Consider the following 70,953-nt stretch of genomic DNA (forward strand, 5'->3'; position numbering starts at 1 on the left):
AGCAAGGACAGGAATAGAAGAGAGGGCGGGAAGGACAGGGCTCTGGTTCTTCTCACTCTTCCTTCCAGGTACCGGGGACTATGTGACTCCCCTTACCTCAGCCAGTCTGTTGTCCTGTTCTGAGACACAAATGTTTTACATGTCCTGGTGCTTCCTGCACTGAAGAATGGTCCTCACTGTGGAGGGTAGAAATGGGGGGAATCTTTAAGAGGGGTGCCTGGTGGAAAGTAACTATGTCCTGGGGTCATTGTCCTTGGAAGAGACTAATGGTGTTTTACACTGAATTACTTCCCCATGATAGTTGGTTGTTATAAAAAAGGGAGAGACTTGTCCTTAAAGCTGCCTGGTATCTTCTTTTCTACAGGAGCCTTTCCACATGGAATCCTGCATCTGCTGTTCTGATTCTGTCCCGGATAAGCCCCTCATCAGATAGATGCTAACCCTACAGGCCACAGGTTTTTCACCTCTGAAACCATGGGAACATTTCAAGGTGTGTGTGTGTGTGTGTGTTTTATGAGACAGGGTTTCTCTATATAACAGCCCTGGACCAGGCTGGCCTCAAACCCATAGAGATCTACCCGCCTCTCCCTCCTGAGTGATGGGATTAAGGTCATGTGCCACCACACCCGCCTTCAATATGCATTTCTATTTGTGTGTATGCGTCTGTGTGAGTGTACACCACCTAAGTGTGGATGCCCACAGAGGCCAGAAGAACACTGCAGTCCCTGGAACTACAGGTGGTTGTGAGTCACCTGCTGTGAGTACTGGGAACAGATCTCATAATCTCTGGAAGAGCAGCAAATGTCCTATCCACAGATTCATCTATCTAGCTCCAAAAGCAATGAGGTATAAACCTCATTTCCCTTTCATCGCCCAGCCTCAGTTATTTCGCTGACCTTCGATGCCGTGTGAAGGTCAGTCTTCACTGTGTTGGTCTAAGAGTCAATCTCTTTGAGCCCTTATCGCACACTTGGAAGAGAAATCCTGAGCAAATTCTCCTCACATGGTCCAGCATGAAGGCTGTTGATGCCATTACTCTCCTGCCATGACAGTCACTCGTGGGAACCCGAGTTCCCTCTTAAGACGCAGCTCTATGGGCCCTGGCAGTTGAATGTGTGAAAGGTTACCACCATCTTGCTTTAGGAACACTGTCTGGACTTCCGCCCCCAGTACCGAATAGAATCCTGAAAACCCTTCTGCAGCTTCCAAAGGGGAAGCAAGGACTCCTCTGTACCAAGTGAGTCCGTACGACGGGTAACTAGGATAGGAAGAAGAGAGAGTTCAGAGGCACCAGTGAAGAGAAACCGACTTTATTGTTTCGGAGGAAAGTTGATTTGGACATGTATCACAACAGCTGAAAACAAAATTTCTGTATTCCAAATCTAAGAATCAGGGTCAGTGAGTTTTAATGATTGCTTGTCTCTGTCCCTCAGTGGGACAATGCATTAGAATCAACGCCTCTCAGAGAATCTAAAACCCTTACAGGAAGCGGTATTATACTTCGTGGTTTCTAGTGGAGAAATAGGGATCTAGGGAAGAGGATCCTAAGGTAATCTGGCTTCGGAATGAGAAGAAGGGTCCCAGGCCTCCCTTACACTAGGCTAGCGAAGGGAAGACAGAGTCTGTCAGGATTTTCTGCAGGATTTTCATGGTGTCCTGGGCAACTGAAAGAAGCATGCGTTCATGTCTCTTGTTTTTTAAACACCAGCATGGGAGACACTTAAACACACAACAGAACACATTCGCAGTCATCAGCCTCAGTTTCCAGTCTTTTCTGAGGAGAGTGCGCAAGTTTTGGCACTTCATGTTGGCCTTGTACTCCAGGACCACTGTCCCCATACTCTGGGCTACCTGCTGAAGTGACTCATCGTCTATACCAAACATCAATCGGTACTTTTGCAGACACTCCCCCATGTCATCATCATCTCTGACGCCGAGAGAATTCTTTAAGCGCCTGTTGGCTATTTCCAGCTTCCAGAAGTCTACTTTATCACCAATGGTCTTCTCATACATTTCATAAAGGGTCTTTAAGGGCCCAGAGCACCTGATGTTGGAGAGGTCTTTATGAAGTGTGTCCCTAAGCTTCGGGAAGTCATGTAGTAAAGGGTCTAGATTGGATACCAGGAATATGGGGGCTTCCTTCACCCCCTCCTTCTGGAGGTTTTCCCGGATATTCTCCTGGATACTCAGTAGGAGCCGGACCTCTGAGAGGCAACTCACGCTGAGGTCCCTGTCCAGCTTGGTCCAGACGACATAGAACCTCTTTCCTATGCTCTGGATGACTTTGGCCAGCTGCACGTGATTGGCGCTGAACTGCTCAGAGGCGATGATGATGAATATGTCACACGTACTGAATTTCATCTCTTCCACATAGTTCTCTACAGTTTGGTCTGTGGCCCCCAATCCAGGCAGGTCCCATAGTACCACACTGGGAAACTGGGAGGAAGAGTACTGAGCGGGAGTCTGGGTGGTCCTCACCACCCCAGTGGGAGCAGAGACATCTTCCTCATGGCCAATGATCCGAAGTGCATTAACAAAAGATGACATGCCATTGCCGGAGTCCCCAGTCACAAAGATGCTCACTGGAATTTGGGACAATGTTGCCACAGTCTCCTGGATTCCATAGATCAGTTCCACGAGTTTTCCTTCTTTTAAAGCCTGTTCAGTGCCCCTGCTGATCTCAGGTAAACTGTTGCAGTCTGTTTGATATGACATGACAAAGGGGAAGGACGAGTTCAGTGGAGCATAATGACTCTCTGCCATCTTGGGGAACAATGGAGCAGCCTATAGGAGAAGAGGAGGAGTTGGGGCATTAGACACAGGATGGTAATGGAGCAGCCTGTAGGAGAAGAGGAGGAGTTGGGGCATTAGACACAGGATGGTAATGAACTGACAGGCTTTACAGTACAGCCTCAGGGTTTCAGACACACAACCAGAGACATCGCAAAGACGCCTTGTTAACAGACAGAACAATTCAGAGCCAGCTGCACATCATGGAGGGATGTTCCTGAGGATGGTTGTGGGGCTGTTGTGTAAAGGACTTTACTCCAGGAGCAGGACAGCGATGTCACACAGATCACAAAGGCCCTGTGTCAATCTAAATGAGCCGACAGGATGGATCAACAACTGAAAGCACTAGCAGCCAGCTCTCCTGACTATGCCTTGGGCTGCAAGCATAATTTAATTCTTCTTTTCTAAAAAGCACACACTCTGCCCTTTCCTCTTTCAAATGATATTTTTATTTGGGATCACCCCTTTCCCTAGTACGTGCTCATCCCCACAAGCTTCCAGAAGATAATTTTTAAGTGGCCTACTACTGATTCTCTGGTCAGCTCATGTGGTTCTTTTCATTACCGTTGGTAGTACTGTTATTGTTTCTAGGGGGCACAAGTTGATGTATGAAAGTGAATTTTTTTCATTGGTTGATTCCTTGCAATGAAGTTCTAGTATTTGTGAGAGTAGGGCATCACTGAGAAGAGACTTGGTATTGTTTTTCAAGACAGGGTATCTCTGTATGCATGGCCCTGGCTGTCCTTGAACTCAGAGATCCACCTGCCTCTGCCTTCTGGGATTTAAGGCGTGCACCACTACCACACAATGTTACAACACACAAACCGCTCCTTACTGATGGACTTGAACAGTCCTCCTATCATGAGCGATTATTATTCTATCCTCTTAAAATTCACCTTTTTTCTTGTGCATGAAGATAAATAAAAACATTCTATAACTCAGGGCTAATGAGATGGGCCCTAAAGGCACTTGCTGCTGAATCCGATGACCTCAGTTCAATTGCAGGAGGTCACATGGAGAGAAAACTGACTTTTGAAAGCTATCCTCCAACCCACCCCTCACATGTGTGCTTGAATGTATGTGTACACACACACACACACACACACACACACACAAAAACAATAAATTAAAACAATTCTAAATCCAAGACCTTTTTTTGTTCTTTTGCCAATAGAGCCTTTCTGTCCCATTGGGAGGACCCAGGGGGTCATCTGGGAACATCTGAAGACATGTTTTGCCCTCACATTGAGGGAGGAGGTTTCCCTAGAATGCCAACTTACTTATCTGTAGGACATGTGTGGAACATGTGTAGGACATGTGTTGAACATGCTCATGCCATGCTATGCCCTACAGCACAGCTTCTCATCCTGCAGCCTCCCCTTGCCTGGGGACCTTCTCACACACACCTTTTCTGCAGCAGCTCCTGAACACCACCCATTTGCTCCGCATAGCCTGGCACTCCAGTCTTCGGACTTGTATTCATCCTCTACAGAAGGCAGTGGTCAGGAGACCATTCCATGTTTGAGGGGCTCAGCTCTTTGCAACATGGACCCAGTCTTGGAACTCCAGTTTTCTGCCTCCAGCACCAGAAAGTCACGTTACCCACCTCGCAGGACTCGTGTGATGGTTTCATGACACGATCCGTGTGACGCTTTCTGGGCACCTCTCAGCTCCCTGGTGAGGCTCTCTGGTTTTATTGGGGTCTCTGAAGCCATTCCTTGGGTTCTTCCTCAGCTCTTAGACTTAAAGCACACAGCAAGAGGGTCCTGTGTCTGTGAATCTGAGTTGGTTCCTTCAAATGCCTTATCTCATTTAACAATCCTTAAACCCTATCACATAAGTAGTATTCATTATTGTTGTGGGCAAAGGAATAGAGACATATGAATAAAGTCTTATTCTTGTTTGATACAGGATCTTCCTTTGTGGTCCAGGCTGACCTGACCGGTTATGATCCCTCCTATCTCAGTCTCCCTAGTGCTGAGATTACAGGGCTATAGCACTATGTCTAAGAACCAGTCATGAATTCTACACAGAGTATGTAAGAAATCCAATAGTGCAATGTGACTCCATGTTTCTGTCTGTATAGAGAAGACAGTCCTACTTAGCAGAGGATTTGATGCCCGTCGAGGGGTTTTGTTTGGGACCCTGACCTACTTACTGCCACCAATTGTCACTCTCCCTTTATATGGACACACATTTCATAGTTCTGGAGTCCAGGTTTTCTGTCCCCCTTATACGCATCATATAACCGTGTATATATATGAATTGCAATGATTAAGGAGTTACCCCCTGGTTCTCCAACTATACAGAACTTGGTTTAGAGTTAAACTCATCAACACACTAATATGCTTTATCAAATGACTGCAAAGATGTCCAGAATTCACTGAGGGGAGGATACGGCAAAGGTTGGGGTCACATATCACACTGCATAGGGGCTGTGAGCCTGTCAGCCCTGTAACTATAGAAACACTCAGGGTCCTCCTGCAGCAGTTCTTAGGTGACTGGTGGTGCTGTGGGACAGCCAGGGCTGTATTTCCTCTTCAGAGTGTCAAGGGCTCTGAGCTGGGCATGACGGCAGCGTAGCGGACTGGCATATTCCGGGACAAAGCCGGCTGGAAGGTGGGGGAATGAAACTGGATAAACTTCAGGAGGAGAGAATGGTCTGTAATGGTGTACAGAGATGGGGACAGAGGAAAGGCAATCGTCTCTCCGCTCCTTGCCTGTCAGAGTAGAAGATGAGAGGAAGCATGATTTTCGCAGAGCTATCAATGTGACAGTGACTGGAACCTGCACACCTGAACACCCTGCACTAGACCTGGGGATGGCGCAGGCCACAGACGCACACGGATGCCGGCAACTCTCAGGAGGGCTGCTGAAGTCCACATTTTACAGGCGGACGGGGAAAGGCCGTGTGGATAACTGTATGAAGCGGCAGGGTCTCCCAGGAGCCACACAGGAATTCTGGTGTGGACAGCCTTGGAATAGTGTGGCTCAGAACGCCACCCAGTATTTTCAAAGAGCCCCTAGGAAAGAATTCTTTCTGGGATTCAAGTGACCTCCACCTCTTTTTATGAGGATCATGCCCAGGTGATTCATTTCACCTCTCTGCCCAGGGTTGAAGATTCCCAAGGAAGAGTATAGATCCTTGTGGCTGACAATCCAACTAGAGCTGGGGGCTGGGCCTGGGAAAGAGAACCGGATGGTGGGGAATGTCTTTCTAGTCTCCCAGCAGACACACAATGGAGGGATGCTCGCACACACCTGCCCATCGCCGCAGGAAAGGTGGCAAGGCAGCTGTCCCGCTGCTCGACGTTATTCCAGCTTACTTCAACGAGCCGAGTTTCACTATTTTCTACTTCAGTTAATTAACTGGAAAACATGCTTATTATAGCTCACTAAATAAATTTCATGGTTTACCTGATGCAAAATTTACAAGTGGATTTTTTTTCTGTGTAGAGCTCTGAGTAGTTTACACACCACATTATTATTATGAATCTAGGGAACCAGACTAGACGAGTAATGAACCTGAAATCAAGGATTTTTGTGAACGGCCGTCCTTGTGTGCTAAAGCCCTCATTTATTTCTTGTTTGATCACTATTAGGAAAGAGAGAAAAATCACGATGTTTATTTATCTTTGGAAAGTGGGATAAACTTCCTCATGGTGAATGGGTACAATACTTCCCACGTGCTCTGGGAAACCGGTATTTGAAAAGCTCTCACCTCATTAACAGATTTACAGATTCGTGAATGAGGTGGTTCCTTAAACAGAGCTACTCTCTCCAATGCAAATAAATCATTTTAATGGAGTCGGACACAAAGGCCATTAAGATACCTTCTATTCAAACCCACGCTGAGATCCCTATCCCACAGGTGGTCCAGATAAGAAATAAATTCTGTTTCTTCCTCTAGATTTTTTTCATGTATCCTCGCTATTGCCTATGGCTCATTGTGATCTTGGGCGTTTGCTCTGTGAGAGGCTCTAGCTCAGGTCCCAGGAGAATACGGGTTGGCACACTCTTCTTCAAATTTAGCCACTTCCAGAAGACCCACAAGGCCAGGAATATGCGGGCGAGGTAGGCATTTGCTTCCAGGCTGACGGCTTAGATGGGTCTGAGTGGCAGAGATACAGCAGGGCTGTGTGGTCCTGACACAGAGGCTCTGCTGTGAACACTGCCTGAGCAAAGGAAGCCAGACCCCAAGGTCACATGACCCGGCTCACGGTTTTCCGGTTCATATTTTAAAGAGGAAAGATTGGGGGTGGCCAAGCGACTTTTACTTACCCGATCCTGAGGAGTTATTATGTGTGATTCGATGTTAGTGGCCTTCCTGGAACGTCATCCCTTCCTTCCTAGAAAATAAACGTGGTCCTCCGGCAGAAGTTCTCCACGGAGAGATCCAGAACTGGTACCCAGACTGGATTTTTAGAGATGAGTTGCAGAGGTCTGGAGTTCTTCTGAGAGGAGATGAACCAAGACGAGGTCTGATCGGGTCAAGTTCCTTTCTGCCTCTGTTCTCTAGACTTTGCTTTTTGCCGGCAGTTTTTAGATAAGAGATCTGCTTGCCAGGACCCAGCAAGGGTGAGGTGGGGGTGGGCTGGATTCCAGCTGAGTCGGTTTTAGTTTCTATTCCTAGAAACCAGCTGGTTTTCAGAATTAGGTGGGGCCAGCTGCCTAGTATTCTTCAAATAAGCGCAGAACCCGGCCCATGCTGACCCAGGTTCAACCGGAGGGATTGGGGGTGGTGGTGGAAATGGGGGTGGGGAGCATTGGGGTGAGAATTGTGTCTGCTTAGGGACTTTAACAACCAGCCCAGCGTCTATGCCCCCTGTGTCTGAACCCCGTGTATGAACCCCGTGTCTGAGCCCCCTGTGTCTGAACCCCCTGTGTCTGAGCCCCCTGTGTCTGAACCCCGTGTCTGAGCCCCCTGTGTCTGAACCCCGTGTCTGAGCCCCCTGTGTCTGAGCCCCCTGTGTCTGAACCCCGTGTATGAGCCCCCTGTGTCTGAGCCCCCTGTGTCTGAGCCCCCTGTGTCTGAGCCCCCTGTGTATGAACCCCCCGTGTCTGAGCCCCCTGTGTCTGAGCCCCCTGTGTATGAACCCCCTGTGTCTGAGCCCCCTGTGTATGAACCCCGTGTATGAGCCCCCCCCCGTGTCTGAGCCCCCTGTGTATGAACCCTGTGTCTGAGCCCCCCCCCCCGTGTCTGAGCCCCCTGCTACTTCTTCACACAGACACCACCTGTGGAGATGCTGGTCCAGGCCTATGCTAACTTCAAGACCCAGCAAACTCAGGCCCCTCAGGTGCTTGGAGGTTGCAGGAGACCTTGTTCTGTATGATTGTTTCCTGTGTCCCGGCTCATTTGCTTACTGTCACCTTGCTGTCTTCCTAAAGGAGAATGTCAGAGCACCAGGGAGTGGAGAATCAGCCTCTTGTCCTTGCTGGTGTGTGAGTGGGAAGAAGGTCTGAGTTGAGAGGGGGCATATTTAAGTTTCCTTAGATCAGGAGGTAGGTTATAGGAGAACTGGACACCTGAGCAAAAGCTGGACACTTTGACCATGGCAAAGAGGCACTGACCCCATGTGATGTTCTCATGAAGAAAAACAGCTGTTCTCTAGGACCGGCTATGGTCAGTGTCTAAGGGGGCAGTGAAGAGGGGCTGAGCTGCTTTCAGAGCACTGGGTGGCACCGTTATTCTCTTTGCTGCTGTTCTGTACCTACAGGCAACTGAGTTCTTACTGCACAGCTGAGCCTGCCCCACGCTCACTGTGGGAGGCATGAGGAAGCTCACATAGGTGCTTTCCAGTGTCCCAAACACAACTTCTGCCTCGTGCAGGCTCAGTACTGCCCAGAGGTTTGGGCAGTGTGTCCCCCCAAGTGCCCAGTGTGTCCCTCTACTAGTGCTGGTGGCCTTCTTTCTCCTTACTGGAAAAGACTGAGTTGCTGAGAAAAGGAACGAGTGTGAGCTACTTCTGCATTCCTGTTGTTGAGTAAACTGCCATCTGTCCTTGTTTGATCTCTCTGAGCCCTCAGCTTCTCCTCAAAGCCTGAGGAGAATCCAGGCTGCTGCAAATCTCTGGCTAATTTCGATCTCCGCCTTTAGACATTCAACAATCTACATGTCCTGCTTTTCTTTCTTTCTTTCTTTCTTTTTTATGGTGCCTATCAAGTGTACTTTATTGAATCCACTGTGGATAGATAAATGAGTGTTACACTTGCATGTAGAGAGGGGCAAAGGGGCAAGGAGGGATGCAGCTGTGCGGTGGAGCACATCAGGACCGGAAGCCAGAATCCTCTAACTCTAAAGCCAACCAGCGTTAAGAGCAAAGATGCCGACAGCCACAACAGTGATAACAACCGTGAGGATGCTGAGGACCAGGGTGCTGATGCTCAGGCAGTGGAGGTGTCGGCCTGGGCTCCAGTCACACCACCCACCGTCTTCCGGTCCCCAGACTTCACAGAGTCGGCATAGGCAATGAAGCCCAGGCAGCAGAAATCCATGAAGAGTGTGCTGAGCAGGGACCAGACCACATGGTCAGGCTCTCAAATGTTGCTCACAGTAGTTCTGACCGAGGCCGATCCAGGTGCCCCCAGCTCAGCCGCCTCAAATTCTTCCTTGATCCTTTTGTAGTTTGGGGGTTGTCTCCCACTGGCAGCGGCAACGAAGGCTTGACAAGTGTGGTTCATGGTGCCGAGCAGAAGCAGACGGGAGAGGATGAAGGGCTCTGCGGGTCTGCCCCTTCTCCAGCAGTTTGGGTTTCTTACAAATTTCCTTTTTCCTGAATTTTAGCTTAATGAAACTGGTCTGGGTTCCAAGAGGCAGGGATCTAAAAAGCCTGCAGGTCAAATTACTCCAGGTCAGGATGTGAGGAAGGATCATGAATCAGGGGGAACTTCCCAGCCAGAAACCAGGACATGTCTCTTGGCCCGGACCTCAGCGTTTATGAGTGAGGGTCCTGGGGTCTGTGGACCTCAGAGTTTATGAGTGAGGGTCCTGGGGTCTGTGGACCTCAAGAGTTTATGAGTGAGGGTCCTGGGGTCTGTGAACCTCAGCGTTTATGAGTGAGGGTCCTGGGGTCTGTGGACCTCAGAGTTTATGAGTGAGGGTCCTGGGGTCTGTGAACCTCAGCGTTTATGAGTGAGGGTCCTGGGGTCTGTGGACCTCAGCGTTTATGAGTGAGGGTCCTGGGGTCTGTGGACCTCAGCGTTTATGAGTGAGGGTCCTGGGGTCTGTGGACCTCAGCGTTTATGAGTGAGGGTCCTGGAGTCTACGAAGCTCAGGCTAACAGCTGCAGAACCTCACTGACCCTATCAAGGTCCCAGCCAGGCCCCCAAGGACCTGCTATTCTCTGACAATAGAGCCTACACTCACTACTGGCATCTATTCAGGTAGACGGTGAGGTGAACGGTACGTCTTATGTCTTATAAAAAATAAGGAGAGAAGGAATATCTGAAAGAAAAGAGAATGTTCAGAAAAGATGATGTCCCGTGTTTCCGCGCCAATGTTAGGAAAAAGATGGAGAGAGTGGGAGGGTGTGCTCCATGGAGGTGTGGTGAGGCATGGGGTGAGGGGTTCCCCAACCCCTGAGGGACCAGCCCACATGACGGTATGGTACAGAATAGAGTTTATTCAGGGCACGGGGAGGCAGAGAGGAGAGGAGTAGAGAAGCTGAGACCCGCCGTGAGCACATGGAGAGGAGGGGCAAGGGGGAGAACAAGAGTGCGAGGCCACAAGAGAGCAAGTGTCCTGCTTTCTTTATGTGATTTCTGAGAACAAACAGGAACAGGTCTGAGGACAGTACAGGAAGGCCAGAAAGAGAGTTTCTGGAAACTTCTGTCTCAGTGAGCCAGCATTTCAACTCAGGAAATCCTGTTCCCCCAGGGGCCGTGTCTCCCTTGGTCTCAGTCTTCTCAGGCTCTCACTCCTGAGGAGAAACTGAGGCTGGGCACAGCAGGCTTTGTTTTAACTGCATGTCAGGTAAAGGTTCCTCAAGGCAGGAAGATGTAATGGCTGGGCACCGTATGTACATCATATAATCAGAACAGGGCAGTCTGTCCTTAAAATGTCACTTGCTGAGAATCTTTGACTGGGAGTCTGGGGTTAGGCTTCCCCAATGGAGGCAAGGCTGAGGGTGAAGTTGAGGCCTGCTGAGGAGCTGGTAGTGTGAGCTGGGTCACTGGGACACAGACATAATCTTATCAGTTGAGAGGTGGAGGGAAGAGCTTGCTGTGCTGACTCTCAGGTGGTGTAATACTGAGTTCCAGGTCAGCTTGGGCTTCGTAGTGAGACTTTTGCAAGAATTAAAAAAATTGTATAAACAATAAAAAAAGGTACACATTTTAATTATTTTGCTATGAAAAGGATATGGGAGTTCAGTCATCTCAAACTCAGTCTGTTACTGTCTTCACTGTGTGTGTGCGTGCACGCGTGTGTGTCCTTTGGGGAAAAGAAGTATTAGCCCTATAGAAAGACAATTGGTGGAGGCTCTGAGGAAAGTTCAGGCCCTCAAGGCAGAATACAGGGTCCTTTGAATAGGTACAGGGGAAGGGGGAGGTCCCATGGCACATGACAGTTATGAGCCCTTCTGATTCCTCGATAGCAGGAGAGTAAGGGGTGTCTTACATTTTGGGAAAGGGATATAGGAAGTGGTAGGAGGAGCTCATGTAGTTAATATGTGTCCCTCACATGGGACATGCTGCTGATGGCTGCGGATAGCTTGGACTCTGGCAGGCTGGGCTCCCCTGTATACATACAACCATGAATGTAGACAGAGACAGACGGGTGTTACCTAAGAACGTCTGCGTTGGATTCTAACTTTTGTATGTGTAGGGTGTTTCTCTGTATAGCCTTGGGTGTCTCGGAACTCACTCTGTAGACCAGGCTGGCCTCGAACTCAGGGATCTTCCTGTCTCTGACTCCCAAATGCTGGAATTAAAGGTGCGCACCACCATTGCCAGGCAAGATTCTAACATTAAAAAAAAGATTAATTTATTTTTATTTCACATATGTGAATGTTTTGCTTTTGTGTATTCACACCGTGTGTGTGCATGGTACCTGCAGAGGCCAAAAGAAGCCAGATCCCCTAACTGTCCTAACGGGAGTTAAAGACAGTCGTAAACTTTCATATGGGTGCTGGAACCAGAACCTGGGGTTCTCTCCAAGAATAGAAAGTGCTTGTTTTAAACAAATGTGTTTGACACAGTGCAGTGGTTTGAATATGCTTGGCTCAGGGAGTGGCGCTATCAGGAGGTGTGGCCTTGTAGGAGGAAGTGTGTCACTGTGGCTTTAAGAGACCTTATTCCTAGCTGCCTAGAAGCCAATTAAACTTCTCTTGTTTACTTTTGGAACAAGATGAAGAACTCTCAGCATCTCCAGAGCCATGCTGCCTGGATGAGGCCATGCTCCTGCCTTGATGATACACTGAACCTCTGAACCTGTGAGCCAGCCCCAGTTAAATGTTGTTCTTTAGTTGTCTTGGTCATGGTGTCTGTTCACAGCAATGGAACCCTGCCTACGACACATAGAATCTCATTGTGGCCCTCCTTGGCCTGGAACTCTCAGTATAGACCAGGCTGGCCTTGAACTTACAGAGTTTACCTGCATCTGCCCCCTTAGTGCTGGAACTAAAGACATGAACTGTCAAGACCAGCACAGGCTTGTAGTATCAGAGTTAATCACAATCCTAGCTTAGTAGGCTCTTACTCTGGTTAATCATTCATTCACCATAGAAAGAAAGGGAAAAGTCAATGACTACAAAATACAGTCCAGGCATTTCTCTGTTTACTTCTTCTGATACGGCAGTGTGGGCACTTGCCTTTCCACCCTTTTGTTCAACAGTGATATCCTGGTGCAGTTCATTAATCACACCATGTTACATACACGTTACAGAGAGATTAGTGGGGATTCACTCTTGAGAAGCTGGGTGATCTGTCAGTCACAATCTCACACCTATAGCATATGGAAGCATACACATGTACAGACAGACATGCATAAATCTACACACACACACACACACACACACACACACACACATACACACACACACACAAGTACACTGTAGCTGTCTTCAGATACACCAGAAGAGGGCATCAGATCTCATTACAGATAGTTGTGAGCCACCATGTGGTTGCTGGGAATTTGAACTCAGGACCTCTGGAAGAACAGTCAGTGCTCTTAACTGCTGAACCATCTTCCCAGCCAGAATACTTTTTTAAGAAATTTGTTTGTTTTTCTGGAGCCGAGGCCCCAATCCAGGGCCTTGTGCTTGCTAGGCAAGCACTCCGTCACTGAGCTAAATCTCCAACCCTTGCCATTTTCTTTGAGACCAAAAAAAAAAAAAGAAAAGAAAAGAAAAGAAAAAAAGACCCTAGTGTTTCTGAAAGACCCTAGTGTTTCTGTCAGGGATAGTGTAGGTGTCTTAGCTTCAAGCACTTGGCTTCTCATGGACCTTGTTCCTATATGTGACTCCAACTCACTCACGGAAGGTTTGTCTGCTGCAGTGGACACACTGGTAGGAAGGGTTTTCTCAGTCTACTGTTCCTGCAGAGACAGAGACAGGGATGCATGCGTCACTTTCCTTTCCTCATCTTCTCACAAAGCACCCACGGAGGTCACTTAACTCCTCAAACTGTCATGTGTAAGACTCTAGCTATCACGGAGACACACCTCAGTTCTTCATCTAGAATCTCGCTTTTGCTTACAGCTGGGGCTCAGCAAGGATTTTATCTCTCCTGCAGCTGCCCTTCCGGGCTGTGGCTTGCTATTGGATCCTGGACATGGGAAGTCTGTGCTGCAAAATATGTGAGGTGTCTTAGCACCCTGACCTCACTCAGAGGGGGCAGCTTCTTTCAGTACTTCATGGCATAATTCAATGAAGATGGGACAGCTTTCTTTTCAAAATCATGTGTGTGTGTGTGTGTGTGTGTGTGTGTGTGTGTGTATGTGTGTGAGTGTGTGTGTGTGTGTGAGAGAGAGAGTGTGTGTGTGATTGTGAGTGTGTGTGAGTGTGTGTATGTGTGGTGTGTGAGTGTGTGTATGAGTGTATGTGTGTGAGAGAGTGTGTGTGTGAGTGTGTGAGTGTGTGTGTGTGTGTGTGTGTGTGTGTGTGCTTATCTCAGCTCTTGTCACTTCATATCTTGCTACCTTCACAGATCATTTTGCACATGCAAACTAATTGCCCTTCGATTCTCTGAAGGAATAGAAAGTGGGATATTCCTCATGTAATATTTTGGTTTTCTAACATTGGATTCATTCTGCCCTGGCTCACATATTCCATGTCTCTCATGGAGAATCAATCTTCTCTAGGGATGAGACTCGTGATGGAATATGGGTTATGTAGTCCCAAGTAAAAGTGATCAACCCTAAACACTTATCCCTACAAGCCACACTAAATAGACTGGGTAGGACTTTTGGGGTACGTGTGTGTAACAGTAAACATTAAAGAAGAGGGATTTGAGTGGAAGTGGAGGGATGTGGGAGAGATTGGAGGGAAAAAGGTAGGTAAAAAAAACAATTTTACAAAAGAACACAGGGGTGTGTGTGGGGGGGGGAAACGCTTTTCCCCTAAGTAGCCTGCAGGTGTCGATGTGGTTCCTTTGTTCATTTCTCTAGCACTAATAGTGTGGATAAAAATGGTGATAAAGGCTCAGTCCCCCCAGATAGAGCAAAGATATTTCTTCCAAGTCTGTCTTAGTCAACCAGTAAAGAGTTTGCGGTTCTTTGCAGAAAGAAGCTTGGGTGACTGAGGCAGTGACCTTACTGATAAGCCCACCTCACCAGGGGTGAGGACTCATCCTTGGAAACCCCTGCACTGACAGCTACAGTAGGGTGTCTCCTCTCTTCAGGAGGGAGGCCTGGTTTCAGAAGCCACACTGTTTTAAGAGGTTCTCTGACTCTTTCTTTCTGTCTCTGTGTCTCTCTTTCTCTGTCCCTTGTCTGCTATGAGCTGAGCAGCCTCCTTAACCACATGCTCCCAAGTCCATGAAGCTTTCCCTAAAAGCATGAGCCAAAGCCTTTTCAAACCGTGAGTCAAAAATAAATTCTTTCTTAAGTTGTTTCTTTCAGGTGTTGTAACCAACATGAATTTCACCACGTCTTCGTCATTTCCTCTTATCAAGTCATAACTTCTGAACTAGTTATGGGGACCAAATAGAATTTGGCCACTCCAAAAAAAAAATTTTTTTTTTTTTTTTATTAAAGACAACCTACTGGAGGCTTGGCTTCATTTGGTGACAAGAGATATCCAGTTGGGGTTCTGTCTTCCCATTATATGGCTATTTCATTTAGATCATCTTTATATATACATTTGTGTGTGTGTGTGTGTGTGTGTGTGATTTTAGAAAGCATCTACTGTATTAGGTTTCCATATTACCTCTTAAATGATCCTTAGCGTTAATGGTCTCTCCCAGTATTCCTTCCCTTGTTCCTCTCTTCCTTTCTCTTCTTCACTTTATCTGCTGATTCCAATCCAAAAATATTTTAAGTTGGTTTCTTCTTTCAGTTATGGTTGTTTGCATAGGTGGAAGTGATTTATTTGACAAGAACAACATACCAGTGATCACATCACTGGGAACGTGACTTCTCCTCCACCAGCGACAATAATCCTGCTCCTGCTCCTGAGGAGGACTGGGCCTTATTAGCCTCCCTGGCCCTGAGAAGGTTGAGGCTCCCAGTCTGGTACATGTCATGCAGGTAGCTATGACTTCTGTAGGTTCTTGGCTACAAAAGTGTTTCACATCATCCCTGTGTGCACATACAAATGCAGTGAGGGGCAGGGGAGGGCGATGGATTCCCCTGGGGCTGGAGTTACAGGCAGTTGTGAGCTGCCTGATCTGCTAGGAACTCGATTTGTGTTCTCTGGAAGAGCAGCACTTGTTCTTAACCACAGAACCATCTCTTTTGCCCCTACTGGTCAAATTTTTAACAAGCACACCTTTCTTCTCTTATTGGAAAGAAGGTAAAACCATTTTATTTAATTTAACATGGTAGTCAATGTGGTAAAACTAGGTTGAAATTTATTTTTCACTCTGTTCACATCCTTTCAACATGTTTGCTTCCCTGTGGGTGTAATCTATGACCAAACTCACCATTTCTGATTAAGTCAGAAATGTGTTGGAGTGATTTCTGTTTAAAGGCAACAACCTGGTGATTGTCAATTGATCAGTACCTCGTCTAGTGTTTTCTACAAGAAAATAGGAACAGTAGTTAGTGGTTTAACGTTAGATTTTTATCTGTGTGCCATAACCAAGACCTCACACACTTGTGCACATCTTCAGTGACTAATGGGCACACAACATATCTGAGCACCAGGTCAACATCAACATGTTACAGACTCTGGAGAATTATCTCAAATGACTGGGGTTGGAAAGTGGACACTCTACAAAGTCGGAACTTCCTGGGAGATCCTTTATGGAATGTGGGCCCAATACAGATACTAAATCCAGTAAAAGAAAGGATTAACTAAACCAATTCCACCCAATGGGAAAAGAAAACTAAGGCTCACAGCCATGGTAATTTCAGCAATACCAGACCACCACATACTTAAGAGTGCACGTGCCTATGAGTTTGTTCCACCGATCGACCCATATATATCCTCTGCTTGAAGCTATTAGAGCTCAAGATGGGAGATAAGAGTGAGGAGTCCTAGCAAGAGCATCATATACAGAGGATCTTTAGGGAAGGAGGCACAACAGAGGCTCTTTAGGGAAGGAGGCAGGGAGACTCACACATTGATTGCTGAGAACGCATGACGGGGGAGGGAATGTGTGTTCTAGGATGTACAGTGACTGGATTCTGTGGGCAGCACCTTTACAGTCTTAGCAACAGCAAGAAATCCATTCCGCACAGGAAAGATCCAAGTGAACACACCTGGAAAAAAGAGTTCACCACTTAGCCATGCACTCTGGCATGTTCTTCCATGGGACACTGAATTGCATTAAAGATATTCTATTCCCGTTGGATAACTTAGACTATTTATTTATGGGCTGAAGAAATGGCTCAATGGTGAAGAGCACTTGCTGCTACTGTAAATAACCAGTGGTTAGTTCCTAGCACTGTATCAAGTGGCTTACAGCTCTCTCCAACTCCAGGTCTGGAGGATTCAAAGCCTCCTGGAATCCGCAGGCACTTGTATGTATACAATGTACACATACATACACATAAATAGAAACAACAAATACATGTTTCAAAAGTCCACTTATATTCTACCAAATAAAATTAGTAGCTTATATAATATAGTGACTAATATTCCATAGAGCATTTCCTGTGGGTCGTTCTATGTAGTCATGACTTGCTGATCTTGACAGAGTCCTCAGTCAAGGAACATGGGAACTATGGGAACAAGCCTGGTAGTTATGAATTTAAAAGTTTGGTGGCTCTTTGTAAACAAAGATGCTAACATAGACCAAATTTTTGGCTTTTGATCCCATTTGTCCAGCAGGAGGAAGGAGTGAGCTTAGTGTATTGATTTATTTAATCCAGAAATATTTGATATGCTTACCCATGATCAACAACGTCAGCAGTGAGTAAGGCATATGTTGGGAAATTGGTAACAAGGGATTTAAAAAGCTTTCACTGTATTACCACAGTGTTCAAAGGACTGACTTTATGTCTAACTGTGGAGTTGGCTTCTCAGTGCAGATAAAATACTCAAGCTGAGCCAAACCAGAAGGTCAAACAGACAATGCTATATTTCAGTCCCACCCTGAGATTCTTATTCTATGGCTGGTGTAGGTGGAGGGGCTCGTGAGTTCTCAATGCTGTCATGGTAACCAAGGTATTGTCTTGTCTGTGGGTGGTTCTGACACTGAGTATTTAATTCACGCACACAAGGAGAACCGAACACATATTTAAAAAGAAGATCAGCTGAGGGGGGCTGTGGTGGTTTTAATATGCTTGGCCCATGGGAAATGACACTTTTAGAAGGTGTGGCCTTGTTGGAGGAAGTGTGTCATTGTGTACATAGGTTTTGAGGGCTCCTCCTATGTTCAAGCTCTGCCCACTGAAGAAGAGAGCTCCTCCTAGGTTCCTGCACAAGCAGGTCTCCTTCTGGCTGTCTTTGGATTAGCTTCTTCTAGAGCACCTTGTCTAGCTGGATGCTGCCATGCTTCCTACCATGATGATAATAGACTGAACCTCTGAAGCTGTAAGCCAGCCCCAATTAAATACCCTTTATAAGAGTTGCCTTGGTCATGGTGTCTCTTCACAGCAAGAAAATCCAAACTAAGACAGGGGCCTTGCTGTGAACTCCCTGAGCTCTCCTGCCCTGGTGTCGGGAGTTCATGTTACATCACAAAAAGGCTTGTAATGGTTTTTCTGTATAGCCCTGGGTATCTTGGAACTCACTCTACAAATAGAGCTGATGAGGTGTTTTTTTTTCTTATATTGGTTATTTATTTACATTTCAAATGTTATCCTTTTCCCAGTTTCCCCCCCAGGAAACCTTCTATCCTATCCTCCCTCCCCCTGCTTCTGTGAGGGTCTCACCCACCCACCCACCCACCTACTTCTGTCTCACTGCCCTTTCATTCCCTCTCCCTGGGGCATGGAGCCTTCCCAGGACCAAGGGCCTCCCAGATAAGGCCATCCTCTGCTACATATGCAGCTGGAGCCATGAGTCCCTCCATGAGTATTCTTTGGTTGGTGGTTTGGTCCCTGGGAACTCTGTGGGGGGGGTGGTTGGTATTGTTGTTCTTCCTATGAGGTTGCAAACCCCTTCAGCTCCTTCATTCTTCCCCTAACTCCTCCATTGGGTCTCTGTGATCAGGTTGGCTGCAAGCATGCACATCTGTATTGGTCAGGTTCTGGCACAGCCTCTCAGGACACAGCTATATCGGGCTCCCGTCAGCATGCACTTCTTGGCATCAGTAGTAGTGTCTGGGAGGAAGAAGAGGAATGGGAAGAGAAGGGAAAGAGAGAGAGAGAGAGAGAGAGAGAGAAAGAGAGAGAGAGAGAGACAGAGAGACAGAGAGACAGAGAGACAGAGACAGAGACAGAGAGAGAGAGAGATTATAGGCTCTCATGTTAAGTACCTGCTGTCCAGCAGGGGCACTGTTTTAGATGTTGTTTAGCATTTCAGAGGTAGGGTCTAGTTGATGGAAGCAGAGCCAGGACCTTGTTACTCCTGCTGCTAGTCTTCTAGCTCTTTTTGTCACCTGCTCACAGCCTTCTTCCCTGAACACGGAGTCATTTCTTTTACCCTGTCCACTCCATTTAGAGTACAGTTCTGTAGAATTGAGAACCAGACTAATCCTTTCCTCTCTTAAATTGTTTCTGTCAGGCGTTTAGGATACTATGACATCAAAGTAACTAATACAAGTACTACATAGATCCAGACGTAGTTATAAGAAGGTACGGGTGAGAGCTATTGCTTCTTTATCTCTGAAGAATCCTAGTGCAGAGCAAAAGTGTGCATGCTTGATTTCTGCCCATGAAATCCCATGCTAGACTCTTTGCCTATGTTCTAGAAGGGAATCTATAAACACAGGAGGCAAGCCTGGAATTTTAACAAAACATGATGTTAGATGTTCAAAAGGGACATTGGCTCTTAATAGGGTGCTATGCACAAATAAACTGTCAGCAATTCCACACGCTGATCCTTCATAAGTGAGGACAAGTGCCAACAATCCCTTTGGAGAGTAAATCAGTGAAGTATTGTTTTTGAGTGACCTTATCACAAGGAATGACAATTTAATTAGAGCCCATGTTGTCTACCACCCAAATTCCAAATTCATCCAGTTGACTGGTGAAGGATGTGGAATAAAATGTCCCTCTCTGCACTGATTTCCAGGTGTGTTCACTCATCCATACATTTCCCAGATCTTCTTGGAGGGAGCATGGATAGTGGTCACCATCCCATCTGCTCTGTGGCTTCCATGTCTACAGAGATACCACCTCATGGGGAGATGTATGCTGGGAACCAGACTCCTGCCCTTCCTAAACCCCAAAAGAAATTCCTCAAGACAGGATTGTAGCAAAAATCTCTCGTGCACTACATCAAAGCATCAACAAAGAGCTGAATGGCCCACACAAAAGCACAAGAAAACAGGTGGGACAACTTGCAGAGAGAGAGAGGAACTCTGGGAAAGAGTCAGGCTGAAGAGATTCACCCTCCAAGTTGTGGAGGAAGTTGAATGTATGAAACTGAGAAGAGATAATCATCCAGGCAGGTCTCAGAGATAGAATAGTACAAATAGGTCCATTTAGTTATAAGCTCGGTGGGGTTATAATTAATGCAGACTTAGCATTAATGCATAAATAAATGAACCTCTGCGTCATTATTCAGGAACTGAGGCAGATACAGAAAAGCACAAATGGTTACACAATCTACTAACTTCTTCATCTTAGGAGAGTGTGGTAATGCTTGGGGAATCTCCTTGGGACAAAGAATCCAAGTTTAATTAGACAAAGATATTGCAAGTTACAGGTATATAGCCATATATTCTCATACATGATGCCTTAATGAAAGAAGGCATTTTTGATCCTATTAAAGAAAGAAGATCCTATTGAAGAGTTGTGGACAACTCTTTTTCTACTCTCCCCAGTGATATTCTATCTCTGAAAGAGATGAATCCTCTGGTCTTTCTCAGAAAATGTTTGCTGCTTAAAAGTAGGCTTTAAGTTAGCATCCAAAGCCAGTCCAGAGGTTAGTATCTCAGCTCCACCCCTGCTTCCCAGTATTCAGTGGGGTCAGACACGCACAATCCTGGCTTCTCTGATAAAAACTCTTCCTTATTAAGGAGAGACTTGGCATCACTTGCCACAGTATCAATGAAGAGACTTTTCCAATAGTAAGTCTTTCGAAAGTAAAGGCCTGAGGCAAGTGGCCCCCCAGTAACACAGGAAATATATTCAATATATTTCAACAGCTTTTTTGTGAAGGACATGTCTTTGTTCTTTGTTAACAAATGGAGAGACTTAATGTGTGCCCTGATCTCATTTACAGACACGTTGAAATCCTTGGCAATATTTTCCAGTGAGGCATCATCTAGCCCAAAGTAAGACCTGTAGAGATTCAAGGTGTCTTCCAACTTCTGCGTTTTATCAATGAATAAACCCCCAAATGGAAGAGTGGACCATGCTCCAGACTTCAGGGCCTCCAGCCAGATCTTCTGTTTGAGGAAATCCCTCTTCCGGTCAATGGCAGTCTCAGTAACACTGTGCAAGGACAGCATGAAGGTGTGGCGCTTGTGGGCTGGGAGCTCACTCAGTAGGGTGGTCTCCAGGTTTGGGAAGTCAAAGTCTGAGACATCAAAGTTAGAGACTAGGAAGATCTGAGGCTCACTGGAGAGAGCCTTCTGAAGATGCTCTGAACAGTTATCTCTAATTTTCTTTAATACATTGTCTCGATTGAAAGACTTAGGTTTACTCTTCTGTTCATTACTGACATCTTGATCTATCTTGGTTCGGACAAAGTAGAACTTTGTGTTCATCTTTGCAATGGCTTTGGCCAGTTGTGCATCGATTTCTTTGAAGCGTGTAGCTGAGATGATAACGAAGAAGTCATACTCATCAAACTTCATTTCTGTTAGGTAGTTTTGTGGTGGGAAGTTAGTGGACCCAATGCCAGGCAGGTCCCATATTGTCACATTGGGAAGCATCGGGTGTGGGTATGGAGTTCTCTTCATGGTTGTCTCTACCACCCCAGTGGGGGCTGCACCTTCTTCGTCATTCTTCACTCCTTTCAGGGCATTGATAAAGCTTGATTTCCCTGAGCCTGTTTCTCCAGTCACAGCGATATTCAGTGGGGTTTTGTCAATGTTTCTCAGAGCATGACTAATTGCAGACAGTGCCCCCTGAAGGTCCTTATCCTCCAGGTGGGATTCAATCAAAGTGATGGTTTCTGCAGAGAGGATTTTTCTTTCCTTCTTGAAATTCTTAAAAAAATTGTCAAAGCTCAATGCCAAAAGTTGAGCCACCATTAAAGGAGAGGGTCTTCTAGAGGCGGACTTGCTTGTATCTGTGTGCAGCAAAGGATGCTGAATAGAGAAGAAAAGAGAGACACTAATTATTTAGTACAGCAAGCAAGGCCCAGGAATTTGTTCTTATGGTAAAGCGGGAACCTCAGCTGCTGACACCATTATAAGTACAAGCACCTTCCTTTCTTCTCCTGGCTTCTGGCTTCATCTCTGCTCTGCACATCATATGCCTTATTCAGCCCTTTCCTTCTTCTGCGGCTTCCCTTTTCCTTTTTCTTCCTAGTCTCAATGTGGTTTCCTACACAGTCTTTGCATTCTGTTTACTCCTATTGCAACTAATACCCATAGGTTGTAAAATCCTTAAGGGCATAGATTAGCATATCAAAAACCTCAAGCAACCTATATCAAAGGCTCTCTGTCTTTTGAGTGCTTAGTGGCATTACTTCCTAGGTCTCATGACCTCTGGTCCTTATGCACAGCCATTCTAGTTTCTCTTGTGTAGTCTGTAAATAAGGGGAGAAGGGCTTGAGGTGGGGAGCTGAAAAGATTCTTGACATGTTCAACAGAGGGTAGGATACATTACTATAAAGAGGATGTCATTATGCAGGAAGGCAGGTCCAGAATAAAGCAAAGCCTGTTACTGGACAAGAAGGAAGGGTAGGCAGGGATGAGTCTTGGAAGGAGGGAGGAAGAAAAGAAGGGGGAGAGCGAGAGGCAAGATGGAAGACAAAGATGACCCATCTCTGACCACACAGCTCTGAGTAGCCATAGGTAGTTATGTATACCTTTAAAGGGATGAATTTCTATAGGTCCATTTATCTTATATAGGTGGGTGGTTTATATCTTTGTCAACCGGTTGTGAGTTTATTGTGTGGATGTATTGTGGACTGAGAATTTAACATGCAAATCTGATTGATAAATAACAAGTTTCTGGAGCTTTGATTTACTTGGCTGCAGGGAATGTGAGCAAAGTTCCCGGTTGGCAGAGAGACAGCCGGGACAGGGCGGCTAGAGAGTAAAGGGGCAAGTGTGTCGTGGTGCCATGCTAGAGCGCTTTCAGACGCTACGTTTGTGCCAGGCATGGTAACAATCTGCCAAGGAAACGGTGAGTGAAAGCAGCGTGGCAGAGAAGCAGCTGGGGTGTGAAGTTCACGGCTTTGTGGCTCGGGGATCACGCGACTCCGCATGGAGAGGGAAACGGTAGCCGCTGGTTTTTAATATTATCAAAACATTATTATATACATGTAATAGACTTCTTTTTAGTCATAAAGTACATTGAAATGATGTCATTTGTAGGAAAGTGGATGTAATTGTAGGCAGTCATATTCACACAATAAAGCTAGTCTCAGAAAGACAGCTCAGCTTTCTCTGTTCCTGGAACTTAGCTTTTGCATAGACACATAAGTTATATTGTAGATAAGCCATAGAGGTGACCTATCTGGGGACAAAGGAACGGAGGGGATGTTCATAAAGTGCAATGTGTGCTTGTTTGAAACTTCAAAACGACATGCTAAAAAGTTTCATCTGAAAGGAGCTATGTCTCTATGTTATTCCTTATTTTTCAATAGGGGAGTTAGGGGACCACTTCAGTTATAAACAGGTGCCTAAGAAATTCCCCATGTGTTCCTCTTTTCTAGTGTTCAGTCCCCAAACCTCAGTGAAACAACCCACAAAACTGACAAAAATCCCAAACTGCATATAGACATAAGTAAGTAAGAAAGGAAGGAAAGAAGGAAGGAAGGAAGGAAATAAGAAGAAGGAGGAGAAGAAGAAGAAGAGAGAAATTGATTAAAGAAGACACTAAAAATGAAAATACTCTTTCTTTTCTTTTTTAAATTAAGAAATCTGAAAAAAAATGTCTTCCCATCAAATGTCTTCTCTGGGAAGACTCATTTCTGAAGGCAGAAGAGACAGGAGAAAGGTTAAAGGTCAGACTTTTCCATCCAGAGTCCACACGTTTTTCTCAAAGGACCACATCTTTCAAATTTGGAAAGAAGGGTATACACCCATCACTGTATTCTTTTCCTTTGATGCTAGAAACACACACAGGACTTTGGAATTAGAGTTGGAACAGAAGGAAAATGCAGGCAGCCAGGAGAAATCAGCTTCAGTCCGCTCTCATATTCTGATGTATGAAGATTTCAATACAGAAGCTTTAGGCACACAGAATTCTATTCTTGAGTCAGGCAATCAGTCATCTTTTGGAGGCCATGTTGTCAATAAAAGTAAGGGAAAGGAGGACATCAGTATAGACCCTACTGTCACTAGGAATAATATATTAAAGTGTCAAAGCTCCCAGGGTCATTATTTGAGAATTTGTGTGTGGAGCTGCAGGCATGTGTGCAGGAACCCATGCATATGGTAAGAGTTCCAGAGGTCTGACCGTCTCTGCCTCTCTGGTGCTGGGACTTTGCCCATAAGTAGATTCAAAAGTAGAAGCAATACTTAGGAAATCCTGGTAGTTGTGGCTACAGAAATGAATTTAAATTCGTGTACAATGCATCATTTATACCCTACCATTCATGTCACAGTTGATTGAAGCATATAAGGGTTCCAGTCTGTGTGACCATCTGAAACAATGGTTCTCAACGATTCTGACATGAAATAGCCCGAGCCAAAACTCACTGTTGCCACCAGAACAGTGACAGGACATATGCACTGTGATGGCCAGCTGGAAATAAACCTAATATTATGTAAGAACTCAATCTCCTAAGACACACTTCTCTGGAGAATTTTTCTAATAAGGAGATACTATATTAGTGGTAGACATTTCCACTGAGAAGCACAAATTGCTACATAGAATATTATAACTATTCAAAATAGCCAAGGTGATGGTGCGCACAAAAGATCATACTTCTCTAATAAAAGATTGTGAGGAGGGCTGGAGAGATGGCTCAGTGGTTAGAGCGCTGACTGCTCTTCCAGAGGTCCTGAGTCCAATTCCCAGCAACCACATGGTGGCTCACAACCATCTGTAATGGGATCTGATTCTCTGTTCTGAGTGTGTGTAAAGATCTAATACACATACAAAATAAGTGTATACATGAATATTTAAAAAGATTCCAAAGAAAGGGAAGGGAATTAAATTCCTGTCAAATACTTCAAAAATAATGGAAAAATTTCAATCATATGAGAGGCAAGAACACAGTCACAATGACAAAAACAGACTAATAGTGGCATGAAGTCAGACCCATAGATCAACAAACGGACGGAAAGAGCAGACCCAGAAATGTAACCATGCAACTACCAGAGTGCATCTACTGTGAGTCAACATCTTAGCAAGGCTTCCAAATACCCATACTGCACAAAGAGCATATGGTTTGAAAATGGAGCTGGGAAAACTGTACATCAGGCAAGACAAAACCTTGGTCCTCACTGTTTACATATAGAAAATCCAACCCCAAGTGGGCCAAAGAGCTTAATATGAGATAGAAACCTCAAAGCTCTTAAGGGTAAATGGGTATGAAAAACTGCATCAGGTTTTTTCACACGGGGTCTGCAAAGCATAGGAATCAAAAGCAAACTGACAAGTAGCATTTCATTTGATGGAAAAGCTTCTTTAAAACAAAGCAAATAAACTGCAGTAATGAGATGATTTACAATGAAAAGCCTTAGGAGCGCACCAGATAAGAGTCTCAACCAGAGAGACCCCAAGATGTCAACAGGTGCAGAAAATGGATAGGACAAGGTACATTAGAGTCACTTCTGGACAAAGTGAAATAGAAGGGCGCTTCCTGGAACAACTTTTGCCATGACTCCTCTGGATATAAAGAGGCATTAGAGTTGAATGAGCTCACCTTATCCGTCAAAAGTTCTTCTTCACTGAGGATAATTTTAACATCACTTGCAACTGTGTCAATGAAATAATTTTGCAAGTGGAAAACCTTTGAAAAGTAAGGATGCCCAATGTTCTCCAATAGTTTATCTGTTAAGGATGTATCTGGCTCATCTGAGAGCAAATGTGGAGACTTAATGTTTGCCTTGAGTTCCTCCAGTGTCCTGTTCAAATCTTCAGCAATGTTTTCTAATGATGCCTCGTCCAGGCCAAAGAAAGATCTATAGTCATTCAAAGTCTTTTCCAACATTTCTATGTTGCTTTTGGTCAATCCTCTGAATGGTATGGTAGCCCATGCTCTTGGCATTATGGATTCCTTCCAGATCTTCTGTTTCATCATATCCCTCCTCCGGTCTATGATGGAATCTGTAACACTTGGCAAGGTGAGCATGAACATGTGGCGCTTGTAGGCTGGAAGCTCGCTCATTAGGGTGGTTTCCAGCTTTGGGAAGTCAAAGTCTGACACATCAAAGTTAGAGACTAGGAAGACTGGGGGTTCCTGTTGGATAACTTCCTTAAATATACTTGAAATGGAATTTCGAATCTTCCCTAAGATGATGTCTTTATTGACTCTCCTAGGATCCCCCGGTTTTAGGACCATTAGATCAAGATCTATGTGGGTTCGAACAAAATAGAAACTCCTATTCATTCGCACAATGGCTTTGGCAAGTTCTGCATCATTATGTTTGAAGCGTCCAGAAGAGACAATAATGAAGAAATCATACTCCTCGAAGTTGATTTTCATCAAATAATCATGTGGTTGGAAGGCAGTAGACCCAACGCCAGGCAGGTCCCATAGTGTCACACTGGGAAGCTTTGTGTATGTGTATGGGGTTCTCTCAGTGGTTGTATAGACCACCCCAGTGGACGCAGCAGCGCCTTCCTCATCAGCCCCCATTCCCTGTAGAGCATTGATGAGACTGGACTTCCCAGCCCCAGTCTCACCTATCACTGCAATGTTCAGCGGGGCTTTCCCCATGTCACCTAGAGCATGGCTGATTGCAGAAACGGTCCCCCGAAGGTTTCCACCCTCCAGGGATGATTCAATGAAGGCGATTAATTCCTCAGACAGGATTTTGGTTTTCATCTTGAAATTCTGAAGATTTGTGCCAAAGCTGGAGGTCAAATCAGGATCCTCCTTTGGAGGGGGTGTATAAGAGGAAGTCTGACCCATGCCTGGGACCGATGGTACTAAATGGAGAAAAGAACCAGGAAATTCAACAAGTTAGTTCAGCAAGAACAACCAGCAGGAGAGCAGGACCCAGCATCTGCCCCCACATTATAAATAAGGACTTGCTTCCCTTTAACCAAATGTGCAGGACTGAACAGCACTTACTCCTGGCTTTAACTTTAAATTTCGGTTTGACCCCCACTCTTTAACCTTTGACTATTCTTTACAGTGTTTTTAGTTTTTCAAGAACAAATTCAAGCCTGTAACACCAGAATTGAGGAGGTTGTGCAGTGGATCACAGGTTTGAGCTTAACCTGAGCTATGATGGCAAGATGCTGTCTGGAAAAGAAATTACCCAAGTCCAAAGCTCTGTCAGTCTCTCCAAATGAGGTATTATTAGGGCATCCACACTCACTTTCAGGTTTTCAGTTTTATCCTAATAATTGACACGAATAGCAATTTCAATCAGAGAACAGCTCATACCCAGAAGGAGTAGTCTTAAGGATATGGAAGACTCTTGGGTTTCCTGTGACTTTGATATCTACAAAACTCCTTTCAGCCTTTGATGCTGAAAACCCTTTGCTTTGGCAATTGAAACCTTGTGGTTGTGGTGGTCGTAGGCTCTGGCGGGGAAGCTGCCGCTGTTATTTTGTCAAATGGGCATCTTATGCCCGTCAATTTGCCATGTAAATGTTTATGTTTGTATCCACAAATCATTATGGCTGCCAACTTTGGCCATAGAAGCTGCTTTGTATAATAAGCAGGAGTAACCTTAGAATAACTCATAATTGTCAAAGAACTGAGCATAAGTGACTTTTGAATACTCAGCCATAAATGCCTGCTTGCTCTCCTTAGCGCTGGCAAGTCCATCCGTTCTGCTGCTGAGGCATTCCTTCACTGGGATTAGAGCACACTTCTTAGGGTTTCCAGTGGATAATGAAGGCCAGGTGTAGCACTCAGCCTCATGGGCTGAATTCTTGGCCTTTCCTTCAGGAGACATCTACTGTTGGGCTGGCCAGATCACAGGTGGTTAGCCCCTCTATCAAATCTCTTTTAATGTATATAGATTTCTTGCTAGCAGTTCTGCCCGTGTGCTGAACCTTGACCTAAACTATGCAGAAACGGGAATATTCTACCTGTGTCATCCTAGTTGGGAGAAAGGTAAGATGGTTGACCAGCAATTGTAGGTCTTAATAGTGGTACCATAGAGACAATCTTCCAAACAACCAAATGACAGGTCTCATGTCTGCTCCTCTTGACTCCAGCAGCACCAAGCTGTATCTGGACACCCCAAATTGGATCACATGTCTCTTATATAAAGCAGGTCCAAGGCCCATTATGGCTGGATGACGTACGATGGCACTTTTCCAGGAAAATAGGATGGTGTTAGATGTTCAGCCAGACTTGGTTACTGAGTTCATGTTGGCCACAGGAGAATCAGGTAGATTTTAGGAAATGCAAGAGGCCCCCAGAGGGAGGACTCAAGCTCAGGCTGGGGACAGTCCTCCTAAGAGCCCATGGATCTGACAAAAATCAAACATTCTCTTCACAATAAGGTCCTGAAGAAACGGGGAAAGGAGAGAACGCATCTCAACATAACAAAGGTTGTGTGAGGCAAACATGGAGCCAATGTTGGAGAAAAACCTTCAAGCAAACGCACTGAGCACAGGAAGAAGAGAAGGGTTTCCATCTAACACCCAGTTTCTTCAGCTCAGCACGCAAAGTCTTAGCTAGGACACTAAGAACCAAGAAAAAGTATAAAAATAGAACAGGGAAGCGTCAAAGATAATGTAAGGTTCTATTCATAAAAGAACCTAAAGTTTTCCTCAGAGAATTCTTAGAATCATTTCAGCAAAGTGACAGGATTCAAAATTAAGGGACAAATCTTGGTCACCTTTGTGTAAACCAATGGCAAACCTGCTAAAAAAGAAAGTGGGGCTTAATCTCATTCACATTATTAGCCAGAACCCTCTTTCTAGTAACATACCCTGGAATAAGCCTAGCCAAGGAGAGAAAAAGTCTCTATAATGAAAACTTTAAAAGCTTCAAAAATTTTAGAAGACACTAAACAAAACCAAACCACACTACTTATGCTAAAGGATTAGAAGAATTAATTTTGTAAAAATGATTGGCTTAAGAAAATGAATCTACAGATTCAACGCTTGTCCTGAGGTGGGAACGTGCTTCAAGCGCTGCTTCAGAATAGCTGTAACAGAAGCACATGGAATTGTCTCGAAACCAGATGTGGACCCACAGGGCTACAACTACCTGGCTTTCTTTTTTTTTTTTTTCTTTGTTTCTTTCTTTCCTCCTCCTCCCCCACAAAGGATCTTATTAGAGAAAGGAGGAGTTCTCTTTAAGAAACGGTGCCCAAAACTCTGAAAAAAAAAAAAAAAATTAAAACTTTCAGAAGTAGGGATAGGGAGGGGCTTTTCCTGTAGGGTTCCAGCTGCTCAGAAAACAAGGCCTGGACTACAAGCAGGAACTCACAGAAATTAAAAGCTTCTGACAGCAAAGGAAACAGTCCAGCAAAGAGACAGTTTGCCAGATGAGAGGGGAGCAAAGGACTTAAAAAAAAAAAAAGCCCCGATTAACAGGAAAACTAACAGCCCAATCAAAACATGGGACATGTAACTGAACAGAGTTCTCAGAAGAAATATAAATGGCCAATAATTCTTTTTGATGTGTTCAGTATCCTCAGCCATCGAAACACGAGGATTGTAGCTACTTTGGGATTTCATCTCACCCCGAGTCAGAGAGGCTTTTATCAAGAGAGAAAATGGCAGCAGATGCTGGTGTGGGCATAGGGGAAGGGGCGTCCTTATTGGCTGCTGTGGGGTTGTAAACAGGCGCAGCCATCACAGAATCAGTGGCACCACCCTGAGCATAGCCCCAAAGGACTCTAGATCCCAGCACAAGGGTATTTGAAGTTGTTCATTACTGTGCTAGTGACAAGAGCTGGGAAATGCAATTAGCCTAGATGTGTGTCACCTGGTCTGTGGATAATGGAAACTTACCACAGAGACAAAATGGAACTGGATTCATGCATGATATAAATGGAAGGACATACGTTTCAGAAAAACTGGCAGTTCTACTAAGTGTTAAGTGAGTTCACCCAGTGTCGGAAAGGCAAACCCAACGTTCTCTCTCAAATGTGGACTTCAGTTTCTCATTTGTAGGTGCCTACATTTATGTTGTAGGAAAGGTCTGCGGAGGCCAGGAAACTGGAAGGGGGTCCGTAAGAGGGGTAAACTAGCTTTGGGGGATAGGTAGTAGCAAATATGGGGTACACGAGTGGACAGTGGGATAATGGGAACTGAGAACTTTGAACAGGGAGGGCAGCCAGAGAGCTGCGCCACAGGACAGGCTGTGGCAGAGCCAGGCAACTGGTCCGGTATGTATGAACAAGCTGTAAGGAAATATGCTGCTTTTCGAGTTCATAAAAAGCAAAATAAAACTTGAACAGAGATTCTGAGTGAGTAGATAAAGCAACTCCCAGAAGCCAAAGACTATATTCAGTGGGAATCTTAGCCCCAGGGTCGGCTACTCCCGCATGATCTGATGACCCCACCCCCTAAACAGTGAACGTATTGTTAATGCTGGTTACGATGGTAACGGCTTCTCACAGTTCCCTCCTAGACAAGGAAATAGCAGTGGGTGTTCTGGATAGGATTTTATTCTCATGGGGTAAATAAAATAGTTCCAGTTCAGCTGGGTGCAGTGGTGCATGCCTTTAACCTCAGCTCTAGGAGGCAGAGAGGCAGAGGTAGATGGATCTCCCTGGGTTTGAGGCCAGCCTGATTTATACGTTCTAGACCAGCCGGAGGCTCTCAGAGAGATCAAAACCAACACCAAAAATAACAACAACAAAAAGCTACAACAACAACCCTCCACCCCAATCAGGAATTCGTTCACGAAAGCTGCCTTCTTTCTCCAAGCCCAAGCTGGTATCAGAAAAACAACAGACCCAGGATGGGCAGGTGATAGGGAAGTTTGTTGCTGCCTGGCTGGTGGGTTGGGTGCTCTGTGGTGCAGAAGACAGAGAAGGGGCTTTCTGTGAACAACCTCGGAGTGGAATCAGCCATACCGGAAGATCTGCTCTGGTACCAGGAGACTACCGCTGATGCCATAAAATTGATGTCATAAGTAAGTAGGGTTTCTGGTCAAGCTGCATTTAGAGCCCTTTACATACCTGCTCCTGACCCTCCTGGGATGTCACCTCTTCTCTGGAAGCGAGGTCACTGGGTTAGCTGTCTGCGGAACCCTCGAAGCTGGGGCGTTCAGGAAACAGATCCGAGGCAGCGGTTGGTGTCTTGTCTCTGGAGAGAACAGCTGGGAAGCAAAAGTGGATGTTTTCAGATTTCATTCCAGATCTTGGTCTACAGTCTTTGCTCTCTGTTCTGCATTTGCTAGATCTGAATCCTACCTGCCTTGTCCCTGAAGGGAGGGACTGCCGTGAGGGTAGGTTTTAGTTTCTATTCCCAGACCTCTCTGACTGGCTTATACAATCAGTTGAAAAGGTTTCACATCCTTCAACAGAGAGGGGGGTGGAGCTTTGCTGAAGTGGCCAACTCCAGGGCTTCCTGAGTGGGTATCTGGTAGCCTATCACAGTGTCAGGCCCCCTGACCATTCTGCCTTCCTACCTCAAGACCCCTTTTCAGATGATGTCATCTTTTGCTGAGCAGTGCTGACTTTCAGACCCAGTGAGACCACAGTGCAATGACTGCAGACACTTGCTGTAACCCTGCTCTGTGCCTGTTGTCCTGTTGACATTCTCTCCTCTCTGTCTCCGTCTCTCTCTCTCTCTCCCTCTGTGTGTGTGTGCCGGTGAACATGTGTGTGCAGATGCTGTTGTTTCTCAGATATTGCTCACCTTATTTTGAGACAGACATACTGGACTGGACTTCACCAATTAGGCAAGCTAGCTTCAGGAATCTGCCTGCTCCTTCCTCGGTGCTGGAGCTACGAATTGACTCCACCATGCCTGTCTTCTGTGTGAATTCTGGGTATCCAATGGATGGCTATCTCTTTGAAAGGCAGTGACTTTACTACCTGATTATTATGTGTAATGTGTGTTAGATTTTGTGAAAGCAAAATTATCACTAGCTTGTATAGGCCACGAGGAAGTTTCTCCCACTTTGTGCTCTGTCGGTTGGCCAGACGGCCTATTTCCTGATGCAGTTGGGCTACCCTTAAAAAACTGCTACTGTGTGTTGGAGCGTCTCTGGGGTAAATGCCCAGAAATGAAATAACTGGGTCTTCAGGTAGGACTATGTCCAATTTTCTGAGCAACCGCCAGATGTCCTTCAGTAGATGAATGGATACAAAAATTGTGGTACATTTACACAATGGAGTACTACTCAGCTATCAGAAACAATGACTTTATGAAATTCTTAAGAAAATGGATACATCTAGAGAATATCATCCTGAGTAAGGTAACCCAGTCACAAAACAGAACAGGCATAATATACAGTCACTGATAATTGGATACTAACCCCAGAAAGCTCTGAACACCCCAGAAACAACTCACAGACTATATGAAGTTCAAGAAAAACAAAGGCTAAAAAATAAAATGAAATAAAATAAAAAATCATTATGCTTAATCTTTACACACCAAAAAAACTTTGACTATTTCCAGGTTATATCTTGTTTTACATGTACTTTATGCTCATTGTAACTAGTAAGATTTTAATGTACACCTTTAAAAAAATCAAGTACTGACAAAAATGTATTCATATACTTTTATGCAAAAATGCTTTTAAAATCTGTACATTTACCTCTGTTTTTTAAAATAAAGTTGTTCAATTAAAAAAAACTGCTAATTGTTCAAAAATGTTTTACTGCCACCAGATAATCTTCCAAGGTAATGGGTCACAAGATTAAACAGGTTAACTGCTAAGCTCCGCTGTTGTATGAACTGCTTGTTTGGATGGCTGAGGCCCTGCTGGAGATCTGTTACAGAATCGAGACTTGCCCATACCCAAATAGGATATGAGTTGATTTGATCCCCACAAATATTAACTGTGTTTTTTCTTTCTATAATTCTTTGGCTAACAGTCGCTGGGACCTTACCTAGAGAATTCTCACTGGTTTGGTCTTGATCAGTCTCCTTCCTAATAAGTCACCTCTAATTTATTAAAATCCAAACTCTGGTCAGACTAGTGACTCTGAATGACCACAGACCAACAGTATCACATGGGACAATGCTGGGGCGGGGAAGGCCACTGGGCTAGACTCTTGTCCCTCCAGTGTGTGCCTCCATGGTTAGGTCTGTGGCTGGCGTGGCCAGGAGTGGGGTTGGTGAGGATGGCTTTCAGTTTAATGCCACCGTGGAGTCACTTCAATAGAGTGGACTTGGCGTGGATCAGGGACTGGTACTCACAGTGAAGACAGAGGAAACGGTTCTCATCAAAACGCAGTTCCAGTAGCAGGGGATATGAGCCCTGGAGCTCGCAGAGGCTCGGGGCAGCTCTGCAGATTAGAACCCCGGGCGTCTACTGGCAGGATCTTAGTAGAAAGGTGGGTAAAGAGGAGCAGGCTGGACAATGAGAGAGAGAGAGAGAGAGAGAGAGAGAGAGAGAGGGAGGGAGGGAGGGAGGGAGGGAGGGAGGGAGGGAGGGAGGGAGAGAGAGACAGAGAGGGACAGAGAGGGACAGAGAGGGAGGAACACATACACAGAATGAGGGCTCAGGAGTATGGGTACACAGAACAACAGAAGCACTGAAAATGACTTGTTTAACTAGAACCTTCCCTGCTAGAGCAATAAAAGCTGAGAGTCCCTCCCAGACGAAGAGTCAGCATCCAGACCAGCTTCCTAGAGGAAGCAGAAACCCAGCAAGCTGCCTGGAAGAGAGGCCAGAATCACTTGTCAAGAGCACTCTTTGACCTGTTGAGCTGCTGCTCCTGGTTCCCAGCTTTTGTGAGCTGTCCCCTCATGCAGGGGTGGACCTTGGTGATGCAGCTGTTTTGAATAGTTTCTGCTGCTGTTAGAAACTCCAATAAAACCCATTGGCTCAACAAATTGACTTTGGTGGTATCTGTATCTGGTCTGTGGTGCAGACATGTGTGCTGTGACCACCCAGGATGAAGTTTGTCCTTGGACACAGTTTATAGCATTGTTCCAGGCTCCTAGCCACTTCCCTGTTAAACCTTCACCTTTGTACCATCTTCCAATCCCGAAAACCCTGTCGTGCCCTGAACCAAACACCTCGGTCCACATGTTAACAAATGTCCAGGGAATCCATTCCGTGCTGTCTGTAGCTCAGAACCCAGTGTGCTTGCTTTCAGACTACTTTCCCCTGAGCCCCTGGTGTCTGCCTCTCCCGGTTCATCTATCAAGGGGTGATGGTGGCCTCAGGCCCCAGCATCCTCTACTTAACAGAGCTGTAACTGTGACACCCTCCTGAACGGAGCAATGACTCTGGACACGTTTTTATCATTCTTGCTTTATTTTAGTCAATTGTGGTAACATTAACCGTAAGTACTTGCATTATGTCATAAATGACCAAGGTGGATTCACATAAAATGACACACATCTTCTACTGTGATGTTTTAATTAGGTGGCAGTGACACTTTGCCACTCAAAGCTTACCCAGGCTTTCAGAAGCACGGGTTTGAAAGGTTGGTACCACTTCCTTTTCTTAGCCGAATAAACAGGAAGTGGGAGGGGTGATTTATGACCAGCTCTGCTCTGCTGAGCGCAGTGCTGGGTGGAGTAACGAAAGGGCAGACCCGGGAGACTGGATTCCAACCTGTGGGGAATCTTTTAGATTCCTGGGACCATGTGTGAAAGGAAGATAGGAGAAGAGAGTGAGGGCTGGACGTGTGTGTGTGTGTGTGTGTGTGTGTGTGTGTGTGTGTGTGTTTATGCGAGTACCAAAAAAGTAAAATGTCAGCTCTGCTGGGGATTTGTGAGCTAGAGATGATGAAAGTCTCAGGGGAGGCCAGAGGTTAGTAGAAAGAAAATCTAAGATAAGCACTCACAGTTCCGTCTTTAAGAGCTGACATTTTACTTTTTTCTCAGTTCTGAGCCTCACCCATGCACTCAGATGCCCTGCCCCTGTTTTCATTTCCTTCGGCAGCTGCATTTATTTGCTGAACCTGGGACAATCCTGACTTGAGGCTTGGTGGCAGGAGGTGGGTCAGACAGTGCTCCAGGGCTGAGCTCCAGGGGAGGTGGGGCCAGGGCTGGTTTGCGCCCCTCCCATTCCGTAGGGCTTGTGCATAGCTGGCCCTGTTTTCTATCCAGAGCTGGACCTTGCCTGTGCCCTGGCTCATGCTCCCAGTTTCTCTTGTGGAGGAGCCGACGGTGACTGTCCTTAACAATGTAGTGAAATGAGTAAGAGCCACTCAATATATTCAATAAATATTCCATGTTATGCCACCCAAGCCCAAATATATGTCTTTCCCTACTCACACACGTTGCACACACATACATACACACATCCGAATGTTCAAACTTGAGCTGACCTTAGGTCTTTGTGGCATCTCTCTCTCTCTCTCTCTCTCTCTCTTTCATTAATCATTCCTTTTGCTTCCATCTCAAATGATATTCCATTCCCCAGTTATCCCCTCCGTCAACTTCCCATCCCACATCCCTCTCCCTCCTCCCCTTGGCCTGTATGAGAGTGCTCCCCCACCCACACTCTCCAGCCCCACCACTCCAGCATTCCCCTACTCTGAAACATCACACAGTCCAGGACCTAGGACCTCCCCTCCCATTGCTGTCAGGTGAGACCATCCTCTGCCACATACGTATCTGGAGCCATGGGTCACTCCAGGTGCACTCCTTGGTTGGTGATCTAGCCCCTGGGAGAACTGGGTGGTCAGGCCAGCCTATGTTGTTCTTCCAATGGCGTTGCAATTCCCCCTCCTCTCCTCCAGTCCTTCGGCCACCCCCCCCCCCCAGGTTCCCTGAGCTCAGTCTGCTGGTTGGCCTCAAGCCTACATCTGCATTGGTCAGTTGGTGGCTGGACCTCCCTCCCAAGGAACCGCCACACTAGGTTCCTGTCAGCAAGTACCCCACCTCTGTGTCACTTCCCATACTTTGTTCTGTTTTTTCAAAGTGTGAGAAGTGTTCTGGACCAATGGGAACAGCCTGCACTCACTGTTTACAATAAGGTTGGCTGCAGGTACAGACCTTCACACAGTCACTGCCTGTTTGTAGCTACAGAAAGTTGAAACCTTTCAAGCTATCATGTTTAAAGTAAACCTTTTGTTTTCCTGGTTAGTCGTGGATTCACTGTAGGAAGACATGGAAAAGTTAACCGTTGTTAAATGCACATGGCAGGCTTTTCTCCCTTTACTTTCTTGGGTTCTGCAGTACATGACGATTGTCTCCGTGTTGGCCTTTCAGTCCTGTGTTCAACATTCTTGTCCTCACAGTGATTTGAACATTAGTCATTTACCGTAGCCTTTCAGTAGCCTGAGACTCTTCATACCTGGCTGTTAGCTGTAAGGCCTAGTGTGTAACTAGTGTAGGGACAAGATGGAGGGAAGGGGGAAGGGAACAAGGGAGAAGGGGAAAGGGTATTTGTCCCTTAGAGGGACAAAGGACTATCTCTGGATATGGAGGTAGATATGCTCACAGGCAAATGGCAGTTTATGAAGGCAAACAGGGAAACCCTGTGTTAGGATGAGGTGCTTAATTTTAATTGATCATGTTAATTTAGGGCAGCCAAAAGGGGATTTTGGTTGACGAACATCAATTCTTTGATTGCTGGACCTTGGTAGTTAGACCTCAGGAAGACGTGGTCAAATAAACAGGATAGATCTTGGTGACTAGCTTTAGGAATGGAATCTAACAGATTTAATTTGTTTGGCTTTAGCAAGGCAGAGGGAATGGAGGAGAAGGGCATAGTCTGCCAGAGCCATGTTTGCCACTGTGGGCTGGCTAGCATCTGTCCCTTCACAGGCCCTGCCAGCTGCTGACAACTTCTTTCTGCAAGATGGCAGCCACAGCTTTCCTCTGTGAAGTACTGAAGCACACAGAAGTAGGTTAAAGTCTGAGCTAACCCTGGACAGCGAGTGTTTATACACTGAGTAGGGTGGTGGGAGGATGTATCTCTCCACATGCTTACATTCATCTTCAGGACACAATGTCGGGGTGGGGACCTCTGCCGCAGGACACAGAGGTGGCTCAGCAGTCACCAGGGGCAGACAGTTCAGTGGAAAATCAGAAGGAGAATATGACATCAACCCTTGTTCTCTCATGTGAGTTGATGGTTGGACTGAGTGGAGAAGGTTGTCTAGCAGAGGCTGGAGAGAGCGCCACAGAGTACAGGGAAGAAATAGGTAGATGCAAAGAATGAAGTTTTGTGTGGCACATCAGAGTGACTAGCTTAAAACAATCTTCTATACATCTACACACCTATGAATAGGCAAAGTGGGGGTACTTAGATGCCTTAATGACAAAGCACCAATACTACTGTGGTCACCAAAGAACCTGGGTTTGGGGTTATTTGTATTAATTGTTAACGACAACATCTAGAATCTCCTGGGACACCAAGCTCTGGGTATCCCTGCTGGGTTACGCCATGTTTGTCTACACTGTCTATGGTAGCAGATGCCCCTGTTTCAGAATCCCCTCTTAGCAGCGTGACAAACAGAGCTGCCTGTGAGAATGCCAAAGCACATGGAGATTTTCACAGGAGTGAAAGATCCAGGATTCATCTGAGGAGAAAAAATTCAAATCAAATCCATACCATCATGTGTTCTTTTAACATAGGATTTTAATGGAAATGAACTTTGCTCACAAATTTGCATAATGTTGAAGACTGTCCTACTACTATAGCACAACTGAGTACTTGCCACAATGATCCTCTGGCTCAGGAAAAGGAAAAAGCTAGTGACCCCCCACAGAGACTTTACCCCCTTCAGGTGTTGGCTATGAATCCGTGCTCAAAGTGAGGCTAAGAGTAAACACTAATTGGAACTTGTGCCTCATTTTCCTATTATTCCCAGTAGTCGGGGGGCTTAGAAATGTATCGTTCTGCCTTCTTAAAAGGTTCTTTATGATTTAGAAGAGCGATGGCATCATTGGCTGCAGTATCAAGAAAAAGATTCTGCAAAAAGTAAGCCCTTTGGTAGTAAATGACCCCAGCAACTGGTCCACCAGTAACTGAAGAAATATGTCTGATATATTTATGTAGCTTTTCTTTTAAGACCTTATTGTCTTCTGCAAACAAATGGGGAAACCGAAGGTGTACCTTGAAGTCATTCACAGACATATTCAAATTCTTGGCAATGTTTTCCAGTGAGGCATCATCCAGCCCAAAGTAAGACCTGTAGAGATTGAATGTTTCATCCAGATTCTCTATGACATCTCTGATCAGTCCACCAAGTGGGATGGTGGCAAGTAATCCAGCCTTTATGGCCTCTAGGGAGACTTTTTGCTTCAGTGATTCTTTCTTGAGGTTAATGGTGGCCTCCGTAAAACTTTGCAAAGACAGTGAGAAGATATAGCGCTTGTGGGCTGGGAGATCCCATAGGAGTTTTTTTTCCAGTTTTGGAAAGTCAAAGTCTGAGACATCAAAGTTAGAGACTAGGAAGACTGGAGGCTCACTGGAGAGAGCCTTCTGAAGATGCTCTGAACAGTCATCTCGAATTTTCATGAGGAGCTTCTCCTTATTGAAAGTCTTAGGTTTACTCTTCTGTTCATTACTTAAGTCATTGTCTATCTTGGTTCTGACAAAGTAGAACTTCATCTTCATCTCTGCAATGGCTTTGGCCAGTTGTGCATCATTTTCTTTGAAGCGTGTAGACGAGGTAATAATGAAGAAGTCATACTCACCAAACTTCATTTCTGTTAGGTAGCTTTGTGGTGGGAAGTTAGTGGACCCAATGCCAGGCAGGTCCCACACTGTCACGTTCTGAAGCTTTGGGTGTGAGTATGGAGTTCTCTTCAGGGTTGACTCTACCACCCCAGTGGGGGCTGCACCTTCTTCTTCCTGCCCCACTCCCCTCAGGGCATTAATGAAAGTGGACTTCCCTGAGCCTGTTTCCCCTGTCACAGCTATGTTCAGAGGAGCATTGTTGATGTCCCTCAGTGCCTTGTTGATTACAGAGACAGCTTCCTGAAGCTTATTTTCCTTTATGTGAGCCTCAATCAAGGTGATTGTTTCCTTGGGTATGATTTTGCTTTCCCTCTTAAAATTCTTAAAGAATGCATCAAAGCTGGAGGCCCAAGCCATGGCTCTGTGTGGCAGAAGCTGAGGAGAAGAGAGGAGAGACATGGTAATCATTAATTAAAGCAGAATAAAACCATGATGTTTGGTCTTACAGTAAAACAGCATCCTCCCCCATCCCACTTGAGAGCCAGTATTGCCTATCCTCTCTTCTCTCAGTTGCCTCTTCTAGTGCTGACCTGGATATAATGAGTTCTTTTGTTTAGGTTTCACTTTCCTCATACTTCTTGGTCTAATTCAGACTCCACTTACTCTGTGTAGCCTTTTACTTACTCCACTGCAGTCTTTATTATCAGTTTAAAGTCTTCTTTAAATTCCTTTATTTTCACTAAAATGATACCCATGCATGGCATCAACCCTAAAAGGACAGAGCAGTACATTCAATGTAAGAAAAGCAATGCTTCTCTTGGCTGGGTTCTCAACCTTATGTGAACCCTTTACTAAGGTGTACATAGGTCCTCCGGAACTCTGGTATCATTGCATGAGTATCATATAATGAAGGATTAACACAGGACAAGGGGTGGAAGACTGATTTTAAAAAGGATGTCCAACTAACTGTAAGGTCCCCCTTTTGTCTTAGTAGAAGTGGGACATGGCCCCTGTGGTAGGCAGACTCCTAAGAGAGCAAGTGAGCCCTGCCTCCTGCTGTTCAGAAGCTCAAGTTGTATGTTCCCTGGAACTGTGTTCTCTGGGTTGATGAGGTTGGAAATCTAGACAAACTAAAGAGCAGAGTTTCCAAAAGACTGTGCATCTAGTATACACAGCCAGCACTAAAGGGAAATTCTGGGAGAACTCTGACAAGCATCCTGTGTTATGTAGTCCAGATTTTTAAGGTAATAACATTTGTTGAAATTACAGTAACTCAGATTCTCCAGAAAACACAAGGATTAACTTGGAGAAAGAGTTAAAACAGAACTATGGAAAAAGAGTACATCAGAAATCACTATTTTATATTTCCCTAAGTAATTTATAGTATATATAGAAACACATGCCTACATATGTATATACTTTAAATGAAGTCATACTACTTCCTGTGGTTGAGAATGCCTTCCCTATGAGCCACAGAGTAATGGAAACTTCCTCGTCAGGCCTGAGAAACTTCTTTTGAGTTGTTTGTCAGTGGTGTCCACAATACTCCCCAACTATAGGCAATTTCTGCTGCCCTTACTCGAGCCTCAGAAATTGAAGATCCCTGTGGAGAGCTGGTCTCGGACAGAGGCGCCTAACGTGGGGCCCAGTATGCAGGATTCAGTGAAGGACACTGTGGGAAAGAAGTGAGCACAGAAGAAAGTTTGGGCCAGCAGTGAATAAACCTTTTGTAAAAAAGGTACAAGGTAATGGTAAAATATCTTTTGTGTATGTGTTTATAGGTATGCTAAAAATTTAGAGGAGCAAAGATAATTCTCATAGGTGGTTTAAGTCTTTGTACACAGATTAGAGGTAGTCTAATTGGACAAGAGAGAAAGAATGAGTTTCAGAAAAACAGTCCTCCCCCTTGTCTGAAATGATTTGGTGAAAGAGAAGAAAAATGAATGTAAACTGTTCCAGACGTCTCTTGGGGATAAGGGGGAAGTCAGGAGACGCCCTGACTCTCTGGTTCCCACTGGGGAAATGTCTAGTTCTGGTTCTGGGTCCCTTAGGAAGGATATCTGGGTCCCTTTGACACATCTAGTTCTCTTCTCTTCTCCTTTCTCTCTCTCTCTCTCTCTCTCTCTCTCTCTCTCTCTCTCTCTGTTGTGTAGTGTCTCTTGGCACACCAAGATGTCCATCCATGTGTGTCAATTTGTGTGTCTTCATTGAGTGTTGCTTTGTGTTTCATGTTCAAAAGAAAAAATGGTTAAAACATTATGTGTTGATTGTTTGCCCCTTGATTTAGTTTTAACATGTGTCTAAAAGGGTAAAATTAAAAAATAAAAATAGAAAGCAGGCCTTTGGGGCCCTGCACCTGAAGTTTGTAGCCTAGCTCAGCTGGAGGTCTGCTAGGAGCTGATTTAGGCCACTCCTGAAGCTGCCAGTAGTTTCTCAGCTTAGAGCTGTTCCACTGTTTCTCCCAGAAAAATGTCTGACTGTGTTTATTGAGCTCAGCAGGTGACAAGGTGCTCGTTTCTTAAAATTACAGCTAAAAAAAGTGAGAATTTTATCTAGTTTAAATATATAAGATGTGTTGTCATTTCATACTTGCATTTGACTGGTTTTAAAAGGTATAAATATGCTCTGCATGTCTTGGTTGTAAATTATTGGTTTATAAGTAATTGGGTATGATTAAAAATTTGTAATATTGGTAACAGAAAGCTTGTTTAAAACTAGTAACTTGGTTGAAGTCAATCTAGACAACATGTGGCATAGACCAACCCAGGGAAACAGGTTTCTGAAATACCTCTAAATTGGGTTATATTTTATATAATAAGATAAATTTAAGACAGTGTTTCCCTGAGGTATTGAAGGCTGCACTGTTGTGTGTTCATGTGCGTGAACTGGCAGCCAAACTTTGTAGCATGAAGCTGATGCACTTGTGTTGATTTTGGAGAGACTAGATTGTTTGGAGGTTGAGTTTTGCTTTCCAAACCTCTTCAAGAGTTTGTTGATAGGCTGATTAAAATGTCTGGGAGAGTGTTTGGAGCTGCTAATGTTGGAATGCTCTTGGTGAGACAATTGGCTTTTGAGAATTCGAACATGGCTTGTCAGGCTGTCATAGACCTTATAGAAAGACTGGAACTTTTACAGACTATATTAAATTATGTTCCGATATTGGTCTTCTTATGGGTAGGGTCTGGTCATGGCTGCTGAGTTGCAGGGAAAAACTGTATAAGTTTTGTCTCAGCAGACTGGGAAAGGAAAGAGAAGGGTCAATGGGCCTCCTGGAAGTTGTTTTGGATGCGGACAGATAGGGCATCAAGTGAGGAGTTGTCCAAATAGAACTAAGGAAGATAGTAATGAGAAGAAGCCAGAACTTTGTCCTAGATGCAAGAGAGGGATACATTGGGCTAGTGAATGCAGATCTAAGAGAGATAGCTTAGGGAATCCTCTCCCCGAGGGAAATTGGAGAGGGGGCCAGCCCCAGGCTATGAAACACTATTATGGGCCAATGCAGTTCATTCTCCAGCAAAACAATCCTTTCAGGACCTCTTCAGAGTCACCCCAGGCAGTGTAGGATTGAACCTTGGTCCCTCTGCCTACACAGTAATAACTCCTGAAATGGGGATGCAGGCTCTTTCTACTGGAACATACGGTCCGTCGTTGTCAGGAGCTGTAGGATTGTTGCTAGAAAGAAGCAGAGCCACTGTGGCAGGGTTGATGATTGCCCAAGAGTTATAGATGCAGATTATACTGGGGAAGTTAAAATCGTGACCTTTTCTTCTACCCATATTTCTGTCACCCAACCCAGGCAGCAAATTGCCCAATTAATGCTTGTGCTGTTTGTTACGACAAAGAATCAGGTTAAAACTCGTGTTCAAGGAGCAAAAGGATTTGGTTCTTCAGATACTTATTGGGTACAAGCTATAAAAGCTGAAAGACCCAAATTAGTCTTAAAAATAAATGGAAAAAGATTTTTGGGACTACTGGATACAAGAGCAGATGTATCAGTAATAACCTTTATTCATTAGACTGTATCTAGGCTTAAAATGGTTAGCATTACCCAGCTACAAAGTCAAGATTCCTGAGCAAAGCAGTGATCTCTTACATTGGGAAGACGAGGAAGGTCACCAGGGATATTTTCAGTCTTATATTGTTCCTAATTTGCCTGTTAATTTGTGGGGAAGGGATATAATGAAGGACATGGGAGTCCTTCTATATAGTCTGAATAATAAAGTTACACTACAAATGTTTGATTGTGATTATTTGCCTAACCAAGGGTTGGGAAAGCAAAGTCAGAGCAGATTAGAGCCCGTTGCAGTTACTCCTAAAAAAGAAAATCAGGTCTAAGATATTTTTAATAGCGACCATTGACAAGCCTGCACACCACACAGATAAGATCACTTAGAAAGGTGATGTCACTTAGAAAGGTGATGTCACTTAGAAAGGTGATGTCTCTGTATGGGTTAGTTAATGGTCTCCTGCTTCAGAAAAGAGTTTTGGCCTCTCAGTAGCTAGTGCAGGAGCAATTGCAAACTGGACACATTGAGCCTTCTAATTCCCCCTAGAATTTCCTTATATTTGTAATTAAGTAGAAATCAAACAAGGGGAGATTGCTGCAGCTTTGCAAAGGGTTGATGAGACTGTGGAACTTTACATTACAGTCTGGTTTATCACAGATTTAAAAGATTGTTTTTATACTATTCCTTTGTATCTTCATGATTGTAAAGGGCCTAGACTTTGAACAAATCTTAGCACATGTGTTAAAGCACCTAATCTTTTATTAATTGTTTCTTCTATGATATTTAATGTAAGTTGTATGGATTGTACACGTCTCAATTGTGTTAATGTTGAAATCTGACATGTTTGTTATGGTGGTTCATCAACCCGCTTTTGTTTTATTGCCAGTGAGTATTATAGGACCCTGGTATTCTGAAAAAAGGTTTGCAGATACTGGAAGTTAGTCAGGCTTTATACAGAAGCAAGAGGGCAGTGGGCTTGATTATTGCTGGTATAGCTGCTTTAATTATACTAATCACTAGCACCACTGCTTCTGCTGTTGCCTTGACACAAGAAGTTACGACAGCTATATGTTTTTGTTGATAATTTACCAAAATTGTTACTAATGTTTTGAATATTCTGGAAGATTTAGATAGGCATTTAGAACAACAGATTGATGTTATTTATAATATTATTCAAATTATTAAAGAGGAGGTTTTAAGTTTAAGAGTAAGAAGTCATTTCCAGAGTCATGCTAAGTATTAATGGATTTGTGTTACTTCTAAACTTTACAATGATAGTTACTATTATTGGGAAAAGATTCAGAGACACTTACAAGGTATTTGACATAGTTCTAACACCTCTCTAGATGTTTTAGGCTTGCACACTGAGATTATTAATTTATAGAATGCTGCCCCACTGAGCTTTGTTGCTGCAGATATTGCTGATAAATTTATTCGTAGCCTGAAGTCGGTATTTTCTTCTTGGTCTAGCTTCAAGAATGACATATATGGCCTGATTGTGCTAGCCCTTCTAGTCCTGGGAATACTTTTGTTCCTGCCCATTGTGATAAGGCTTGTCTTTAACAACATTAACTTGCAGGGTGCCAAAATACATGGCTTGAAGCTGAAAATGGACCCCCATCCAGAGTTATTAACAGGCTAATGACTGTTAGTCCATGATGGGTAACATTCTGTACAGTGCTTTACTGACCTAAACCAGAAGTGCATTGATATTATATTCCATATTAATATTAATATGTAACATAGATAATGCATATTCCAAGACAGGTAATGGAAATGTTTCTGTCAGGACAACCTAAGACAGATGCAATCTTGTTTATTACATAATTAATAGGAAGAGATGTGGAGAGCATTTTTGGCGCCACTGGACAGTTGGCAGCAGGGAATATTTACTTCACCAGGACAATCAGAAGCTGGTCAAGGCAGGAATCTGACTCTAGTCTCATACTCAGAAAACTAGCCTGGATTAAGAGCATTTGCATTTGAAGCTCAGGGCAGAACACTTAGAGTTGTAGCTCAGGGCAGGACATTTACACTTATAGCTCAGGGCTGGTTCAGAGGGTGTAGGCACAACAGTCTCTTTGCTTCTTTGGACCCCCTCTTGTCCCTGATCTTCATGCCTGGCCTCCAAAAAATGTTTACAGGATTTTTGATTATTAACTTTTGACTCAGAACTGATGTTATCTTTCTGCATGTAATTAATGGTTTAAAAGGGGACCAAATAAAGAAGGCTGCTCTTCAGCCTCAAGACTGGCCTAAATCATGTTACAAATCACTGTCTCCTTTTCCTTTCAATCGCTGCTCCTGCCCTGGGGAACCTGTTGTTTGACCGAGCTGGTCTCAGACAATCCCTTTTCTGAAGACACCACACACTTCAGATACAGAACTTGGAGAAATCAAGCTGAATCTAACCCGGAGGTCTTTTCCTGAGGACTGGCTTTCATAATATCAAAAGGTGCTGTAACGTTGCTGAGGGAGGAACGTAATAACCTACCTAGCAGTGAGACCTATGAAGCACAATGAGGATCGTCACACGGCGAGAACTGGAAAAGTACAACTTTGCCATTTATGTGTTGGTGACAACACACCACTCTCTAGTTTGTCTTCAGGCTGTCTACACAGGCAGAAAACCATGCCCGGTAACTGAAAACCCAACCAAACGCATGTGGCTAGTGAGGTCATAGGTCTCAGAAGAAAACCCACTAAGGCCAGTTTTCTATCCAAATATAATTAGCTGCTTCTCAGTGCTAATCTTTATATGCACAGATATGTGGGGCTGTCACTCAGCAGCTGTCAAAGATGCTTCTTTTCACAGCAGTCAGGGATCACACCAGAAAGCCACAGCTAGTCACATTGCAGAGTGCAACTGACTGTGTGGAGCTCAGCCTTCGTTGATACATTACAACGCATGCCTTACACCTAAGAGAGGCAAAAGTCAAAAGACCGGAAAGTCTGCTGCAAGACTGAATTTTCTAGATATGACAGGAATGATACACCCGTGAAATCTCAACAATGTGGCCATTAGACAGACCTGAACAATGATACCACCAGTGGATGTGCCAAAGTGGATGTGGGAAATTACATGGGTTTGTCACACTGAGACAGGAGTCCTAAGCAGAGAGGCAGAGTTCGTCTTACCCAGAGATGAACTTCCTAAATTATTCCCCAAGTTATTTAGTCCCTATGTTCAGCCCTAATATTGGTCTGTCTATCTGTCTGTCTGTCTGTCCATCTGCTCCCCTGTCCATCTGCCTATCTGTCTATCTTATCTTGTCTATCTGTATATCTCAATACACACTAAATGTACCCAACAGGCTGAATTTATGTATTTATTTGTTTATAGGCATGTCACAGTAATAAAGAATTGGAGGCCATGAAATTGAAACAGAATGGGAAGCAGGTCCACCTTCCTGTCTACCACCCATCCACCCACCCCCTAATGCCTCAGAGACTTCAGATATCTCAACCTGCAATGTCTGATACCTACCCATTGCCTGGCCTGTCAGAGTTCCCAGATGTCCACCCACCCACTTACCCAGGGCAGTCAGCAATCATACTTTGGGTCTTAGACACCCAAGTTTACCTGATCTTTGCTGACCACCCCACACATTAGAGCCTTTAAAAAATAATTGTTTTATTTATTTACATTCCAGATGTTGGTCCCACTCCCAGTCTTCCCTTCCAGAGTTTTTCACCTCACCCCTCTCCCCTTTGCCTCTGAGAAGTTGTCCACTCCAAGGTATCTCCCCTTCTCTGGGGCATCTTATTTCTAAAGGATTAGGTGCATCCTCTCCACTGAGACCAGACAATACAGTCCTCTGCTATATATGTGCTGGGGTGGGTGCAGAATGGAGCTTGGATCAGTCCAAGTATGCTCTTTGGTTGGTGGTTTAGAGATTAAAAATTCCATTAAAAATGGTGGTTGAGGCTAGAGTTTAAAAATTCATGAAATCAAATGTTCAATGGAGCAGCTCACTAGCAGAGTGGTTCATATGGAGGAGAGGTTATCAGGAGTTGAAGATAATATAGAATAATTTTCCTAGCAAAAATGTCCCCAAATTTAGGGAGAGAAAAGGCACACTCATAGACACAATAGGAGTGTAGAATCCCAGATACACAGGGCAGAAAAAGAAACTTCTGATATCCTACTATAGTGAAAATCCTGAATATACAGAGCAAATTGTTTTGCAATAGAGAAACAGGAAGAACTTCAAAATCACAAGTGACTGAGAGCAGAAGAATCTTTTAAATTCAGAAGTCCCAACGTGATCTGCCAGAGCTTGCCTGTGGTTGTTTCTGATCTGGGACTTTATCTCCATGTGACAGATGAAGAGCCTACAACATGGACTCCAAGGGTATCTGAGTATCCCAACCTGGCATCTTTCTCCAAGCCTGCCTGCCCCAGCAGATAAGCAAGGCTCTCACACACAGGTGGAAAGAAGGCTTTCTCTGTTCTGGGATGCTCTGTGGTCCCTAAGATGGCTACTGAAGAATACTTCTGTGCCTAGGATGCTCCCTCAGTACAAAGCCCCAAGCTCTCCTGTCCTGGTGTCAGGGCTCCTCGCTTATGTTAACACACCTCGGGTTATCAAACAAGCTGAACCTAGACGCCCTTCACTTACCTTATTGGTGGTGACCTTGATCTGGTGGTAATAATATTTCTGTGATGGTTTTTCTCTCAGAAAAGTTCCTTATCTAAAACTAGAATTCAGGTTCAGGATGCTTATCAAGAGAAGATGTGAGGTGTGGAGTTCTGATTTCCCAGGAAGAGCTGCACAGAGAATGCAGGAGGCTGTGGGACAGTTTGATCTCCCCGAGTTTCTTTATTCTTACTGGTCTACACCCAGCCCTTGATCTCTACACTTTTCTGCCCAGATCTGAGCCCTATTTATCTTCAACAAACTAAGGGGGAGGCTGAGGTCAGAGGAGGTTTCAGTTTCTATTCCTGGAAATCAAATGGCAACTCTGTTAGGTTTTATAAAAAGAAATAACCAGGAACATATTTGGTAGAGGTTCAGTATAGTGTGTGTGGGGGGTGGCGCCTCTGCAGGCCCTTGCTGAAGCATTCCTTCCCCTGAGGTACCAGCCACAGGAATAAAATAGAGTTTATTTCGGACATATAAGGGGGGATGGGAAGGGAGGGGAGAAAGGGGGGAGGGAGGGGAAAGGAAGGGGGGAGGAAGGGAGGAAGGGAGGAGAGGAGGTGGGCCATGAACACCTGGGAGAGAGAGTAGGGAGGGGAATTGGGAGAGAAGGGACAGACAGGGAAGAGAGTAAGAGTATAAGAGAGTGAGGTGGGGTGGGGCAAACAACCCCTTTTATAGTGAGTTAGGCGTAGATGGTGCACTGGCTGGTTGTGTGTCCACTTGACACAAGCTGGAGTTATCACAAAGAAAGGAACCTCAATTGAGAAAATGCCTCCATGAGATCCAGCTGTAAGGCATTTTCTCAACTAGTGGTCAAAGGGGAAGGGCCCAGCCCGTTGTGGTAGGTAGACCTGGGCTGGCAGACCTGGGTTCTATATGAAAGCAAGCCAGGGGAAACAAGTCAGTAAGTAACATCCCTCCATGGCTTCTGCACCAGCTCCTGCTTCCTGATCTGCTTGAGTTCCAGTCCTGACTTTCTTTGGTTATGAACAGCAAATGGAAGTGTAAGCTGAATAAACCCTTTTCTCCTCAACTTGCTTCTTGGTTATGATGTTTTGTGCAGGAATAGAAACCCTGACTAAGATGCATGGCTATTGCCAGGTAACTGTGGGGCAGGGCCTAGAAGGAATGCTGAAAGAAAAGAGAGATATCTGCTCATGAGAATTTCTAATCTTGCACCGGGCATCAATGATGTGTATATAACAAAGAAAAAAAAATGATGTCCCGTGTTTCAGCACCAATGTTAGGAAAAAGATGAAGAGTGTGGGGGGAAAATGGCCCATGGAGGTACAGAAAGGCCTGGGGGTTCTGGGAAGCCCATGTTGGAAATCCCTTCCCCCTGAGGGACCAGCCACATGATGCTATAGTACAGAATAGAGTTTATTCAGGTCACGGGGGAGTGGAGTTAAGAGGGTGGTAGAGGCAGAGAGAGAGAGTAGAGTAGAGAAGTAGAGGCCAACCATGAGCACATGGAGAGAGAGGGTGAAAGGCAGTGGGGAGAGAAGGGGCAAGGTGGGGGAGAGCAAGAGACCAAGAGAGCAAGAGAGAGAGGAGGGGACAAGCAGCTCCTTTTATAGTGCCAGGTAACTGGGGTAGAGCATACCTGGTTATCGCTCGATAACTGTGAGGTGGGGTATGCCCGGCTGTTGCCAGGTAACTGAGAGTGGGGTTTACAGATCCCCTCAAATCCAACAAATGCCCCACTCCATATATTCTCTTTTAGATATGGTCTCATATGAGTCAAGTTGTTTGAAGTTTAACAGAAGGCCTTACTAAATCTGAGGGGTGACCCTTTGAGCACAGTTTGTGGTAGGCACTCTGGCTTGCATGGATGGCTAAGGCACCTGCTGGACCTCAGTTACAGAATCAGGCCTTGCCTTACCTTTATCTACACCCAGTCCTTGCTCTGCATTTTTTCTGCCTGGGTATGAGCCCTATTTCTCTAAACCAAGCACCTGTGGTCAGAGTAGGTTTCAGTTTCTGTTCCTGGAAATGGCTAGTTTGCAGGAATCAAGCTGCACTCACTTCCTACATTCTTGTTAGATAAGGTCACAAAGCAGCTAAGCTGTTGTGACCCTCTGCATTCCGTTGGGAGACTGGTAACTCGTGTGATGGAATCTACCCCTGGAAAAGCTATTGTGTTGTTGGTCTTGGGTTTAAAGATTTACCAGTCTGACTTAAGTTTTGGTTTTAGTAAATTAGAGCCTTTTTATTAAAAGGAGCCTGGCTAAAACAAAGAGTTTTCTAGGTAAGACCCTGCTATTGTCAGCCAAATGATTATAAAGGGAAAACCCACAAAGTTAATATTTTGGGCAGATTAACTCATATCTGGGTTTGGGCAAGGCTTGATTCAGTAACAGACGTGTAGCTGGTGCCTTAGCCATCCAAGCATGCAAGCAAACAACCAAGCCGTATGCACATCTCAGCAGTCAGCCTGCTTAATCTTGCTACCCATTACTTGTAGAAATAGCTGGGGCAGTGAAATATTTTTCAGCAACTAGCAATTTTTAATGAGCAGCCCAACTGCACTAGGAAGTGGTCCAGTTCGGGATAGCTGACAGGGCATGTTCCTGGTAGGAGCAACTTCCTCCTGGCTTATACAAGTTAAACACATTCTTTTTTTCTTTTTTCTTTCTTTCTTTTTTTTTTTTAATAAGCCTAACACAGTAAATTTATGCTCAAAACCTAATGTTCACCACGACACTTCTCAGTGAGCCCTGAATGCAGACTTTTTGGAGAAAACATAGGAGCAATGAGGAATGACTGGTCAGAACCCTGGCCCTGAACCACGTGTCTCAGTGGGGTGCAGAATCTCCTCAGTGGTTCCCCACCTATGGACTATCTGCACATGATTAATTGGTCAGAAGCAGTGTGCATGAGTCATCTCCTGTGGAAGGAAAATGGGAAGGCTGTGAGTTTAGAGTCTTCACCCTCCTCATTAAAAGAAAAAAAAGAAGACAAACATTTTATAGCTAATCGGCGCTCTGCTTCCTTCCGTCAGGGCTTCCCGAATTGATAGGTCTGCGTCTGTCTTGAACATGGTTGAGGTTTGGTTTGTCATTCCTGCCGTGTGTACTGCTGTTCTGGGTACTTAGCATCACCGAAACCTCTCAGGGATGTGAGAGATATCACAAGACTCACAGTGAGGAGTCCTTAAAGCTCTATTAAGTCCTCATTCATGACTCAGATTCCTCCCGCTGTTTTGTTTGTTTGTGTGTACCCCGTTATCTGTTGGTACCTCAGACACGGTTTTCGGTTCTTTCTTTCCTCCATGTTATCTCATTAGATACAAGATGCCAGCCTTTATTTTGTTTTATGAGTGAAAACAAGCCAGAGCACAGAAATCTTTGTTCGTAAGAACACATTTGCTTAGAGCTCTTAGAGGGCTGAGACCTGGACAATGTACCAGGGAGACAAGAGGCAGGTGGCTGGGCTGTCAGGAGCTCAGAAGGTGTGTGCACAGGGGTGGGGAGGGGCTGGTGAAAGCTCAGGAACTGTAGACTCTGACTCTCTTACACATGCGGAGCTACCTTTATATTAATTGGGATGTCAGCATCTGAGCCCACAACCCTTGCTCTTTCTGTACTTACATTCCAGCACACCTGTTCCTTACATGTGCACACATACTTGCCTGAAGTCTGCTAGAAGGATCTCAGTACATGCATGTGCACCATCTACACAGGTCAGATAATTCCACTTGTATATGATGTGACTTATGCCATACATTAGAGCCACTGTCAGCTTCCGTTATCAAACTGTAACAAGCGCATCATCCTCCGCTCCTTATACTCCCTGCCTCCCCTCCATCAGCAAACTCTGGAAATTCACACCTCCAAATATTTAGGGAGCACTCAAAATTAATGGATGGAAGTGGGGGCAAGAGAATGGGGCTCAGACTCAGAGGTTTCCAGCCATTTCTGTTTCTGTCTTAACCCAGAGAACTTGTATCAAGTTTCTCATTTCTCAGTCAATTCTGGCCACCCCATGACTGCCTCATTCTGTGTTCCTGGCAATGTATCATGACTGTTATCCCTCCTGATGTTGTCTGTCCTTCAAGGCCACCATGTTATTTAATTTATTTAATTAGTTAATTAATTGGCTAATTTTGAGTTTTGGAGTTGTTGTAAGTGCTGAGAATAGAACCCACGGCCTCACACATGCTGGGTAAATTCTCTACTATGGAGTCACCCCCACAGCCCCACAGTGTAGTTATGTAAGTAGGTATCACAAATATTTGCTAAACCTACAAGAACGTTGAGTGGGAACTTGTGTAAGAAAGCTGGAGCAGAGAAATGTCTTCCCACAAGGCATTTTTCTACGAAAAGTTACTTTCGTGGTTTCATGGTTTGCTTTAATAATCAAAACGAAATGTGGTTTGTTTACAGTATTCCTGAGCTCAAATTGCTGGGTCCCCGGATGCCCCAATGTTTTTGGAACATCCTTCAATCCACATAGACTTTAACTTGCTGGCCATGGGGCAAGTCAACAGTACTGACTTGGACTTTGGTAGTGGGAGTGGAGATCAGATGCTGCTGGATGGCCAGGGACTGCTTTGATTATCCCTCTCTTTGCAATAGCTGCCGTTATTCTCCATCCATAGTTGAGGTTTGGGTTTCCTCTTGCTTGTCACTGTCAGTTTGTTAGTTGAAGAAGTGACAATCTTCAAAAGGGCAGAGGAGAGGCAAGTGCATGATCAAAGAATTCTCTATGTGTGTACAGGGGGATTAACCTCCACCCCTGCTACACTCATGTTGCTACTCACCCTGTCAAAGGTTTCCTACCAATGTGATAACACACTATGACCAAAGGCAACCTGGGAGGAAAGGGTCTATTTTACCTTACCACAGCATTGAGAGAAGCCAGAGCAGGGACTCAAGGCCGGGATATGGAGGAAAGAACGGAAGCAGAAACCATTAAAGGTTTCTACCCACTGGCTTGTTCTCTCCTGGGTTGCTTGGTCTGCCTTTTATAGCACCAGGACCACTAGCTCAGGGGAGCCATTATCTGTCATGAGCTGGACTCTCCTTTTAAATCATTAAATAAAAAATGCATGACAGGCATTGTGAGGTATGCTTTCAACCCTGGAACTTATGAGGCAGAGGGGAGGGATCTCTGTGAGTTCAAGGTCAATCTGGTGTACATAGTTCTAAGACAAAGCTATGTGGAGACACACGTCTCAAAAACAACAACAAAAGAAAAAAAAGAAAATAAAAAATAGAAAAATGCATTATAGACTTGCCTTATGGAGACATTTGCTCAGCTGTGGTTCCTTTTGTCAAATGATTCTAGCTGGTGTCTAGTCCACATAACACAGTTCAAGACACACCACTCACACTAGAGCTGGCTCCAGCATTTCTCTGACTTTTCTTGGGTCTTGTTTCTGAACACTGCTTGGCTGATGGAAGTAACTAGTGATGAAATAGTGTATAGAATGGGAGATTCCATGCTCAGAAACCTTGACCCACTTCTGTATGTGTCACGCACACCCTCTGTGGGTCACACGCAGCTTGAAGCACCCAAGGCCCTGCTTAAAAAAATGATAGTAGGAGCAAAAGGAAAGTAAAAACTTCAGAGTTCCCAGAACAGCTGTGTGTTTTCTTTCTATGCAGTGACCCCTTGTGGAGTGTGCAAAGTAAGCCACTTCAGAAGGCCTAGCACGTTGGAACCTCTTGATTGCCTCTTATGTGTTTGATATCTTTTTTGGTATAACTTTAACTATTAACAATTTACCATAGCATGACACTATTCCAAGAAAGTGCAGGATTTGTGTTAACACACCTACACATGTTCTGTGACTGGCTATGTGTACTGAGTTATCTGTCACATAGGAACAAATTAATATTACACACATAGACACATATATTAGCTCACAGAAATGCACACATATATAGGCCCAGCACGTTTACACATAAATGAAAACACAACTTTGTCCTTGATCCAGGATGATGAGGTCACTCACCATCCACTTTGTAACTAAAGAGAATCATAGTGTTCTTCACAGAGACTTGCAGGTGTCTTAGCTCTGAATTAAGCAGATTTGGTTTCTCCTGGACATTGAGGCCTCCAGCTCATTCACAATTCTCTTGTCCCACCGTCACATGGAAGCACCATGACACTGAGGAGTGCTAGAGCTAGGTGGTGCCCTTTCTCCCCTTTTCATACCTCAGAGGATCTTCAGGGTGAATCTGTGACACATTGCCATATAATTGAGTCATGGCTCCAGTTATCCGGAAGCCAGGCACTATCCCCCTAAAATTTCAGTTTCTAGAACTGTATTTTGACTCTCATACAGAAACTAAGAAAGAGATGCAGTTATTTCTCATGCAAGAATCCACTAAGTATGTGAAAGTCTTTGTAGAGAGGAGACAGACTCAGTGCATGCTTTCAGGTAATCAGAAACAGGACCCCCAGGCCATAGTACCAGCCCCCCTCTACCTGCACTCACCCCAGCCATTCAAAATGAGAATAAACTCAAATCACACGGAACTGGAAAAAAATGACACAGTTTGATTTATCAGGAGCATGTAATCTACTCTTCGTATCTGATTACATGTGTTAAAATTATGCAGAAACATTGTCAATATAACCCAAACTATCCATGTTCAGATACAGACTTCACCAAGAATAGAACATGTCAGCAACAGCTTCTTTTCCCAACATGGCAGCAAATGTCTTTCCTCCATGCTGATAAATGTTAATAATAACAGAAACCTGTGAGGGTTATCTTGTTTTATCGACTGAGGTTGTAGAAAAACTATCTTCATGTGTGCCAGACTGTGTTCAATCAGATAGTCCCAAGGTGGATGAAATGAAAGGAACTGAGTCCTAGGAAGAATCAATTGCTCTCGTTCCTGAGTGGATGGGATGTGAGCATCCGCTGCAGCCAGGACGGACTGTATGCTGAACTGTGAGCCTGTCACCCTTTGACCCTTGTCACAGCAGCATGACTTTACATAGCATCTTGCCTAGGTCAGAGTACTCAGGTATTTAGTCTTAGGTTAGATATTACCATAAAGATTAAATTTGAAATCAGGGGGCTTCATCATCAGATGACCTTCCATCCTGTGGATGCACACATCAAACGATTAAGAATCTTACAGAGAAGGAAAACCAGATATTCACTAAGAAAAATAAGAGAGAGATTTTTTTTTCCCCTCCAGGTTATTTGGACTCAGGTTCCAGGATTGATTCTAGGATTTCCAGTCTGACATGAAGTTATGCTTGCCAGATGCGGAGCACAGCAGTGTGAGTCAGTTCAGATGGGAGCACAACAGTGTGAGTCAGTTCAGATGGGAGCACAACAGTGTGAGTCAGTTCAGATGGGAGCACAACGGTGTGAGTCAGTTCAGATGGGAGCACAGCGGTGTGAGTCAGTTCAGATGGGAGCACAGCGGTGTAAGTCAGTTCAGATGGGAGCACAGCAGTGTGAGTCAGTTCAGATGGGAGCACAGCGGTGTGAGTCAGTTCAGATGGGAGCACAGCGGTGTAAGTCAGTTCAGATGGGAGCACAGCAGTGTGAGTCAGTTCAGATGGGAGCACAGCGGTGTGAGTCAGTTCAGATGGGAGCACAGCGGTGTGAGTCAGTTCAGATGGGAGCACAGCAGTGTGAGTCAGTTCAGATGGGAGCACAACAGTGTGAGTCAGTTCAGATGGGAGCACAACAGTGTGAATCAAAGTCATTTCAATGCCTTTAATTTCCTTCTCTTGTCCTTTTTTTTTGTAATTTATCAATCAGATATATATCAGTAAATTCTCACCCCACAAAATGTTCACACAACAAACTCAGAGTCATAGTGATATAAACTGCCCACCTAGATAGGACAAATTGTCCTGCAATAACCCATAAGTTATAAATTCTCTGGTGGTGGATCCCAATAGATCTGCCACTTGAATCGGGGCCTCCCCTACCTACATGTTGTCTTCATCTTTCTTCCCATCCAAAAGGGCCTTTCTCTTGTCTTATTGCTCTGGCTAGTACTTCAAGCATCTATTGAAGATGAGAATGGAGAGCAGGCAGCTCTGTCTTGTTCCCAGCTTAATGGGGTTGCTTTCGGTTTTTCCCCAGTTAGGATAATGTTGGCTGTAGGTGTGTTGTGTGTAGCCTTTATTGTGTTGACACATGATCTCTTAATTCTGATCATTTCTAGAAAAAAATTTTTGATACAACCTCTCTTTATGGGTGTCTCAGAACTTACTTTGTAGAGCAGGCTGACCTCAAATTCATAGAAAGCTGCCTCCCAAGTATTGAAATTAGAAAGATGCTCCACCATGCCTGGCTTTTCTAGGATTTTCACTATAAAAGACATTTTTGATTTTGTCAAAGGCTCTTTTTTTTTTTTTTTTTTTTTTTTTGCATTTATTGAGATGACCAGGCGAGTTTTATCTTTAAGTCCATATATGTGATATTGTACACTTGTTGAGTTATATATGTTAGATCATCTCTGCAACTCTTGGGGAAAGCCAATGTTAATGTGGACCATCTTTTTGAGATTGTATTGAGTGTATTGAGTGTTTTTAGCTGAAGATTTTTGCAACTGTTTTCATCAGTGATATTACGTACTATTCTGAAATTTTGAACTGGCTTGATTTTGTGCAGGTCTGTTGGCATCACCACAGCTGCGGTGAGTCCTATGTGCACCAGTTAGGCCATGTCCGAAGCACAGCATTTCACACTACCCCGCATTCTCCACATCTCTCTGCTTTTCCTCCATCTCTTCAGTGATGTTTCCAAGGTCAACATAGATGTTCCAGTCCACAGCCAAGCTCTACTCACCTTTCTCAGTACTTTGTGGAATGATGAATCTTTGTAGTAACCGCCGCCCACTAGAATGGGAAGATACTCTGCCTAAGGTTGAGAGCAGCACACATTTATATGATGAACATAAATGCTTAGAAGACAGTTTGTCAAGATGGCTATTTAGAGAAACAACATCAGTAGGCCCTGCTTTTGGGCCAATGAGTTCTCTAATTGGTATAAATCTCCTCTGTGGAGCAGGCTTTAAATCTAACTGGGAGCTGTTGGTTACTCTCAGAAGCAGTATTAGGACTATTGTATATGTGGGCACATCTCACCTGACGGGTTGGTTTTCTAGTCTGCAGGGCTCAGGCAGTTTTCTTTAGAAGAACACGGCATCCTAGATCTTTTGGAGAGATGAAACCTGAAGGACAAACTCAGGTGACAAGAGGCTTGTGGCTGTGAGTGTGAAGAGATATGCTCACAGCATTGAGGAAGGGTTGGAGATGGCTGAGGAGCTTCTTATATTCTCCTCTTCTCCTCCAGTAACTATCTCTAGGTCTATATGTCTCCACATATGCAGGGAGCCCACTCAGGTTCCTCCACAGCTCAGCGGCTGGCCTCCTTCATTTCTCTCAAGCTCTGCAGGCACCTCTGCTCCCCCTGCTGTCATACTCACGGAGAAAACATCATGGTCTCCAGACGCCCCTGAAAACCTCTCACTGAGACGCCCCCACCCCCGCAAACGTCTACCTCACTGAGTAATTTCTATGAACTCCTCAGAAACACACGATTCTATCATCATGTGAGATCTGAACCATGGTCTTGAGTTGTCTTGGTGTCTCTGGACCCTGTGAGACACCAGGTTCATGGGTGCATTGGAGCTGAAATGAGGTTAGTCACAGTGTTCCTGAGAAGGACAATGAGGCAGACCCATGGCACAGCCCTTCCCGATGGGCAGTGTGTCAGTCATTCACTGGTGATTTTGGAAAGTCTCACCTTTTTCATTCTTGTCCCCAAGAATCCTTTGACTTCTGAGAGCTCATTCCCCTGGTGTCTCTGCTAAGTGACCCTGCACAGGCCAAGAAGAAATGGTCTTCCTGGCCTTGAACCTTCCAGTCTTCTTTTCATTCTCTGACCCAGTTGAAATCATCAAGTGTTTGTCTTCTTTTTTCTGGAAATGAGAATAATGCCCCAAAGCACAGAGAGAGCTTCACTTTCACTTTTGTTTCCTGAAAATGTATATATTCCCTTCTTTCTATCTACTGGGGCTCATTGGTCCAGACTCCCGTGGAGGCTCTCCCCACCCTCTGTTCTCCTTGATAAGCTCCTGAAGGAGAGCCAACCTGTGTGCAGTTGGTGTCTGCACTGTGGGCTGCAGGGAGCAACAGACTCGGGAGGTTTTACTTTTTGAATCTGGTAAGTGAGATCACTTCGCCTCCACAGTGACTTGGGCTTTGGCTTTGTGGGCAGAGGGCAGAGCTGGCTTGGCTAGGCAGCAGCTCATGTCACTGCTGTTTCACAGAGTGGAGTTGTGAGTCTGGAGCTGCCTTTTGATACCAGTTGTGCTGTTCTGAAAAACTCTGCACTGAGCAGAGTGTTTACGGGTGACTCTCATAGGAACCCACACAGCACTCCCTGTTAACGTAGCTGTGTTCCAGCACCAGGCAGCTGTGTCATACCCCTGTGAGCTTTTATAACCATCAGAAATCTAAGTAATGTTTTATCATTGGCCCAGGAATAAAGCTGATTTGAGGATGACCGTCCTTCTCCATGAGGCAGCACATTAACCTCCATCTTCACACTTTACTTGAGAGTATGTGTGTCTGTTTTTTTTTAAAATATCTATTTGTTCTAATGTTCACCTTATATAATTAGTAATCAGAAATAAAATAATTCTTCTTCCTGTTCCTGTTCTTTCCCCCTGCCCTTCTTCCCCCTTGCTTTTTTCCTTCCCTTTCTTACTCTCTGTCTTCTCTTTCTTCTTTGTACTGAGACTGGACCTTTGGCTTCATAAACCTTGAGCTATATGCGAGGCCTCCACAACTAAGCTGTATTCCAAGCCCTTTTATTTTTTTATTATCTTTAATTAAAAATGTATTCTTGTGTGTGTGTGTGTGTGTGTGTGTGTGTGCGCGTGTCTGTGTGTCTGTGTGTATATGTGTGTGTGGTCACACAAGTACTATGGCACATGTGCAGAGGTCAGACTTTCCTTCTTCCTTATGAAGGTGGGACTGTCTTGTTTCCATGGCTGTGCTGTGCATTCTGGGTGGCTGCACACTTGAGGCTGCACACTTGAGGCTGCACACTTGAGGCTGCACACTTGAGGCTGCACACTTGAGGCTTTTAACTCAGGAACACTGGGGGAGTCACCAGTGTGTGTCACATCTGACCTTACCGTCCGGTTCCAGGAATTAAAGGTCGCTGGGATTGCACTGACCCACATCCCTGGCCCCGCTTTTACTTTTCATTGCCAACAGACACATCATAGCTACGGCAATTGTGCTGGGTTTGGTTTCTAAATATTACTTAAGTATGCATTAAAATAGGTAATATTTGAGAACTTTTATAGTAAAATAGTGAAATTTCCTATAAACAAGATCCTTTCTTAATACATTCCCTTATATTATTCCATATGTAAATAATCTACAAAACCAGACATAACACTATCTACTCTAATGATCTAAGTCCATATGTGTGTGTGTGTGTGTGTGTGTGTGTGTGTGTGTGGTGTGTATGTATGTGTATGTGTGTGTGTATATATACATATATATACTATATATATACATATATAGTAGTTAGAGAAAGCATACATTAGGATTTTATCAATAATGAGCAGTGTGTACTTTGCTTTTCACTAATGAGATGCTGATCATAAATTCTCCCCATGTGGTCTGCTGAGAGTAGCCCTTCAGTTTCTTTGGTAGAGACCACCATAGGTTTTTAACAACTTGAAAATAGACAAAGCCATTTTTTTTTAAGGCAAGTTTTTACTCTGTTGCTGATTTAGCCAAGGCTGGCCTTGAACTCACAATTCTTTTTCAACCTCCTAAGTACCTTGTACACTTAGCAGTGCACTTAGCCAAAAGCAGAGGTTTGTTTAAAAACAGCAGAGAAGGTAACTTGTCAAAGTCCAGCTCCGACAGTGAGATCAGTGATCCAGGGTTGGTGACTAATGTAAAATAGGTGCTCTCTCTCTCTCTCTCTCTCTCTCTCTCTCTCTCTCTCACACACACACACACACACACACACACACACACACAGAGTCATGCACATATGCGCTCACATTTGTTTTAGTTTCTCTTTCTTTTTGTTAGTTTGTACAGTTTAAAAATTAATCTTTTTTATTTACCTATTTTTTCAAAGGAGAAACAAAGAAGGAATGAAGTTGGAAGGATGAGGAGAGTTGGATAGTTATGGAAATAATGTTTTTTTTTCATTAAATACTCTGTGTTCACATTTGAGATGTTATCTTTCTTCCCCCCATTCCATTTTCTCCTCCATTTGCCTTCACAAAGGGGCACTCCTGCCTAATCACCCCCTCCACCCCATTGCCTTGACTTCCCCTACATTGGGAAAATGTGCCCTCCCTGGACTAAGGCCTCTTCTCACATTGATGCCAGACACTGCTATCCTCAGATACATGTGCAACTGGATCAATAGGTCTTTCAATGTGTGCTCAATGGTTGGTGTTTTAGTCCATAGAAATTTTGGAGAGTTTGGTTGATTGATAATATTGCTATCTTCCCATGAAGTTGCAACCCCTTTCAGTTCCTTAGGTCCATTCTTTAGCAACCTCATTGGGATCCCCGAGTTCAGTCTGATGGTTAGCTGCAAGCATGCTCAGCTGTATCTATGACTCTAGCATAGTCCCTGAAAGGACATCTCTGTCTGGTTCCTGCCAGTAAGTATTTCTTGGGATCAACTATATGCTTGGATTTAGTGACTGCTTGGATATGTGACAGATCCCAAAGTGAGGCGGCTTCTGAGTGATCTTTTCTTCAATCCCTGTTCCTTTATTTGACCTTGTATTTCCTCCCATGAGTGTTTTGTTCTCCCTTCTAAGAAGGACTGAGGCATCCCCATTTTGGCCTTCCTTCTTTTTGAGCTTCATAATGTCTGTGATTGTTTCTTGGGTATTCAGAGCTTTCTGGGGCTAGTATCTGCTTATCAGTGAGTGCATAGCATGTGTGTTCTTTTGTGATTAGGTTACCTCACTCAGGATGATAGTCTTTAGTTCCATCCATTTGCCTATGAATTTCATAAAGTCATTGTTTCTAACAGTTGAGTAGTACTCCATTGTATAAATGTACCACACTTTCTGTATCCATTCATCTGTTGATGGACATCTGGATTCTTTCCAGCTTCTGGCTATTATAAATAAGGCTGCTATAAACATGGTGGAGCATGTGTCCTTGTTATATGTTGGAGCATCTTTGGGGGTATATGCCCAGGAGTGAAATAGCTGGGTTTTCAAGTAGTACTATGTCCAGTTTTCTGAGGAACCACCAGACTGATTTCCTAAATCTATCAGATTTAGGATTGGTAAAGATTCTTTCCCAATCTGTTGGCTGCTATTTTGTCTTCTTGACTGTGTCCTTGGCCTTACAGAAGCTTTGCAGTTTCATGAGGTCCCATTTGTTGATTCTTGATCTTAAAGCATAAGCCATTGGTGTTCTGTTCAGGAAACTTTCCCCTGTGCCTATGTGTTCTAAGCTCTTCCCTACTTTCTCTTTTAATAGTTTCAGTGTACCTGGCTTTAAGTGGAGATCTTTGATCCACTTGGACTTTTTTTTTTTTTTAGTCAGTACTTGATTTATTTCAAGGGCCCGATAGTACGCATTGAAAACCCAATAGTTACAATAAGCGTAAAGTACATGCAAAACAAAACGAAACATGGAAACAGTCAAAGTCTTCTTGTTTGTAAATATATGTATTTTTTTTTGTTTTCTTTATTTCTTGGACTTCATACAGTCTGTGAGTTGTTTCTGGGGCAGTCCGAGCCTCTGGGGTTAGCATCCCACTATCAGTGACTGCATATTATGTCTGTTCTTTTGTGACTGGGTTATCTCACTCAGGATGATATTCTCTAGATGCAGCCATTTTATTAAGAATTTGGTTAAGTCATTGTTTCTGGTGGCTGAGTAGTATTCCATTGTGTAAATGTACCACAATTTTTGTATCCATTCATCTTCTGAAGGACATCTGGGTTCCTTCCAGCTTCTGGCTATTATAAATAGAGCCGCTATGAACAAATAATGTTATTTTTTAATACAAAGTTATTAGGTAAGCATTCCATGAACTTTTATGCAATAATCATAAAAAGGAATTTTGAATATTGTAAATCTCATTTTATACATTATCTTATAGGGCCTTTATGGATAGAAAGCTTAGAAAGAACTTTCTGAAAATTCTCATCAGATTTAGGGGGTTCAAACTACAAGTAACACTAACCACAACCCTGACATTGCTTTTAAAATAGAAGTTCCTAGAAGTTTTTATTCTTAATTTAAGGATGTTATGGTTTATACCAGTTAACTCCTTAAGGCTTTTTGTTTGGCTTTGTTTTTGTTTTTTGTAAGTACTTTCTGCTGAAGGGCAGAGGGGAGGATGTGTTTTCTGGGCTCTGAGCTTGAAAAGGAAGTCTGTGGAGCAAACAGGGAAACAGACAAAGTTCACAAGTGGTTTCTGGCATCCTGTCAGCTTTCCAGCCATGCAGCGCTCACGGCTGCAGAGATCACTCATCTCTCAGTTTATGGTCGAAATGTTAACAGCAGTAGAAGGTTTTAGTGACTTCAGGCGCAGCACAGGTGTCCATCTGGCAGGCAGGCTATCGCTGTGAAGGAGGAGCACAGAGTAGTAAGTGTGGGTCATTGAGAGCACAGCGGTAGGACCCACAGAAGATACATCTCTTAGTTCCACTAACTTACACCATCGCAGCTTCACAGTCTCTCTGGAAGGAGCATCTTCCACACTGTTGCAAGCAGTAATCTCACTGCGCACTAGACCGCAGTGACACGTCAGCTTTTCTTGCAGAGTTTGGTGCATCTCAGTGGGACTTCTTTAGAAGGCCAGCGTCTCCCGCTCCAGCAGCTACTGGGTCCGTTCTTTGTTCATAAATTCATAGGCAGAGTTTGTTTGTGTAAGTCAGTGTTCTCATCTTATTTAGACCTGCCTTGGTGGTGGTGGCCCTGGCACAGACACAGAGAGGTAGGAGAAAAGGCTAGCCTGGAATTGAGGCCTTTCTTTGTCATGGGCAACCACAGGGGTGGCTTTCTGCAACAGGTGGGCCCCTGTCAGCAGCCTAAGGGTGGTTTGATTTGTATGTTTTATTTTTTATTTTATTTTTTATTTTTATTATTATTTTTTAAAGATTTACTTATTTATTATATATGAGTACACTGTAGTTGTCTTCAGACACACCAGAAGAGGGCATCAGATCTCATTACAGATGGTTGTAAGCCACCATGTGGTTGCTGGGAATTGAACTCAGGACCTCTGGAAGAGCAGTTGGTGCTCTAACCACTGAGCCATCTCTCCAGCCCAATTTGTATGTTTTAAATGTTACAGTAGTCTTCCCAATTTGCTCAAGCTGCTTATGAACTCCTTCTGGAGGTCAGGCAGGCCTTGAACTTGCTGACTTTCTGCCTCAGCTTCCTGACTAGTCAGGGTTATAGGTTAAAATTAAAATATTTGTTTTATTTTGTTTTGTTTGAGAGCTAAAAGTGGCTCTTTCTTGTCCTGAACATTGTTTTTGAAAGGTCTACATTAGGAAGGAGACAGCTATTCTTCATTAGATAAGCCCTTTGTCTTCTCTTAGGAGTGCTAAGAGAAGTGTATTTGAGGTGTTGAGTATGCTAATTTTATTCTTGGCCGTCATACTCTCATGTGGACATATCACCTGTTATAACTTTATGAATATGAGCAGTTATTATGGGGCAATTGAAACAACAGAAATTTATTCTCCTTTAGTTCTGGAAGCCAGAAATCTAAAATTAGTTCAAAATTAAATTTGCACTTGAGTTCATCTATATAATGCAATGTATTGACCTTGCTTGAAAACTTAATCACAGCACCAACTCACTTCTGTATAAATTATATATTCACAGATTCTGGGGGGTTTGATGTGGACATCCTTGGGGTCATTATTTTGAATCTGAAACCAATAAGAAGGAGAATCTCTGTGTCCTCTCCCAGAATATAAATGCGTTATGGTGACATGACCAGCCTGTGAGGACAGGAGTGACCCAGAGGGGTTGGTATGCCTGGAGGGGTGGGTTTCTCTTTTTCTGATCCTCTCTCTTACCTCTTTCATCTTTCTTTCTTCTCACAGATTGTCCTGCCATGGATCAGTTCATCTCAGCTTTCCTGAAGGGTGCTTCAGAAAAGAACCTCCAACAATTAGCTATGGAGTTCCTGCCTCAGTACTCCACATTGATCAGTAAGGCAGGAGGCATGCTCTCTCCAGAAACTCTCTCTGGTATTCACAAAGCCCTCCTGGAGGGAAAACTCCCAGATGTCGTGAGCCAGATTCAGGAAGCGATTACTGCTGCAGAGAATGCTGTCCTGGAGGTGGCTGTGATCGGGGAGTCTGGGGCTGGCAAGTCCAGCTTCATAAATGCCCTGCGAGGGCTGAGCCATGAAGCAGAGGAAGCTGCTGCTGTTGGAACTGTGGAGACCACTATGTATAAAACCCCCTACCAACACCCAAAATATCCCAAAGTGACCTTCTGGGACCTGCCTGGGACCGGGACTCCCGATTTCTCCATAGACACTTATCTAGACCAAGTGGGATTTACCAACTATGACTTCTTCATCATCATTTCTTCTTCCCGCTTCAGCATCAATGATGCCCTCCTGGCCCAGAAAATTAAGGATGCCAGGAAGAAGTTCTACTTTGTTAGAAGCAAGGTGGACAGTGACTTATATAATGCAGAGAAAACCAATCCCAGAACCTTCATGAAGGAGACAGTCCTTCAGAGTATTCGAGACTACTGTCTGACTAATCTCATAGAGATTGGAGTGTCCGAACCACGCATCTTTCTGATCTCCAACTTTGATCTGGGTACTTTTGATTTCCCAGACCTGGAGGAGACTTTGCTGAAGGAGCTCCCCGGGCACAAGCGCCATATGTTTGCCCTGCTCTTGCCCAATATCTCTGATGCTTCCATTGAGATAAAGAAACATTTTCTTCAGGAGAAGATCTTTCTGGATGCCTTGAAGTCAGCAGCTGTGGCCTTTGTCCCCTTTATGACCTTCTTTATGGGCTTTGATTTGCCTCAACAAGAACAGTGCTTGAAGGATTACCGAAGCTATTTTGGCTTGGATGATAAATCCATTGAAGAGATTGCTAAAAAGCTGAAGACACCCTTGGAAGACATCAAGGACCAACTCAAGTGCTTGGATTTCTGGTCCATTGTAAAGGATGACAGCATAGTAACACAAGCCAGGAATGCGGCTGAAGCTTTTTGTGCTGTGAAAGGAGGCCCTGAATCTTCAGTTATCCAGGCTTTGAAAGTCTACTATAGGCGCAAACAATTCCTTAACATAGTGGTTGATGATGCTAAACATATCTTGAGAAAGATGGAAACAGTAAATATTGCCTAGCTAAACAGTAAACAAATTTCAGGGCTTGTGTGTCCAAATTCACAATAGGGTTGGTTGTCCTTCCACCAGACTTCAGGGCCAGCTCTTCCCTAAGGTCCACAGAAGTGTATTCCATGGAGAATGTCCATTGGTTTCCTTTAGAGATCACTACCATGAGTGAATTGATTTTTGTCCCATACCCTGCTTTCTGTGTTCATTGATTTATTATTCTTGATAATAGTCAGCAACAACATACCATCTGATTCTCTATGTTAAGAGGTAACCTATTTCTGATCCATTTGCACCAAATTTTAAAAAAAGTCTGTAATAACAAGATGAGACTCAGACATCACCATTTCTCAATTCCTTTTCCCATTTATCCTCTCAATACCGTCCTCACTGAAATAAAGAATGGTCTATAAATATGAGGACACGGTTAAAGGCATAGTAAAACATGACCAGGAGTGTTGGGAGCCATCTAGTATATGAAATAGTTAAGTTTAGATTAGTAATCTACTTCAGCTTCTATGATTCAGCTTGTACAAACAATCACCAGGCCATTCAGACCACCTGCATGGATCTTGCAGCCAGGCTGCTAAATAACATACTGTGCTTTGTTCTTTCTGCTGAACTTTTTACCAAGCCAACATCCTGGGCACAGAGGGTATTGTGAAAAGTCCTTTAGCTGGAAAGCCCCTTAGCCCCATGCCCTATTTCCTTCTTCTTAGCCCCATGCCCTATTTCCTTCTTCTTAGCCTCATGGCTTACTTCCTTCTTCTACCTGTATAAAACTAGCGTGTGAAAAATAAAAATTTGTCAGCTTGATCAGACCTCCTGCCTTTCTGTCCGTTCTTTGCATCTTTTGTTCCCGTTGACTGTCCTGCAGGTCGGGGTACAGGAGGTGGGGACAAGATGAAGTAGTGAAGTAGGAGAAGACCCAGGAAAGAACATGATGCATAAGAGGTCAAGGGGGATCTGTAGTTAGGAACACACACACTAATGTGAGAACAGGGGCTCCCAGTTGCAGAAATGGCAGAAATCTGATGGGGACTAAGGACAGCAGAGGGAGTCAGAAGATGAACAGAGGGAGAGAGGAAACTGGAGTCACTTCAAAGAAGTCCTAACATATGAATTTGTGTTTTCCTCAAGGAAGGCAGAAGGCAGAATGGCACAGAGGTTTTGACACTTGCTGCTGCAGAGGTCCTGGGTTCAGTTCCCAGCAACCAGATGGTGGCTCACAGCCACCCACCACTCCAGTTCCAGGGTGGTATCATGTCTTCTTCTGACCTTCATGGGCTCTAAGCATATACTTATATACAGAAAAATAATCCACTTATATTTATAAAAAATAAAATAATAAATCTAAAGAAGAATCTTCAAAAGGTATTTATTCGCACGTGTATTTTATAAGCAACTGATTAAATAAATTAAAGGAAATCATGACAAAGGCGTACAGCTCCCCTCACAGGCTCGCTGCCCCAACGCACATAGGCTGAAGTTAACACGCTCATGGAGAATCCACTTTCCTGATCTATAGCAGCATTGGCTCCTCAAAGCTATCACATGCATTTCATATGATGGAAATGACACACTTAAAGAAAGCAGAGAAAGAAAACAAGGTGAAGTAAGTAATTTAGGAGATGACTGCAGTCGTGAGACTGCGTGACCTAAAAGTCAATACAGCGGCCTTTCCGTCCCCAGTCTCCGTATTGTGTAGGCTCTGGGCCACTGGGTCCACCGTTTTCTTTGGTAACTGGATTAACATCATCTGGAAACTTCTGCGGTGGGCCTCTCTCCTCAGGCGAATCATCTGGTGAGTCAAAACGACCGACAGGCAGCTTTGACTTCTTAAGGGCTTGCTTCATAGGCTCAGGCCTTCATGGTAACTCATTTTCCTCAAAGAATGATTCTGAAGAGATAAGCTTGTTGCTCTCCAGACAAAAGCCATCTGTGACACAGAAAGGATGTGCACCCAGGTGGGATTTGTTTTTTTTTTTTTTTTTTTTCTTTTGCCTTTGGGATGAAGTGTATTTCCTTCATGACTTAAGGCTCAGACTGCAAGTTCACCGATAAGTCTACCTTGAGGCTGAAGGTGTTATGGTACGTGTAACTGGCTGAGACATGGCCACTGTGTCTCTATTTCAAGGCAACACCCTGGAGAAATCCCAAACAAGGTGGTGGAAAAACACATGGCTGTTCAGTGTGAAGGAGTTTGGTTTGGGTTTTTGTAAAGAAACACTTAGAAGAAGAAGCTAGGAGATGTCATCTAAGGGGACAGGTATGGTACGCCAGATTTTCTCCTCAGACTGTTAGAGGGGCTTTGGAAGACCAGGTAGCCAGCTGGTGAGATGGCTCAGTGGGTAAAAAGCGTTTGCCACACAGGCCTGGAGACCAGAAGTCAAATCCCTGCATCCATGTAAAGGAGGCAGAAGAGAATCAACACCACAGAATTGTTCTCTGACATTCACACATGTGCCACAGCAAACTGTCCATCTTCCCCAACAACAACACACATGCACAGGTAACAATAACAACAATGATAAACACAAAAATTATAAAAATGGATCAGATGACATTGAACACGTGCCTGCTGCAATCTGACAGCAGCAAAGATAAGAATTTAGGTTACCTAGCTGAGCCTGGACACATTCAAAAACACCAGAGGAAAGCTTGCTGGGGTAAAGTGGCGTGTGGTCTGTGTCCCATCTGGCTTCATCTGCAGGCGAGAGCTGCTGGAATCATCTCAAGCCCCTTTCTGAGGCATTCTGGGAAGGCCAGCTTCAAATGTGATGTGGATAGGAGAGGACATTGGTGTTAGACTTTGTGATTCTCTCATATGTAAAGGCTAGATTTAAAATGGTGTGTGTGTGTGTGTGTGTGTGTGTGTGTGTGTGTGTACACTTTTATGTGAGGATGTGTTCATAGGTCACGAGACCAGAAAAGGGATCAGGAAAGGGGAAGAGATCTTATGGCTAGTGGGAAATAGAGAAGGCAGTGGAGCACAACAACACAACAACAACGCAACACAACAACACAAAAGCAGAGATTGGAACTAACTGGGGAACGGGAGGGGCTGTGGGGAAGGGGTCATGGGGGATGGCAATGGGGGAGGAAGTGAATGACGACAAAGTTTAATGACATATGTGTTGGGATTCAGACCCATGCCAAGGGGCTGAAGTGCACATTTAATTTACCAAAGTGGACCATGTTCTCCCAGCAACCCTTGGTCCCTACCTGTTACAGGGCATGGCTGGTGTACCTGCCCAACCCCTTGAACTTTCCAGCTGAGCTTCCCTTCCCCAAGAAGCTCTTTCCTATATAATGCAGACATTTTGGTCTCTCTCTCCCCATCTCTGTATTCTCTCTCTCCCTCCCTCCCCCCTCTCTCCCTCCTTCCCTCCCTCCCTTCCCCCTCTCTCTCTCCCTCTCTCTCTCCCTCCTTCCCTCCCTCTCTCTCTCTCTCTCCCTCCCTCCCTCCCTCTCTCTCTCCCTCTCTCTCTCTCCCCCTCTCTCTCTCTCTCTCTCTCTCTCTCTCTCTCTCTCTCCCTCCCTCCTTCCTTCCCTCCCTCCCCCTCTGTCTGTCTCTCATCTTCTGTCTCCTTTCCCATGGGGACTCCCCTGGGCCTCACAGCTTGGGATCAATGAACCCATTGGGGGGTTGTTTCCCAATAAACTTGCCTTTACAATACTCTGATTTGGCCTGAACTGGCTCACTTTACCAGCAGAGAATAACTTATCAATGTGTATGGAGGTGCCATGACTAAACCCTTACTTTGTATGCTAAAGACCTGATTAATTAACCTTCCTTGTTTATATGCCTCTGCCTCCAACTGTGCAGACCCACAGGGAACATCAACTGTGGCCCTGAAATGAAGCTCATGAAATCCATCTCACTTACTCTTCCTGAGGGCCACACCCAGGGCCTCCCCCTCTCCAGTCATTCCCATTCCCACTCCCCTACCTACCTTTGAGTCTCTGCCAGATGCTAAACACAGCTGGCTGACTTCTTGCTAGAGCAAACTCTTGAGTAAATACTCCATGCTTGCTTTCACTTTGGATTTTTATTGTTTATTTCTACAGGGTCAAAGAGTATCATAAAGTAAGCAGGAAACCAAGTGAAGATAAATCACATGATATCCAAAGCTTGGGCTGTGGCTGAGGTAGGCCTGCGGGAAACGCATAGCTTTAGACGCCTGTATTAAGAATACAAGAAAAGGTGGCCGTGGTAAAGAGCCGTGATGTTTTAAAGGCCTCAAACCAACAACCTACCGGTGGTGGGTGGCAGAGTAGGAGGCTCCACGGAGAAACCTAAGGAGCTCCAAGTGGGGGGAAGGGTTCCAGGGTGCTGCAGAAGACACTGTAGCTCTTGCAGTAGAGGAGGAGATGGGAGAGACCAGGGGAAAAGGGAGATGTCCCCGTGGGTGTAGAAGGTCAGAGGTATTAGCAAGCTGCAGGACTAAGAGAGGTGCCCATGTGGAGGGCACAGCAGGCCAGAGCCCAGAAAGCAGATGTTAGGGAGCAGGCAGGGAGAGGCAGCAGCTGAGACTCAGAGCTTGGAGTCCAGTCTTGTGAGGGGCAGAAACAAGCCATACACACCTTAGAGTCCGGCCAGCAGCTTGGTTCTGAGCAGCAGTGTGTCCTGTACGGGCCGCTTGCTCTGTCTTTTGAGGTCCTCACCACTGTGGCCCATAAGTTCTTTCTTGTATTTTAACTACCTTCTAAGTTGCCCATCTTATGTAGATCTCAACACAACCATGGTGGTCTTGGTAACTGTAGACAGTCCCAGTGGTTCCACTGGACAGCACTGATGTGAAGTGCATTCAGCAGAAATGGTGTGGCAGCTGTTGAATTTGGGTCCTTCTCCAGGCAACCTCGCCTACTGACACCTTCTCGGGAGGGTCCGCCACAGTGGACCACAGCTCTCAGCCCTCCTAGCGGCACGAGGGCACACGGCTGTTTGTACAGTTACAAGCATATTTCTCCTTTCGAATACAGACATTTAACATATCGCATGAGATAGCAGTTTACTGTGTACCTGGCTGTAAGACAATTTCATCTACCTGCAAGCAAATACACGCTAGCAACTTAAGCAGGTTTGGCTTGGCTGTGCTATTCCGTAGATTAGACAGATGAAGGTTATTTTTATATTATTTGCAACTAACTAAGGACATGCCCGCGAGTTGTTGAGAAACATTCATGTTAATTAGCAACAATATCAAAAGAAAACAGCTTAAGGAAGGAGAGGTTAATTGACCTTGTGATTTGAGAGAAGCTACGGAAGCCTGGGCAGAGTGGCTTAGTCCTTGGTTGCAGACCTGTGTGGCAGACTGTTTACATCTTTGTGGACCAGAAACTGGTGATTTCCTTCTACCAGCCAGGACCCACCTCCTAAAGGACCCAGAGCCTCCGAAATGACAACAGCTTCGGGAACAGTCATTCAAAGCAGAAGACAGTGGGGGAATGTTTCTGCGTTGAGCCACAGCAACAGTAAACAAAGCTGTGTGGAGCTCAGTGGGAGAGTGTACTCAGCATGAGGAAGGCCTGGGTCCAATGTCAAACCACCAGGCACAAACCACAGACTGCACCGAAATAAGCAAACTCAGCTAATCTGAAGCAAACACTTTTTTCCTTTCTTTTGCAGCCTTAGACATTGAGTCTCACACACGCTGAGCAAATGCTCGCCCTGGTTCTGCCTCCATCTCTACTTAATAGCTGGGCACATGGGTGCACAGAGCCCGTGAAGCCTGTTGAGGGAAATAGAACGTTCTGGACTCCGTTCTCTCGTTACCTATCACTGGCTCTACGTTTCAAGGCTAAGCTCACATGTCTGTGAAAATGTTTTCTTGGTACCAAAAACTATATATTTCAGCAACAACTGTGAAGAAAACCTAAGGAGAACAATGTCTACTATTACCTCTTAAAACAAAAGCTAACCGCACATGGCTCTGCATGCCTGGACGCCCAGGATTTGAAAAGCACAGGCAGGAAGATCAGGTGTTCAAGGTCATCCTGGTGCCAGTAAAACCTGGGTTATGTAAGATCCCCTTTTTCCAAATCTAAATCCAAACCAACAACCAAAAACACAACTAGAAGAAAAGCAAATGCACAAAGCCAGATCCCATTCTCACACGCAGGCCTGGACGGGCTCTTCTTGGCTTTCTGCTGCCCCCATGTGGCTATTCGCTTCCCTTGCAGGTGAGATGACTGTGCCACTGAATTCTGATACAATCCTTCATCATGGTCCTCGAATGATCTTGTCCTAGGTACAGTGCTGTGAACAAGTCTTCCTCGTCCATGAGGCAACATCATTTCATTTCCCACGTCAGTTGGGGACAGGTGTGACTGGTTGCAGGTTACCACACAGCAGTTACTCTCAAGGGCTAGCCTTTTCTAACTCGGTCACTCTACCATTAGAGGCTCCTGCTGACCCTTCTAAAGCATTCCCATTCCTGATTCCTTCACAGCTGCCACTTTCCACCGGACACCAGTATTTGTCATGG

The 70,953-nt window shown here is 44.6% G+C and overlaps 4 protein-coding genes and 1 pseudogene across 5 annotated transcripts; 1 reads left to right on the plus strand and 4 right to left on the minus strand.

Moving 5' to 3' along the window:
• Positions 1-1,596: 1,596 nt before the first annotated feature.
• On the minus strand, positions 1,597-4,423 carry LOC308426267 (immunity-related GTPase family M protein 1-like; the record flags this gene model as incomplete). Its single annotated transcript, XM_080924012.1, has 2 exons — positions 1,597-2,784; positions 4,397-4,423. 2 exons carry the CDS (start codon positions 4,421-4,423, stop codon positions 1,597-1,599), a joined length of 1,215 nt encoding a protein of 404 aa, XP_080780138.1.
• A 15,734-nt stretch (positions 4,424-20,157) lies between these two features.
• On the minus strand, positions 20,158-31,190 carry LOC308426573 (uncharacterized protein). Its single transcript, XM_080924397.1, has 4 exons — positions 31,132-31,190; positions 30,898-31,037; positions 25,497-26,725; positions 20,158-21,759 (listed from the first exon to the last, which is right to left on the minus strand). The coding sequence occupies exons 3-4, from the start codon at positions 26,706-26,708 to the stop codon at positions 20,428-20,430; spliced, it is 2,544 nt and encodes an 847-aa protein (XP_080780523.1). The 5' UTR covers positions 26,709-26,725; positions 30,898-31,037; positions 31,132-31,190; the 3' UTR covers positions 20,158-20,427.
• Positions 31,191-37,519: 6,329 nt separating this feature from the next.
• Positions 37,520-47,250, minus strand: LOC308426744 (T-cell-specific guanine nucleotide triphosphate-binding protein 2-like). Its single transcript, XM_080924654.1, has 2 exons — positions 47,110-47,250; positions 37,520-38,915 (listed from the first exon to the last, which is right to left on the minus strand). The coding sequence occupies exon 2, from the start codon at positions 38,895-38,897 to the stop codon at positions 37,659-37,661; it is 1,239 nt and encodes a 412-aa protein (XP_080780780.1). The 5' UTR covers positions 38,898-38,915; positions 47,110-47,250; the 3' UTR covers positions 37,520-37,658.
• A 15,961-nt stretch (positions 47,251-63,211) lies between these two features.
• LOC308426597 (interferon-gamma-inducible GTPase 10-like) lies at positions 63,212-64,474 on the plus strand (the record flags this gene model as incomplete). Its single annotated transcript, XM_080924429.1, has 1 exon — positions 63,212-64,474. The coding sequence occupies one exon, from the start codon at positions 63,212-63,214 to the stop codon at positions 64,472-64,474; it is 1,263 nt and encodes a 420-aa protein (XP_080780555.1).
• A 1,646-nt stretch (positions 64,475-66,120) lies between these two features.
• LOC308426268 (succinate dehydrogenase assembly factor 4, mitochondrial-like) lies at positions 66,121-68,400 on the minus strand (annotated as a pseudogene). The gene is made up of 2 exons: positions 68,352-68,400; positions 66,121-66,466 (listed from the first exon to the last, which is right to left on the minus strand). The product of its transcript is annotated as a succinate dehydrogenase assembly factor 4, mitochondrial-like (transcript).
• Positions 68,401-70,953: the final 2,553 nt, after the last annotated feature.

This window comes from Micromys minutus, assembly GCF_963924665.1.
Source record: "Micromys minutus genome assembly, chromosome: 10".
NCBI classification, from domain to species: domain Eukaryota; kingdom Metazoa; phylum Chordata; class Mammalia; order Rodentia; family Muridae; genus Micromys; species Micromys minutus.

Excerpts from the sequence above, each read along its gene's own strand:
- LOC308426573 (XM_080924397.1), bottom strand. The coding sequence starts at position 26,708 with ATGGGTCAGACTTCCTCTTATACACCCCCTCCAAAGGAGGATCCTGAT. Across the intron at positions 21,760-25,496 it reads AAGAACTTTTGACGGATAAG|CATCCTTTGCTGCACACAGA; the intron begins GTGAGCTCATTC and ends TTCTCTATTCAG.
- LOC308426744 (XM_080924654.1), bottom strand. The coding sequence starts at position 38,897 with ATGGCTTGGGCCTCCAGCTTTGATGCATTCTTTAAGAATTTTAAGAGG.